Here is a 68,871-nt window from a genome sequence, read left to right as displayed (position 1 = left end):
CAGCAATTTAGAGAGACTTAAGTGGGCGCTCGGCCATAGATTAGGATTTGACAAGTGTATTGTAGCAAAGATTAAAAAAAAAAACATATATTTTTTTTCTATAGGTGTCAGGAAGATGTTTCTGCTGTGTTAAACGATCCTTCATAGCAATTGTGTTCATAACACATAAAAGGTTTTTGTACATGTTCGCAATTTGGACTTAAGTGTCTGAGCCATGTGTCTGTTTTCTCTAGTGGACGCATCTCAAACTCTGTACAGCTTTTTCATTCTCAAGTAATTCTTACCCTTGCGTTCCACTCAGACAGGCCCAGGGTGTAAGATTATCACCTGTATCAAACTAAGAATCAGTCAAAATAGCACTGTTTATGGACAGAGATTGTCCAAGTTAGGTTGGAAAATATAAATAGACATGTAGAGGAAACAAAAACTGAGGAATTAAATCAATATACAGATTGTTTGGACTTTGAATTCAGTAAAGATTAGCAGAACCTTTCTTTGTGCATAAAAGTAGAATTTTATCATAAATGTTGAAAACCTGTTGTTTAACAATGTTTGCAAGTGCTAGGCGTCTTGTCGTGATATTTCAAAGCCTAGGTGACCCTATTCTACTGAAGTGGATGGGATCAGTGTGCCTAAGCAATGCAGTCAACAAGGCAAATCCCTCTCATGGACTGTACAAAAGCAAATATGATGCATTTGCAGAACACATAAATGAATTTATCCAATTGGGATATATTATTCATTTAATTTATGAACACCTATAGTACATTATTACGTTGCTTGATTTGCATTTACATGTACTATACACATATTGTTATATTATGAATGAACAGGGGTATTTGTCTGTGTTATGAAGTGTAAAATACGCCCATTCTTTTTATTATGTTATTTAATCTGCACTATTAATCCCATATTACTGCTGAAAGGCATCAAAAGACTAAAACTCAATCCTATAAAGAGAACCAGGCATTGCCGGTGCTATTAAATGATAAATCACATTACTGTCTTCATGTGCTAATCCCCTGGGATTGGCAGATGTTGTGCTTGGTTAATTGTAATACCATTTATGCCAATCTGAAATTGTTTGATCGTCAGAAACCAACATGTCCGTTTCGAATTCAAATCTCCTTAGGTCATAACAGCATATATGTAATAAAATGTATATTTATTAAACATTAGTACATTACCCATTACACAAAATAAATGTAACTGGGGGGGCGGGGGGGGGGGAATATTTCAGTTGTGGGAAATATAATTGTAAAGTTCTTCTCATTATTAAGCTGAATGACCACCTTTTGCTTCCATAATTTAACTGTACAAAGCAAAGTAAAAGACCAGTTGATGCTGCCTAGGGTAATTGACTGCTTTAATGCTTACTATTAATACTTGAGGCTTAGGGGAGGGCGGCCAAGATGTGTAATGTAAGACAATTTCTTAAATGGGTTTCTTCTGACCCAAACAGAACAAAAAATATACTGAATGACAATACTTTGTCTGCAACCTACCTCTGAAACAATACAATAGGCTAAATATACCAGCTGTGCGCTTGCTTGCTCTCAGATTACAAGATCGCAAATGTAGGTATTTCTTTAAAAGTTCTACAACCTCCACCCCCCAATCTCCTTTGTGATTATAATCTAAATTATGGCCTTGCAACAAATGGATAATTACCACTCATTAGTACATTTTTGCCAACCTTCTTAATTATAGCAAAAGCCCTACATAGCATGTAAAAGAAAAGTGCACATAACATAGTGTATTTTTGAACTGTAAAAAGTAACCTATAGCATCTATATTGGTAGCATTATACACCATGATGTTTTGATAGACACAACTTGATGAACCAGGTCTATAAAATGGATTAGTCTCGTTCATACAGCAAAGTGAAGAATACACTGTCGTCATGGAATGTACCTTATTAGCAATAATGTTTATATATCCTGTGACATTCAGATCGTGATGACACCAGGTAATATTTTACACTGTGCAAGAGACTCACTTATTTGTCATAGCTCGGGCATAACAACAAGCAATAGAACATAAAAAGAGTAAAACAATACGGATTATGCTATTAGTAAGATAACAGAATCTGAGATTGTACAATATAAATTCAATGAAACAAACAGGCAGCATAGGGACAGGGAAGAATGGGCTGGTTGATATCAGGTAAAACATAGGGAGAAGGAAGTGTCACTGCTTAGGTTAGATGGCAAATAGCCCTTCTACTGAGTGTAGTGGGGATTGAAGAAACTAGATAGGTAGGGCAACCATGTGGCTAGATGGATTAACTCTGTAGAAAGAGCCAGAGGGCTGAGACCTGAAGACATTTTCTTTATCAAATATAAGGTAGGTAATTTTTTTCCATGCGTGCAGTGAACCTGATGTAGGATTTAAAGGAGGAAACGTGGGGTAGGTCTCGTTTGTTCCAAAGGTTTTTTTGTAGTCATGCATTTGGCTGTGGCCAGGATGTGGAAAGCTAATTTAGCTGAATGTTTAATTTTTGCAGCAGATAACACAGAAGAAAGATCCAAGAGTCTTTAGTCACAGGGCACCAAAGCAGCGAGGATAAGAGATCCCAAAACCCTGTCCCAGAAAGCTGAGATTTTTGGGCATGTTCTCCAAATATGGAGGTATGAGCCCTGATGGCCACAGTCCCTCCAGCAGGCTTCCGTGGCAGAAGAGTACATAACTGTTTATTTCGCTGTCTCACATCTGCTTTGAGTTCCCAGGACCTTCTTTAGCTATATTCCATAAAGTATAGCGATCATACCACTTCTCAAAGGGTAAGAAAAGAGGATTGTTATACTTACGATAAATCCGTTTCTTTGATTCTATCTGGGGGACACTACTACCATGGGGTTGTATGAGGGGAGTGTGGAGTTGGCACTTAACTACTTAATTTTGTTAATGCATCAAAGCTGACAGGCCCTTCCCCTCTGCAACCCTTATAGCTCTTCAGTTTAGTTATAAAGCCCCAAGGAAGGGGAGTCAAACAATCCAAGAACATACAGCAGAAGAGAGTGAACGCAGTGTCCCCCAGATGTAATCAGAGAAACATATTTCTCGTAAGTATAAAAATCCTCTTTTCTCATTCATCCAATCTGGGGGACACTGCTACCATGGGGACGTTCTAAAGCAGCCCCCCTAAGGGAGGGACCGCTCTGACAGCCCTGCTTGTAGAACACTACGGGCAAATTAGCGTCCGAAGAGACGCAAAGACATTGAAATTATAAAATTTTGTAAATGTATGGACCAAGGACCAGGTGGCTGCTCTGCAAAGCTGGTCTGCTGAGGCACCATTCCTCGCCGCCCAAGAAGCTCCCATCGAATGGGTGGTGGGCAGCAACCCTCTCTGGCACAGGTCTATATGCCTTGACATATGCTGCCTATTGGTTGAGGTAAGCAATCTGGCAATAGTTTGTTTTGAAGCTGACCATACCCTTTTATGGGAATCGAACAAAACTAATAATGAATTGGCCATTCGAATATTGGCTGTCCTGATAAATTCAGAAGGCTCTGACCACATCGAGGAACTCCATAGAGGTAGGTACAGAAGAAGACGTCCCCTGTTCGAACACTGGAACTACTATTTCTTGGTTTATATGAAATCCGGAAACCACCCTTGGGAGGAAGGAAGGGGACCGTACGGAGCACTGCCCGAAGATCATGAAATACCAGGAAGGGTTCTCTACATGAAAGAGCCCCTAACTCTGACACTCTGCGAGCCAATGGAATAGCTAAAAGGAACGCTACCTTCCAAGATAGAAACCGAAAATCTGCTGACTGCAAGGGTTCAAAGGATGGTCCCTTGTAACATTTTGAGTACCAAGTTTAGATCCCAAGGTGAAGTGGGTGGAACATATTGAGGTTGTATATTCAGAAGCTGCTACAGCTGATGCAGATATAGATGATGAAATGGAGGCTGCATTCAGGAACTCCTTATGTAAGTATCCTTGAGGTGCAGGGCAAGAGGGAGCAATTCTGAGTCCTGCCATCAACTGGTCCACCCATGCCTCCATGGCCTTAGTGACCCATGCCGATGAAAACATGGGTCTGAAGGAGGTGCCTGCCCCTACATAGATGGATTTCAAAAATCCCTCTACTTTGCGGTCAGTGGCATCCTGCACGGCAGCTGTGCCTGCCACTGGTAGAGTAGTGTGGCTAGCTAAGCGTGCCACTGGAGTATCCACCCTTGGAATCTGTTCCCAATGAGCCAGATCCTCTTCCTGTAAGGGATACAGGGAAAGGGATCTCCGCGGAATAAAAGTAAATCTATGGTCTGGCTGCTTCCAAGATCTCAATTAACTCCGCTGATGGAGGAAAACGGATCGCACGCCTTCTAATCTTTTTAAAAAGACCATGATCAGAAGCCTTTGGTTCTTCTAGATACAAAAGGTCTAGGGCTTGACGTACTGCCAATACCAGGTCGTCAATATCATCATCATCATTTATATAGCGCCAACATATTCCGTAGCGCTTTACAATTGGGGACAAACATAATAAACTAATAAACAAACTGGGTAAAACAGACAAAGAGGTGAGAAGGCCCTGCTCGCAAGCTTACAATCTACGTCAATACCCTAATATCTGTGCGACTCCTCCAGGTCTGTTACCTGTGCGGAATCAGAATCACGCATGAGTTCTCCCTTCTCCTCTGATGAGCCTTCGAAATCCGAGTGGGGCAGAAGAGGATGGGTGGACCGGTGTCGTTTGTTTCTCGACAGAATAGGTCTTGGGGAGTCCAAGAAAAGGTTTAACTGATCTAGGCCCCTGACCAGGGATGAGGACCAAACCGGTTCTCCAGGCGGAGGACCTGGAATAGTGAGGATAATGTGTCAACAGGCCTAAAATCCACTGCCTCGGCCGTCACTGGTCAGGTAACTGACACAGAGGGTTTATAGCTACTGATATAGATGGGAGAACCGCAGCAACTGCTGGTATCTCCGCTGGCTCAGCAAGCAGCTGAACCAAAGTCGCAACGAATTGTGCCAAAGTACACCAACCTGGACCTGCTTTGGCTGGAACCCGTGTCACAGTCAATGCAGAGTGCCCCCGTGTCCTGTTGTCTCATAGGTAACTTGGCTTTACACTTTGAACAAGTAAAGTATTTTGCACAATGTGCCTTTCCCTTGTCAGACATGTTTCTGAATGGGAATAGTGTTATCACCGAAAGAAACAGAATGCAATGCAGACAGTCACACAGGAAACAAGTTTTGGTATAGATACAACTAATTTCTGACCCTAGTCAAAACTAGTGTCTTGTAATAATAATATATACCCCATCATAATAATTGTGTATAGAAGTATATAGCAATATAGATAGATATATGGTGGTACTTAGCATTCCAGCTAAGTGAGCTCTACAGGAGAGGAGTCAGCTCTACAGGAGAGGAGTCAGCTCTACAGGAGAGGAGTCAGCTCTACAGGAGAAGAGATAGCTCTACAGGAGAAGAGATAGCTCTACAGGAGAAGAGTCAGCTCTACAGGAGAAGAGTCAGCTCTACAGGAGAGGAGTCTGTCAGCAGCGTCTGCAGTGCTCAGGCTGAGTCTGCTGGTTTCCCGGGCACAGTTTTGGTGCCTTTGGAAGGTTCCAAAGTTCTTTATGTGGTGGGGGAACTCTATTTTTCTTAGTTACACCCCAAGACCTTCCTGTTCCTGTACAAGCGATCGATAGACTGCAGCTTGTTAGTCTATTAATCCTGCAGCTATCGCTCCATTCTGCCTCCCGATTGTGTGGTAGTAAAAAAGAATAAGCAAGTTCCCCCCTCCTATTCCTGAGGGAGGACTTGGTATGTTCCAAGATGTCAGCCTCCATGGATCCAATTATCGGTGCTCCCTGCCTCTGATGACAGCGCCAGTATATCAGAAAACTCTCAGCGTGATAGCAGCTTCTCAGGCCGCATGTCAGCACTGAACAGCCGCAGATGTTGTTAGTGAGAGCTGTTCGTCTCTTACTGAAAAAATGCTATAGTGCTGCTGTATTCCCAAAAAGGGTGCCCTCTCTCATAGCGCACACTACCTGCATTCCTGAATGAAAAAACAGGAAGAAAAATGAACAAAAGTAATAAAAAATGTTATAAAATAAATGATACTTAGATCTAACCCAAAAAAGTTAGCCCAAGTCCTTAAACACTTGATGTAAAACTGAGGAGCTACAGGGGTTGCAGAGGGGAGGGGGTCTGTCAGCTTGATACATTTAACAAAAGTTAACTAATTAGGTGCCAACTCCACGCTCCCTTCATACAATCCCCATGGTAGCAGTGTCCCCCAGATAGGATGAATGAGAAAGACAGTTTTTCAAATTCGAGTATAATCCTAAAAACTTCATGTGGAGGAAGAGAGCCTAGAAAATGTTGGACATAACTAAAAAATCTGTACGAGAGGACAGGGAGTTTTGATCTCTTGGACAGGACTCCCTGTCCGAGAGATCATAGGCAAATCAGTAGCCCTTCGTTATTCAGGACTGAAAGCACTGGGCGTCTCGAGCCCTTGGGAGAAGTTGGGATTATCCCATAATGGCAGGATGGGTAGGTGGATCGAGTGTGAAGCAAGGCTGGATTTACACATTTTCCAGATTGTGACAGAAAAGTGTAAGGTAGGAAGAGTTTTTGCAAAATTGGAACTAGGTTGTTGAGAGTCCTGAGATGTCAGACAGAAACAAGCTTTAAAAATGTAGCTTCTATATAAAGCCAGGACAGGGGCGAGGAGAAGCAAAAGACGCCATAATCAGACTATGATGTGCTGCCCAGTAATAGAGCTTGACCTCTGGGGACCTCCTACCTCCACGAATGGTGGGCTTCTTAAGGATGGATTGGCAAACTCTGGGCACTTTGATATTCCAATATTTTTGAATTACCGAAAACTCTGAAATGGGTACTTTAATCAGGAGTGTCTGAAAGGGGTAAAGGAGTTTAGAGAGAAAATTTAGCACAATGATCCTGCCCAGCCACTATATGAAAAAAAGACTTTCTGGAATTGAGGTCAATTTTGGTCCTGGAAAAAAGGTTAGAGACGATTTTGCTGTATAACAAATGGTAAGAGTATCTAATATATATAAGCCTAGCGGCGTGTGTTAGTTTGTGTGTAAAAAACTATTTTCTCAGAAAGGGCTCATCTAATTGACCTGAAATTTGGTATACTGACATTTGACAAAAAAATGATAATAGTTAAGTCAGTTAACTTCCATCATCCCCTCTTCTCCCCCGTGGGAGGGGTAGTAAAGGCTAAATTTACCAGTTGAGGGCTCAAACTCTTGACCGTGTGGGTATTTATTTACCAGAGCCTGTGTTTGGTCATGGACAATTGTATGTCGCATTTTCACGAGTACGGAGAAGCAGTGATGTGAAAGTGCAGGTAATGAATACTGCCCTTCAAGGAATACTGATTGAGCACAGCGATAAGGTGTTTAGCAGAAACGTTTTGTAGCGAGAGGTTCTAAAACAGTAAGACGATGGAGATTAAGGATGTCGCGATGAAGATGAAGGATGAGGTGATGGAGAAGAATGATGAGGTGGTGACATGTGGACAAAACCACGTTAAAAAAGGGCGCTTACGTCGGGAAGTAACGCTCTTCCCCTGAGGAGGCCTGGCCTAGCCCGAAATGCATGACAAGAACCCTTTTAACACCTTAAGTAGCTTGATTTGACTAGAATGCATGAGTATCAAGCACGGGTTAACTTGTGTTATATAAACACCTAGATATTTAATCTTCCTCTTTTGTCATTTGAAGTCAAGGTTGGAGGTCAGAGTCTGGCATACACGCAAGAGAATATTTAGGAGCAACGCCTCTGAATTTGAGTAGTTTATTTTATAACCGGATATTATTATTATTAATTTTTATTTATAGGGCGCCACAAGGTGTCCGTGGCGCTGTACAGGGACAAAAACGAATTACAATACAAAGTGAGACAGCACAGTACAGTAAACTTAAAGCACAGTAACTCAGTAAGCTCAATGCACAGCTAGTGAGGGCGGGGGGAGTATCCGCAAATGACGGGGCCCAAAAGGAGGGCGCGGAAGACAGGGAGACCCCCAGAGGGGGGAGGAGGACCCTCGAGGAGGGCAAAGTAGCTGGAGAGCAGAGTTAGAAGTGGTGGAAACAGGAGGAGAGATGGCCCTGCTCAGAGGAGCGTACAATCTAAGGGGAGGGGTGGACAGACGGACAAACGCAGGGGAGAGAGGGAGAGTAGAGGGACGGAGGCAGTGAAGGGGAAAGAAGGGGGAGAGGCAGAGGATAAGGTAGGTAGTTAAGTGGGAGACTGGAAGGCTTTAAAAAAAAAGGTGGGTTTTTAAAGCCCGTTTGAAACTAGACAGGTTAGGGGAAGTCCTGATGGAGGGAGGGAGCTTGTTCCAGTGGGGGGGGGGGCAGCGCGGGCAAAGTCTTGGATACGTGCGTGGGAGGAGGTGATGAGGGGGGAAGATAGGCGACGGTCATTGGCAGATCGGAGAGGACGGGATGGAGCGTGAATAGATAGGAGTGTGGAGATGTAGGGTGCAGTGGCGTTGGCGAGGGCCTTGTATGTAAGAGTGAGGAGCTTGAACAGAGTTCTGTAGGGGAAGGGGAGCCAGTGGAGGGATTGGTAGAGGGGGGGAGACAGAAGAGGAGCGGCGAGAAAGGAAGATAAGCCTAGCGGCTGCGTTAAGTACAGATCGAAGGGAAGCGAGATGAAAGAGGGGGAGGCCAGTAAGGAGGAGGTTGCAGTAGTCCAAGCGGGAGATGATCAGAGAGTGAATAAGGCATTTGGTGGCATCTTGGGAGACGAAGGGCCGGATGCGAGCGATGTTACGCAGCTGGAAGCGGCAGGATTTAGCAAGAGAGAGGATATGGGGTCCAAAGGAGAGAGAGGAGTCGAGGGTGACACCAAAGCAGCGAAGTTGGGGGACAGAGGAGATAGAGGAGTTGTCGACAGTGATGGAGAGGTCAACAGGGGATGAGGTATGGGGGGGGAGGAAAAACGATCAGCTCGGTTTTGGCGAGGTTGAGTTTGAGGAATCGAGAGGACATCCAGGAGGAGATGGCAGAGAGGCACGCGGACACCCTAGAGAGGAGGGAGGGGGAGAGATCAGGAGAGGAGAGGTATAGTTGAGTGTCGTCAGCGTAAAGGTGGTAGTGGATAATTTACTTTATGCATCAATGAAGAGATTGGGTAGGGAAACATGAGGCTGCTGGAGTGTAAGAAGCACGTCATCTGCAAATACTGATGTTTTGCTTTCAAGGTGCCCAACCTCCACCCCTGGGATATCCATGGAGACTCTGACAGTGGCAGCCAAGGGTTCAATAATAAAGGGGAAAGAACGGGCATCCCTCTCTAGTACCATTGTTTATGAGGACAGGACCAAAGGGGCTGCTGTTAATCATAACCTTAGCACAGGATAGGTATATGGGTGCCTGATGCCTGTGAGAAGGCATCCCCACAGTCCAAACTGTGGCAAGGTTTGGATCATAAAAGTTCCCCGATATCGAAAGCCTTTCTCTGCATCATTCTGCAAGAATAATGGCTGGGGTCTCTCTGATGTTTAAAATATGGATTAGATCAAAAGCCTTACATTTGTTATCCCTTGCTTGTCTGCCTGGGATGAAGCCCAGCTGGTCATAATGAGGTAAGGCAGGGAGGATTGCATGCAATCTATTTGCAAGAATCTTGTCATAAAGCTTGATACCATTATTTAACAGGGAAAGAGTGTGGTAACTCACACAATTACACAGATCTTTGCTTTCTTTGTTGATAATAGAAATTATAGCTTCCAGAGATTTGACAGACCAAGGGGCTCCCTCCAGGAAAGGGCTGAAGAGGGTATGGAGGTGGGGGGAGAAAGATGTTAGCAAACCATTTGTCGTAGGTGGCCAAGAAGCCATCATGCCCGATTTCTGTATTTTTTTAAAACAGTATTTATAACAGCAGAAAATACAGAAGATATATCTGTAATTTTATGGTCTGGGCAATTAATTCAAGGAAAAATGTCTTCATTAAAATGTTGTGTAGCTTGAGAGGAGAGTTTAGGGAAGTTTGCCTCTTACGAATTTATTGAATAATTGTGCCTGGTAAGCTCACTTATGGAGGTCTGCGGTTGTATAGATTATAATATTTTTGGAATTCCAAACGTAGAATAGGTAGCTTCTCAAATCTGTAACCAAGAGATTGCAGGAAGATATCTTGGCACAAAGTTTACATGCTAGAAGCTTGCCCACCATATCTCCTAAGTTTGCCAAAGTCATCGGAGCTTAATTGTTTTAGAGCATCTGCTGTCTGGGCTGGTGCCATAATGGCCTACCTTGGGCTCAGTCACCTACATTTTTTCCCCCTTTAAAATGTTCCTTATTGTCTGCTGAGCAGATTCTCACACCCTGGGCTAAAATTTGCCAGCCAATTCCTGAGAGCATTCAGAATTATCAGCATAAAATATTTATGAAACAAGCTAGTTTCTGAGGCACAGTATAAAAGGAAACACAGGACAGAATAACATTTGAAAAGTTGTTCTGAGAGTCTACTCTCCTCTCATTTTCTGGATTAATCTTTCTGACTACAATGAAATGTCTTTACATAACAGGATTTAGATAATACTAGAGCAGTAAAACAAGTGCTCTATGAGAACACCACAAGAAAGCACACATCACAGGATTGAAAGACAAAATTAGTGCAAAAATAATTTTATATGTTCCATGACCCCACCCACAAACTGATCCCAGAGCGGCCTTTGGTATCTCAGGCCTGGACCTTCTCCTAGTTCCCAAGGAACAAAATGTCCTCCACTTGGTTCTCTGTTTTTTCTTTGTTTATACTGATGTATACATGTCTCACACTAATCATTTATCATAGTAATGTAGCTGTCATTTTTATTCTCTTCGTACCTTTCCACCTCCCGCCCCTACGCAGGCCCGGCGCTCCCATTAGGCAAGGTTAGGCACTTGCCTAGGGCGCCGGGCTCTGGAGGGCGCCACAGAATGGTAAATGACTTTAAAACTGTGCGGCGACCGCTGACCATACCTGTCACGGCCGCCGCACAGCATTCAGATGCCAGAGGAGGGGGGAAGAGGCTATTGCTCACCACTGCCGCCTCTCTGCTCCATCTCCTCCCCTCCACTCACTAGTGTCAGTGAGTGGAGGGGAGGAGACGGAGCAGAGAGGCGGCGGTGGTGAGACAAGGTAAGGAAAGACGGGGTGAGGGGGGAGGAGGTAGGAGGGCGCCGTTTTTGTAAAAATGCCTAGGGCGCCATGGACCCTAGCACCGGCCCTGCCCCTACGTATACATAAAATTTGGAAGGGAAAGATTTTAATGATTGCATATTGCTACTCAATGTTTTGTTCTCATTTGTCCCCATTATAAATAAAGAGTTTAAAAACAAAAAATAATTTAATTTATTTACAATTTTTTTTTAGGAGTGAAAGGAATGCTGACTTACATGTTCTTATACATAATTGGTAGACAATAACTTCAGTACATTTTTTGCTACACTGACTGCACCAGGGAGTTTGTGGGTAGATCTGAGACGGGTGTCAGTGTAGCAAAAACCACCATGAGAATGCCTTCAATTATTGTTCGCAATTTAAAAACGTCTGGAGATAATCCAGTTCCTGAAATATCCATGGCACGTAAACACTACCAATAACAAACATTGCATTTATTCTGTCCTCCTATGCAATGGTAAAAATAGCCTGTATTTGACATTGTTAAACTGTTATAGACGGGTTAACAATGAGACCCCATGAGAAGGAAGTTCTTGATGTATCTGTCGGAAAAGCATGGAGCATTTGTTTCTCTCCTGGACTTTTCCTAAACTGTTGTACAGTCTGGCCTGCAAGTACAGGATGTCTCGAATCTGTTCCTTACAGTCCACCATAGCAAAGTAATTTTTTGCTTCATTCAGATTCAGAATGGCCGATTCCAGTGCTATAAACAAGGGAGAGACAGAAGAAGGGGGAAAGTTCAGTCTACAATTTAGCAGAAACAATACAGGTAAATGTAGCTCCACGATCCTAGAACATAGCAGTTATCATAGCCAATTACAACATTTCCCATATATGTTTCAGTGAACATTTTGCCATTCCAAAAAAAAATAAAAACTATATTTAAAAGCATTACCTTCAGTCTTCTTCTGTGGACTATATAACGCTGCTGAGGACACTTGACACTTTGCCACTAGAAGCATGGCCCGGCCCTTGTCCAGCACTGCCCCGTGAGCTAGAATAGGCTCTATCGCCATGTGTAGAATGTTCAATGCTTGCTCTGGGATGCCAAGCGTCAGCTGGAAAACAAAATATTTTCAGCTTCTGAAACCACTTAGGGCACCCTATGGGCCAAAAAATTAGATAAAAAAATAATGCACAGATGCAAAGAAATGAAGCATTCATAATCTACAAACTCGTTGTATTTAATGAGTTTGAGTTTGCCATGAAAGCATGTTCTTGGTAGAGGCTGCCACATGTGGTATTTTTACAGAGTTTAGTCTCGAATAGGACAGGACTGCAGAAATTCCACTGAATATCATTTGCTAGCAGAACTGTAGACCCTCAGCTGAACAGTGCCCCAAGATGCCTGCCCCTGCTTAGTATAATCTACAGGTTTCCAAGGATGGCACATTTTCGAGACAGAATGAAACACACAGTTGGGTCACAGTTTTACCAACAAGCTGCAATCAATCACCCTTTCCCAGCCACCCTCACTATGAAACCACAACAGTCTGCCATTCTCCTTTAATAGCAATGTGTACTTACATATTTCTTTGTGTTACTAAACTGCTTGAAAAACCTAGTTGTACCCGTTTCCTTATTAGCCATAGGAAATAGGGAATGTTCTTACCTGTGAGAAAGCCAAGTTAAGCACAGTCTCCGAGGCCAGATACTGGAGACAGTACTCTCTGGAGAGAGCTAATGCTTGTAATAGTACCGGCAGTGCAACAGGGTGACATGAAGATCTCCAGTACAGCTCTGCTAAGGAGAGAAGGACTCTGCAAACACATAACACACACAGCGTCATCCTTCTGGCCTTAATACAAAACCTCAGGGCAGGCAAGTTTGTAAATAAAAAAATAAACCAAAATAAAAAAAAATAGACACAGAAGGCATCAAGTGCAGAGTATATTTCTATTTTATTTCTGCATCATGACCAACACAACGAGAGAGAGAAAAAGAAATCAATGTTACTTCCATTCTTCCACTCTAAGTAAAACCCATTTCCCCATGATGCAGCCGGCAGTGCTAAATAGAGACTGCAAAGCAGTGTGAGCAAATTTGTAAACCCTATTTTCAATGGCAGGACATAGGTCTACTTTAGGTGCTACACAATGTCGTTGTCAGGTCTCGAATCTCAGGGCAAAATAACAAAAGGCTACAGCTCTTAAATGGAACGGTAACCGAAGAAAAACACACACAAAGCATTATATAAAACACATGGTGGCAAATCCCCTGTAGATGACACAGTAGCAGTAACAAACACATACACAAAAACAAAACAGCGCATGTAAATATGCTGCGAAAAATGAAACTGGACAGACAAAAGCAGGGTGAATGAAAGCATGTCAAGATCAGAAGCGACTCACAGAAACCAGCTGTAACTTACCGTATAACCATCTCTATGTTCTTTACTTTCTGGCAGTGAGTCAGTAACACCTGCAGAATTTTATGAGCTTCTGCGGTTTGATTTTGTGCTTTTAGAACAATGGCCTTCCTGCAAATAAAAGCATAAACATTCTTCAGAAATGTTTTTTTATACACACATAAGCATTATTTACTTGTGACACACCTCCCTGGTAAATCATCGTCAAGCATGATCCCTGAAGATCTAAATACATATAGTATAATATATAAATGACAGTGTATGACACCAATAGGCAGGTTAGTATGGCTAGTGGAGGGGAGCCACTTTATTTGGACATGCACAATATAAATTATATATAACAGTAGAAAAGACAGAGAAGCAAACATAGTAAATATATCTGAGAATTCAGAATACAATGGAAAATATACCACAGGTGCAGGTCTCGGTATCTGAATAAGTCATATGGATGTTGTACAGAGGTGATCTGCTATCAGTTTGTTGACGTTTAATAATTGGATGAAAGTGGTAATCAATATTTTCTGTACACTAATATTGGTAGCGAAGCGATTAGTACACAATCTAATTTATTTGATTAAAATATATTTTAGCAAGTAACATGCAAATAAGTTTAATCTATTTATTTAATATAAAATATAATGTGGTAAAAAAAGCAAATTAATGTTTCTAACATGTTAATTATATCAAGTTCTCATTCTGTTCGCAATTGCATGAGGACGTTTCCGGTATTATTTATGTAGCGTTCGCAACATTGTGAACGCTAGTTATAACTAATATCACTTTTCATAAACTATTAGCTAGTTTAGAAATGTCATAAATGAACCAGTTTATACAGGTCTAGAGGCGGGAATCTGAAGGACGACACCTGGCAATCTCAAGGAATAATGTCAAAAGGACTCATCCAATGACACGTCTAGTTCTTGGGAGGTCATGACCCATCGACCTATGAATGTGGACCTTAATACTGTAACTGTATCTTTGTGAGGTCACTGCTTTTTACAAGTGTACAGTGTATAAATTGTTCACCTCTGGCTTTGGAAACCAGTTCTCAAAGAAGCTTGTATTAGTGCTAACATGCGCATGCATACCAAACTTTGTATACAATTGCAAATGAAACCTTTGTGCTTTGGAACCACATCGATCGCATCGGAGAATCTTTATTGCAACCGATGCATATGGACATAACAAGGTGATCATATGATCAACGGCCCATCCAGTTAAGGAGAACAGTGCCAAAGTGTTTAGTACATGTGTCAGAGATTGTTAGCTAATAAATTAAAAGTAGTAAAACTGACACAGCAGCCATTCAATATACCTGTACAATCCTTCCACACTGTTCAGCGCAGTAATGCCAGTCACTAGTGATTCTGTCATGTGATACTTTCCATCATTCATGGCTCGGTCAAACTGGATTTTCTGATCGAACAGCATCCACAGCTGAGAAAGAAATATAGTGAAAGCGTAAACTGAATGATCCCAACTGCATTAATGTTTAATGACAGTGATGGAAGAAAAGTATTGTAGACAAGGGGAGGACGTTACTAAAAATGTAATTCAAGAAATGCTCTTTGTGTTCTCCATGGAGCTGGCAAACACAGAAAAACCAGTATAACATCAAACATATGAATCCGGTTTTGAAAGAAAAGCAAAATTATACATTGCTATAGCAACACAAAGAAAATGTGTACATAACCTAAATACAAATCAAAGATATGAATACATGTATAGATTAGAAAATGTCCTCACCTTTGCATGTTGGCAGTTAGGGGGGAATCTTTCCTTTAAATGTTTCAAGATCTCCGAAGCAGCAGAAAAGCAGCCCTGCAAAAAAACAAAGTGTTCTTTTACAGCTTTATATAGGTCATCAGCACTACTATGTCTGCTGTTTTTAAAATTAAAGAATAATAAGTATAATAGTTCACTTAGGTTTTAAACCTATTCTTTGGATTCAAATTTTAGACTTACCTGCTCTGCATGCAACTCTGCAAGATGGCACAAAACCACAGCGAATGACTCCGTGTTATTCTGCTGGACACTCACGTTGACGGCATCCAAGCTGTTCATACTAAGCAGCATCTGTGCCTGCTGTAATGCCATGGTGCTGTAACACAAAGACACAATGTTACTAACTCCAGTATCAATGTCATTGTGCTGCAACACAAACACAATGTTACTTCCCTCAAGGTGAATTCCAATGTGCCGCAACACAAACAGGGTTACTCAGTGTTAGCATTAGTGTTGGAAGACACAGACACAAATGTCTCAACTCTTAGGGCTAGATTTACTAAGCTGCGGGTTTGAAAAAGTGGGGATGTTGCCTATAGCAACCAATCAGATTCTATCTTTCATTTATTTAGTACCTTCTACAAAATGACAGCTAGAATCTGATTGGTTGCTATAGGCAACATCCCCACTTTTTCAAACCCGCAGCTTAGTAAATCTATCCCTTAGTGTCAATGCTATAATGCTGCAACATGTTACCTCCCTCAGCGTTATTGCTTAGTGCTGCAGTAGAAAACACAATGATACTCAGTGTCAATGCCATGGAGTCACATACAATGTCATCTCCCTCAGTGTCAATGTGATCTTGCTGCAACACAAACACAATGTTCGTACAAGCACACAATCAGTACAAGTATACTTACCACTGGTGAACTAGTGAGGATTGGGGTGAATCTGGAGGTATTATGCCACTGCTTTGGTCACCGTTCGTGGGAACCAGAGCACAGGAATGTTAGAGTGTCCCTGTACAGGACCGCTACTACAGGAACGGATGACCATCCTGCTCCAGCCCCAAGTCCAGGAACCAGAAAAGCAGTGGCATTGGGAGGGCTTCAAGTAGCTCAGTACAGGATTTATATGAACATTGCAGAAGAAAGAGTAAAAAGACTGAGAGGGGGTTGCAGCATTAGGACTAGTGCTATTCAATTACCGAACTGAAGACCAGAGTGTAAAAGCGTCACAGCCATTTTGGTAGTTACAGAAGGATTATATTGAATGCTAACATTGTTCTACCCCCTGGGGGTCCAATAGAACCAGCCACCAAAGCTGAGCTCAGAGTTGTGGCAGCAGAATCTGCAGGACTGCATCCCTGGGATAAAGCTGCCAACCCCAGGAGCCAAATACAGCTCAGAGGTGGCAATACAACCCCTGGGGACAAAGGAAAACAGTTTGGGCAAGAGATTTAAAGTAAATCTCCCAGTCCAATGTCATGGTGCTGCAACACACATCCCAGTACAATGTTACCTCAGTGTGAATGTCATGGTGCTGCAACACACATCCCAGTACAATGTCACCTCAGTGTGAATGTCATGGTGCTGCAACACACATCCCAGTACAATGTTACCTCAGTGTGAATGTCATGGTGCTGCAACACACATCCCAGTACAATGTTACCTCAGTGTGAATGTCATGGTGCTGCAACACACATCCCAGTACAATGTTACCTCAGTGTGAATGTCATGGTGCTGCAACACACATCCCAGTACAATGTTACCTCAGTGTGAGTGTCATGGTGCTGCAACACACATCCCAGTACAATGTTACCTCAGTGTGAGTGTCATGGTGCTGCAACACACATCCCAGTACAATGTTACCTCAGTGTGAATGTCATGGTGCTGCAACACACATCCCAGTACAATGTCACCTCAGTGTGAATGTCATGGTGCTGCAACACACATCCCAGTACAATGTTACCTCAGTGTGAATGTCATGGTGCTGCAACACACATCCCAGTACAATGTTACCTCAGTGTGAGTGTCATGGTGCTGCAACACACATCCCAGTACAATGATACCTCAGTGTGAATGTCATGGTGCTGCAACACACATCCCAGTACAATGTTACCCTCAGTGTGAGTGTCATGGTGCTGCAACACACATCCCAGTACAATGTTACCCTCAGTGTGAGTGTCATGGTGCTGCAACACACATCCCAGTACAATGTTACCTCAGTGTAAATATCATGGTGCTGCAACACACATCCCAGTACAATGTTACCTCAGTGTGAATGTCATGGTGCTGCAACACACATCCCAGTACAATGTTACCCTCAGTGTGAGTGTCATGGTGCTGCAACACACATCCCAGTACAATGTTACCTCAGTGTGAATGTCATGGTGCTGCAACACACATCCCAGTACAATGTTACCTCAGTGTGATTATCATGGTGCTGCAACACACATCCCAGTACAATGTTACCTCAGTGTGAATGTCATGGTGCTGCAACACACATCCCAGTACAATGTCACCTCAGTGTGAATGTCATGGTGCTGCAACACACATCCCAGTACAATGTTACCTCAGTGTGAATGTCCTGGTGCTGCAACACACATCCCAGTACAATGTTACCCTCAGTGTGAGTGTCATGGTGCTGCAACACACATCTCAGTACAATGTTACCTCAGTGTGAATGTCATGGTGCTGCAACACACATCCCAGTACAATGTCACCTCAGTGTGAGTGTCATGGTGCTGCAACACACATCCCAGTACAATGTTACCTCAGTGTGAATGTCATGGTGCTGCAACACACATCCCAGTACAATGTTACCCCAGTGTGAGTGTCCTGGTGCTGCAACACACATCCCAGTACAATGTTACCTCAGTGTGAATGTCATGGTGCTGCAACACACATCCCAGTACAATGTTACCCCAGTGTGAGTGTCATGGTGCTGCAACACACATCCCAGTACAATGTTACCTCAGTGTGAATGTCATGGTGCTGCAACACACATCCCAGTACAATGTTACCTCAGTGTGAGTGTCATGGTGCTGCAACACACATCCCAGTACAATGTTACCCTCAGTGTGAGTGTCATGGTGCTGCAACACACATCCCAGTACAATGTTACCTCAGTGTGAGTGTCATGGTGCAGCAACACACATCCCAGTACAATGTTACCCTCAGTGTGAATATCATGGTGCTGCAACACACATCCCAGTACAATGTTACCTCAGTGTGAGTGTCATGGTGCTGCAACACAGACACCAGTACAATGTTACCCTCAGTGTGAGTGTCATGGTGCTGCAACACACATCCCAGTACAATGTTACCTCAGTGTGAATGTCCTGGTGCTGCAACACACATCCCAGTAAACTGTCACCTAAGTGTTAATGTCATGGTAACGCAGACCATTCTACTAGGGGGGGGAAATAGGGCTTTATTGTAAAAATACATTTAACACTTTCAAGTGCAGACCACATTTTATTTTGTTTTTGTCTGTGTGCCAGTTAAACAGAGACTAGCACAAGTATCAGGTAATTTTATTTTCCATTATACTTTTTCGGTGACAATTAGAATTTTCTTCATAAGGGGGCATTTGCAAGATATACTGTGTAATTGACAAATTGAAAACTAAATATGTAAGTTTATGTAAAAGGTATGGGCTTTTTAAAGTTTGAATTATTTTTGCTAGCTCAAGATCACTTTTGTGACCAGAAAGTGAAAATGACAGTTTGTGGCAGAGCCTGCAGGAAGCAGGCTGCCCGGAGCACAGCAAGGTTCCAGTAATACGGCCAAGAACCATTACTTTCCGTTTCTGGTCATCAGACTACTGCACTCTGCATTTAAAATGAACACCGTTTATACCTCTGTGTAGAAATGTGTGGTTTAGTACATGCGAAAGAAAACACTGATGTCAAAAGCAAAACTATTTTACAGATACAACTCACAAAACCATAAAATTAAGTAAACTATTTGTAGATGTTCCCGTAAGTTGACAGAATTTGAAATGTTACATTGTAATCAGGGCCGCCGAGAGGGGGGGGGAGCGGGTACTAATTACCCGGGCCCGGCATGTCAGGGGGCCCGGCCCGGGCCCTTGCGCTGCTGATTTTTTTTAATTTTTTAATTTTTTTTTTCCAAACGTTTTTTTTCCTTTCCTTTTTTTTTTTTTTTTTGGCGGGGGGGGGGGGTGGGGGGGGGCTCGGTCGTTGGTGGGGGGAGCAGGCTAGTTTAAAAAAAAAAAAAAACATACTCACCTGATCGCGGAGCCGGCATCCCTCCTCTCTGCTGCTCTGTGCTCTATTCAGACTGTCTGAATGCTGGGTGTGATGTCATCATGTCATGCCCAGCATTCAGTCAGTCTGGAGCAATGGAGCACAGAGCAGCAGAGAAGACCAAGAGAGGAGAAAAGGTAAGTGAAGGGAGGAAAACGAGGGGGGCACAGAGGGGTTAAAAAACGGGGGGGGGGGGGGGCAGCATGACAGAGGGGTTAAAAAAATGAGGGGGAGCACAAGGGTTAAAAAACGGGGGGGCAGCATGACAGAGGGGTTAAAAAATGAGGGGGCACAAAGGGGTTAAAAAACGGGGGGGCAGCATGACAGAGGGGTTAAAAAATAAGGGGGGGCACAGAGGGGTTAAAAAACGGGAAAGCAGCATGTCAAAGGGGTTAAAAACGGGGAAGCAGCATGTCAGAGGGGTTAAAAAATGAGGGGGAGCACAGAGGGGTTAAAAAACGGGAAAGCAGCATGTCAAAGGGGTTAAAAACGGGGAAGCAGCATGTCAGAGGGGGTTAAAAAATGAGGGGGAGCACAGAGGGGTTAAAAAATGGGAAAGCAGCATGTCAGAGGGGTTAAAAAATGAGTGGGGGCACAGAGGGGTTAAAAAATGGGAAAGCAGCATGTCAGAGGGGTTAAAAATTGAGGGGGGAGCACAGAGGGGTTAAAAAACGGGAAAGCAGCATGTCAGAGGGGTTAAAAAATGAGGGGGAGCACAGAGGGGTTAAAAAATGGGAAAGCAGCATGTCAGAGGGGTTAAAAAATGAGTGGGGGCACAGAGGGGTTAAAAAATGGGAAAGCAGCATGTCAGAGGGGTTAAAAATTGAGGGGGGAGCACAGAGGGGTTAAAAAACGGGAAAGCAGCATGTCAGAGGGGTTAAAAAATGAGGGGGAGCACAGAGGGGTTAAAAAATGGGAAAGCAGCATGTCAGAGGGGTTAAAAAATGAGTGGGGGCACAGAGGGGTTAAAAAATGGGAAAGCAGCATGTCAGAGGGGTTAAAAATTGAGGGGGGAGCACAGAGGGGTTAAAAAACGGGAAAGCAGCATGTCAGAGGGGTTAAAAAATGAGGGGGAGCACAGAGGGGTTAAAAAATGGGAAAGCAGCATGTCAGAGGGGTTAAAAAATGAGTGGGGGCACAGAGGGGTTAAAAAATGGGAAAGCAGCATGTCAGAGGGGTTAAAAATTGAGGGGGGAGCACAGAGGGGTTAAAAAACGGGAAAGCAGCATGTCAGAGGGGTTAAAAAATGAGAGGGGCACAGATGGGTTAAAAAATGGGAAAGCAGCATGTCAGAGGGGTTAAAAATTGAGGGGGGAGCACAGAGGGGTTAAAAAATGGGAAAGCAGCATGACAGAGGGGGTGAAAAAATGAGAGGGGCACAGATGGGTTAAAAAACGGGGCAGTATGGCACAGTGGGGTTAATAAACAGGGGTCAGCATGGCACAGTGGGGTTAAAAAATGGTGGGCAGCATGACACAGTGGGGTTACAAAGGGGGGGGGGAGGCATGGCACAGTGGGATTGAAAAAGGGGGGGAGCAGCATAGTATAGTCTGATGAAGGGGAGCCAGATGAAGGGGGCAAAAACAGCATGGAGGGCACAGTGTGATCATAAGGCATGGCGATGATGAAGGGGCACATTATTGTAATATTGGAGCTGGAGGAAGGCCTAATTATTAATCGTGGGTGCTATTGATTTAACGCTGGGGCTGGCTGTAATTTTCTAAATGTAGCCATTTTTTTTTCAAAATAGGTCCTTCAACATTTCTGGATCCGGACAAGCCACAACTAAAGAAAGCAGCAGCCACAGGTGGAGAAAGTGAGAAGAACAGGTAGGAGAGAGCAGCACAGTGTGTGAAATGTTGTGATTCTAGTAGGGACAATACCAATTTTTGGTGAATGTTGTGTCCAATGTAAGGTGTAGGCCAAGACTGAACTGTTTGTGTACACACTGCATTGTTTGTATACTACCCTGTGGTGGTAGATGTCCTGAAAGTCAGGAGTGCTTAAACATATGTGACGCTCCGGCGAATTGAGAGCCTAGTGGTTTTTATGTTAGCCACGCCCCAATGGCACGTTTGCCACGCCCCCAAATGCATGACCGCACCTCCCAAAATTTTTGCACTGCCGTTTGGCTAGCCACGCCCCTGAATATATGACCATATACCTAATCTTTTTTGCGCCGCCGTAAGGCGGCGCAAAAAAATTTTGGGGCTTACTTCACTATGAGGGGGGCCCCATGAATTTGTTGTACCCGGGCCCTGAATTCTTCTTGGCAGCCCTGATTGTAATAACAATTGGTATGCAGCCAATTGAAGCTATTGTTATATTATAGGATAAAGGATATTTCAGATGCAGAGATGTTGAAAAACTTTAGTAGGTTTACATATGCCTCAAAATTAATAATAAAAACAAAAGGGGGGGGGACATTTTGGCCAGTGAACCTGGGCCAACCTGGCTATAACTGCACAAGGCCTCAGTTCGTGGCAGTGGTATCTATTTTTGCAGAGAATATCAGTACCATCCTGTGAGAAATAGGTCTCCTGGTTGTTATTTGTGTACTGACAGGGAGTCTGTTCTTCACAGGAGAAAAATAATAACTGCTTTGTATCAAATACTTTCAGTTTTAATACGCTCCGGAAACTTTTACATGCATTGGTGAATACTACAGCAGCATTGTTATTTTTTACAGAATATAAATTATATGTTCATTTTAGTGATCATATCACTGTAGGTATTCCTCAACTCTACTGCTTTACTTAGGTTTCACTGGCTCATTCAAAATATAGTCATTAAGCTATAAAATCGTTAAATTATAACAGAACTACAGTCACTGAGAAGTTTAAAAAAAAACAAATAAAAAAAACAACAAATACTTTGCACAATACTCCTTGATAAATGCAATAGGGCTACAATACCTCTGTCCATACAGTCTCCATATTGCGGTCTTTTGGGCAATGCAAATGTCAATTAGATCAGATAAGCTGTGCTTCCAGTGGAGTAGGTCAGAGGCTTTCAGTGCATTCAACAGTTTGTCTGCAGTCTTGCCTGCGAATGACCTTTGTTGGACCAAGGACTGTATCCCAAGAGAAGCCAGGTACTAGCAAGGAAAGAGTTTAGTTTCTATGAGTATGTATTGGGTCCACGGGGTGTGTATAAATCACACTAGTTTACAGTCAGGAGGTAAGATACACAAGGTCAGCTTTGTATAAAAACCTGGCATAAAGCAGAAAAACTCCGCTCTAGAGGTAGTTAAAGGGCTTCTACCCTTTATTCTTAAGCAATTATGAAGTAAATAATAATGAAATGTGTTTATATGCTCTGTAACACCCAGCACATGATACATGCTATCCTACCTACTTTTATTTTTATTTATTTTTCTCCATTCAAATCAGGGGATGTGGACACTGATCTTGAATTCATACAAAATGGGGTAATTGCCAATGTGCAAGAATTTCATGGAAATAAATGAAAACTGCATTTAATGATACAGCATCGTTAATGTCAACGGGGCATTGTGTGTTTGAAACATCCTAGTAACATTTTGGACTATTCTTTTATTTTTCATAGACTAAAATATAGTTCAACATTCAAGAGATACTTTATTAAGAAGTTTCGAGCGATCATAACACTCCTGAATTGTTGCATGTGAATGACATGTAAAACATATGCTCATTTACTGAAGTCAGTATCAGTTACTCAACATTTATAACAAAAACGTAAACAATTTATAACGTTATATATTGTCCTTTTAATAGCAGTACTCAGAATATTCAGATACTTACTGGTAGCCCAAAGTGTGCAGCTTTCTTTATGGAGTGCACCAGTAACACACTGCTATCCTCACCCTTTCTGTTCTTCAAGATGTACAGCCAACTCTGAGGAAATATAAATATATGTACAATGTACAGTAGCAGGAGGATGCATTTTAAAGTTTAAGAGATATAAAACATTTTGCAGACCATGGAAGCATGCCAAGAGTGGTTGGTTACATATGGTCACACCCTTCTTACACATACACTTTATTATGCAGATAGATATAACCTATACTAAATGCCATGACTATAAAAATATTAACAGCATTTTTCATATTTTACTACATTATACAATCAAAATGGATATATTTGAGAATTCTTAGTACAGATCAACAAAAAAAAATAGTTAAAAAAAAAAAAACAACAGCTTTTTTCCCCCTCAATTTTCAAATTGAAACAGACAATACTTGATTTGTCCCCTTTGCCAAGATACATCTAATTATACCCTGCAGCAATCCCTTGTCTTCAGATGCTACATGATGATTCGACAAATAAAGGGGTAAATTTAGTTTCAAAATAAATACACACGCTCGAGAGGTGCCAGAGTTGGTTAGTGCATTTACAACAAACAAGCTTCATCACGAAGATAAAAGAATACTGAAGCTAATCTGAGAAAAAGCCCCAGGGGAAGGATGAGATTTCCGACATGAATTATTATATATATATATATATATATATATATATATATATATATATATATATATATATATATATATATACACACACACACATACACACACACACACTGTGGATTGCTGTGAAATAGGATGTCCTCCACAACTTAGCATTGGTGTGAAGAGTACACTTGTTAGGCAGGCCACCAGGAGGACTATGATAATTTATATTTCACTATCACATTGGAATTGTTTACATACAAAATTATCTAGATCAGACAAAGCGCAGACATTATTCCCATCAAGACTGTGTGGAGTGATTTTAAAATTGTCCCTATCCAATCAGATGGAACACCAGCAATTTTGTGAAGAATAGGCGACAATTGCAGAGTTCATCTGAGGAGAGCCTGACACTGCAATCAGTGTAGTATGTAACCCAGAAAGACTCACAGCTGTAATTGCAGCTACAGGTGCTACCACTAAATATTAACCAAAGGGCAGCAGGATGAGTATTTGTGCATAGCTGCAATCAGATTATGCCTCCAACATTGCACTGAAACTGCTCTCACAAAAGTGATCAATGATCTACTTACAGCAAAGTCTAAGGGGTCTTTTTACTAAACTGTGGATTTTAAAAAGTGGAGATATTGCCAATAGCAACCAATCAGATTCTAGTTATTTATTTAGTACATTCTACAAAATGACAGAATCTGACTTGATTGTTATTGGCAACATCTCCAATTTTTCAAACCCGCAGTTTAGTAAATATACCTCTAAGGCTCATTTCTCCATAATCATCTTCTAGGACCTCTCTGCTGCTTTTCACACTGCTGATCACCCTCTTATCCTACACATCCTTTACTTCACTGGCCTTTGTGAAACAGTTCTTTCCCAGTTCCCTTCCTACCTATGAAACCACTCCTTTAGTGTACTTTTCTCACTGTACACCTCTTCACTTCATGAACTAATTACCTCTATGCTAATGACACCCAAATCTATGTCTTCTCTGACCTCTCCCCTTTTGTACTATCTTGTGTACTCAACTGTCTTTCCAATGTTACCTAAAGCTCAACATGTCCACAACCAAACTTACTATCTTCCCTCCTCCAAGGGTCACCATCTCCCCTCAAATCTTCCTCACTGTCAATAACACAATTACCTTGGACTCACAAGTCTGCTGCCTTGGAGTCACACTTGACTGCCCTCTGCTTTATTCCTCATATCCAATCACTCTCCTAGTCCTATTGACTCCACCTTAGAAATATTGCCAGAATACACCCTTTTCTTACCCAACATGCTACCAAAATCTTATTCATTCTCTCATCATCTCCTGTCTTGACTACTATAACCTCCTGCTATCTACCATTCCCGACACCCATGTAGCCCCACTTCAATCTATCCTAAATGGGCCCCACTTCAATCTATCCTAAATGCTGCTGCAAGACTGATCGCCCTCTCTCACAACACCCTCAACACCACCACACCCCTTCATATATCTCTAACTCATATGAAAATGCTCTCCCTCCCGTCTTAGTATATCTACCGCTGATCTGTGCCTTGTCTTGTCTCTGGTATCCTCCTCTCACTCCCACCTACAAGACTTGTCCCGTGCTGCTCCCCACTTATGGAATTAACTACCACACCCAATCAGGCTTTCCCACAACCCTTGGTTAGTGTTTTACAAGCATTATTAGTTAGACTCCCATGATTGTCATGAAGAGCTAGTAAACAGAACTTAGCGCCATGGCAAATATTTCTCTTGACATACCAGACAGTGCTGGAGACAGACATGGTCACTTGATTCTTGTGCTATCCTTATGGCTTCCTGCAGGGCCAGCTCTGCTTGATGACTAGGGGAAGCATTATAGACATAATTATAAACACTGTAGCAAAATAAATAAATGGATTATTAATAAAACATAGATCATAGAAAATGAGAAAAATAATTGCTTAGAGATCAGTCATCACATCAGTATATATGAAACACTGTATAACTACATGTAGCACGTCAATGAGCATCCCAAGTGCAAAATACAGAATTCATAGTACACAGTGCATTAAAGCAAGGTCTACAACAGAGATACACCCCCACCCACATCACTTAGCCACCTGCTATGGTTGGGAGTTCTGAATATATTCAGAGTTGTGAAACACCGCCAATGCCCAAACATGAAATGAAAAATCACATACTAGTGTCCAAAGCGGCAATGAAGTGCAGCCAGGTTGAGAGCAGCATACCGCAGGCTCCGCCCATAACCTTCATCCCCATTACTTTTACACTCCGCTCCGGTGAGAATCAAACGGTCAAAGTAATGCAGAAGGCTATGCGTTGAGCTGAACACATCCTGGACACGCAGGCTATTTAAATAGCTTAAGTAATGCTGAAAGAAGGAGAAATAAAGGTTTCTTCAACACTTGAATAAACATACTTTATCTAATTCCCCAATACAATTATTGCTACACAATTTAGATTAATTCCCACCTCTAAATATAGAAGGCCACCCTGTGTGCCCACATGCATGGACAAACCTTCATGTTACTGGAGTGGAACAAGGACTGCAATACCCGCAACGAACACAACAAATACTACAAATACTAACACTACAAATACTAACACAACAAATGATACAAAAAGACACAGCCCCTCGCAGATGTCCATAACAATAATTTTGATTTTCTTCATTATTTAAAAATAAATAAATAAGACGATTAAAAACATCTCATAGGAGAAAAAATAAATTTAACATTTCAAGAAAATCAATATCAAAACAGTAAGTGGCATTGATGAAAACGGTCACAAGTGAAAGGCGTAAAAGTCTGATAGACATGATGCAATATATGTTTCAATTGAAAGTTAGAAGACTTACAGCTTCCGCAAAGTCTGGATTAAACTTTAACAGATTGCTCAGCTCTTTTTGCAACAAGACGGGCGATAGAGCTTTACTTTCATCATTCTTCAGTAAGGAGGCCTAGAAAACACAATAACTGGAGTGTGAATGCACCAAAATGCACAGAGACAGCATTCTCTTATTTTAATAAGTAAATGGTAACTAATATATAATTAGTAACTTTCTCCCGTAACACACTGTTCTTTAAGAAGGGATCTGTGTAATACGAAGTACTAAGAGCAATTTCAGTATAGATTCACAAGACTATAAACTGTGTAGAAGAATTATACCATTCTTCCTACACTGTGCTGACCTCTAGTGTAATACGGAACTAACTACAGCTAACCCGGCCTGCTACAAACAGGTGTAAAGTCACAAGGACAGTTGCTTCAGAGGGATTTTGGCAAAAAAAAAAAAAAAATTATCTCGGTCAAATACCCCTATATTTTTTTTTTAAGCAAGTATTTTTATTGGTATTTCAATACCAAACCAAAGTATTAAGTTAACAAAACAGACATCACAGAACAGTCCAAGTTCACATGAGTCATACAAAAGACAAATGTAGAACAGTATAACAGAGAGTGGGATACTGTCAATGCATAAGCTATATAAATAAATGGTGATGATAATGTTAAGCAGAAACATAACAACATAATGGTCAAAATACAAGTTGAAAAAAAATATGCTGTGTGTTGATCATCAGGCATGGACGCTCGCAGGCTCAGTCATCCAAGCTCTGCCTCCTCATAGAGGCCAATGCATAATGAGAATCTAATCACCTACCCCAAATATCTTCACATTTCGGTAGGGCCTTCCTACTAATATAAACCTTTGTGTCCTATCACAGAATTAACCAGCAAAATCCAATTACAAATCGTAGGACTCGTAGGGGCAGATTACTACCATATTGGGGGGAATTCAATTCCCCCTGAAGTAACGCTGCATAAAAACTATTACCGTTATTACGGTAATATTAACCCGGCTTTCTGCTCGCGCTCACGGAGCTGCGAGCAAAAAGCTGGCTTTAAAACTACCGTAATAGCGGTAATAGTGCGCAGGCCGCGTTACTTTTTCAAGCAACGCTGCCAATTGAATTCGCCCTTAGTATTTTTTACATTAAATATACACATGCTTGTGATGGTACTCTAACAACTGACATTCATAGATATAAACATTGAATTTTATCTGGGCACAGAGAAAAATGGTTTACTTAAATATACTCAAACTAAAATATTTATTAAACAAACCCTCTATATTTAATATAAAAACAATGATACAATCACATATCTGATGAAACCGCCCCTTAAGAGGCGGAGAAACGCATCAGGTGATCCTAACTTGAGCAGGTTCCTGTCTACAACTTTCAGCTCAATATTCCTATCTTTCTAATCCACATTTGCTTGGGAACAGTGTCCTTTCTGAAGTTCCAGCTTCTATTACATTCTAGAAACTATCATCTGGATCTTAAGGTAAAGCTATTCTATAATCCAAACAATAACAAGGAATATACTTTCCCAATGGCTTCTATGGTTGTCTAAAGAGGGATTGAATCTGAGTTAAACTGGGAGCCCTTGAAGTGGGTTGTTGCCTATAAAGGATGGAATTGAGAACCATCTGCGTGTTTGTTGAGCATTTGTGAGACATAAATATCAAATTATTTTGACCTTTTTAGAGGCATAATTGGGAACTTTATAACGTCTAGATTTGGATTCTAGAAGTGGACCACTGTTCTTCATAAGGACCAATATATTTAAAGGATAGGACATTTCCTGTGTTTATATATTACATGAATATTGTTCAGCTGGATGGACAGAGAATGTAATTTGGTTACTTGATATTCATTTACATGCCTGCCAAGTTCATCATGTTGGAAGAATATTTTATATATGTGATCGTATCATTTCTTTTATATTAAATAGTTTTTTTTATAAATATTAATTATATTTGTGACCATAACTAGCACTCTTCTGCTTTTTAGTTTGCTTGTTTTTGTTACAGGGTATACAACAGATATACTTATTAGTGCCTGATCTGATTTGTGTGGATTTCTAAAAGATACTTAAACAAAAACTCATTAAACCGCTTGATACCAGGAGTCCTTTCCAAATTTGCACCGCAAGAGGCCACACCATTTTTCCCTTTTTTGCAGAAGCTGATCATTTACATACCTGCTGAGCAAGGAAATATTCAGCCTGTTTTTGGGACAAAGGTCCACTGCACGCCAAGTCTTCCTCTCTATAGTATAAAAATAAATTGGTTAGTACAGTTCATGGAGTAAAATAAAAAGAATGATCATCCACTGCCCAAGAATTACTCGAAATAACAAACAAGAGATTACTGAACAAGCTTTCACTCAATGGGGGTTATTTAGAAAAGCAAAATTGGCTAAGCACTGCAGAAAATTCAAGCATGCACCTTACAATTTTGTTCTAGAGAGCAGAGCTTTATGGAGCAAAGTTTGCTGAGGACATTCCCTGCAAAATACAAAGTAGGTGTACCACCCAGTATTACAAGACCAAATAAAGTGGTTGACTATAAGCCAAATTGAGCAATATTTTAGCAGAGACCTGGAAAGGTAAAGTGGGAGGAAGTTGGACTTTTACAGTGCGTACACCTCTAGTTTGCAGTCATTTTCCCACATAGGAAAATGCACCTTGATGTGCCCTTGGTAGGGGTGAAATAACAAGGTGTTTTGTGTGGTGCATCAAGTGTACTTCCCAAATGAACTCTATTGTGTTTAGTTTCTCTTTTAGAAACAAAAAATGTTTCTGTTAATGTTATGTGCACTCCAAGAAAGATTTGATTGATCACTTGAAGCTCATACTATGCAGAAAGCTTATAGCTCCAAGAACTATCTAATGATATCAAATGATGTTTGCAGACATTAAAGCAAACTTCATTTGACCACTTTCATTTTGGATTCAATATGACAAGATTGAAATGTGCTATGGGATTAACAGCATTCAAAAAGATTGTTCTGAAAAGCACCTTAATGGAGCTCATACAAAAAATTATGCAGCTTGATTAAGATTCATAAATCACATAATGCCCAATTAAAATTACACAATAGGGAAATCAAGATCTTCTTTCTCCATCTTTCTTTCTTCTTCTTCTTGCTCCTCCTCCTCCTCCGCAGTACTAGTGAGTTCCATCTCTGCCTCATCATTCTCAGTCTTTGATGTTGTCTTGCTCTTATTGCTCTGGAAGTAATTCTGCAGGGAGGTATACAATTTGTACACCTGACTAAATGACAGTTTGTTGTAGGCCAAGATCATGTGACGAAGAAACAGTCCTTTAAAAGAGTAAAAGAAAAAAAAAAAAGTTTCTTTATTCTATTGAGTGCACAATGAAAAATTACATCAGATATTGCGCCACTCTTTTTTTTTTTATTTTTTTTATAAGGTATGGTGAATGTAATGCTAATAGATTGCAATAGGGATCACTGTTTAAGTGTAATCAAAATAAATTTTGTTTTACTTATTTTAAAAAATGGGGGACATAACATGTAAGACAAAAAGAACTTTATGCATTCAAGGGCAGTCATCAGTCAAGTATTCATGCAAATTCAGTATCCATGATGTAAATTCAGTTAATGCTAAGATGCCCCATATCATGAAAAGACACAAAGCGCAAATACGTGACAAATTCCACCTCCCTGCCCAGGAATTCTACAAATATTTGCAGATCAGGCACTGGTTTTCTACCCTCGCTAGACAAGGCATGGAGGTGACTTGTGCGCCATCCCTAATATACACGAGACTGACAAAGGGATCCAATAGGTCAGGTATTACTTTTTGGTATAAATGTCTTTTCCCTACCCCATCGGAAACTAAGACTAGAACCCAATTACAATGGGAAGAAGATCTCGATATTACGCTTACCAACAAGCATTGGAAAAAAGTGTTTGTTAATTCTTTCTGAATGTCCAAATGCATGAATCATACGGAAATGATGGTGAAGCTAATTAATAGATTATACCTTACTCCGACTCGTTTGCATAAAATGTGGACTGCTCAATCGAAATGCACATATTCTGGAACTGCACCCTCATCCGGCCATTTTGGCAACAGGTGTTTGAGTTGGCCAATAAAGTCACTTCTCAAAGACTGGATCCCGCTCCGGAGGTAGCTTTGCTACAGCATTTTCCCCTACAATTCCCCCTCCATGCTAGGTATGTGTTTGGTCACATCTTAATTGCTGCAAGAGCCTCTTTGGCACAAAACTGGAAGTCCCCCACTCTGCCCTTGTTAAACAATGTGGTTGCTAAAGTACAGTATAATTTCAAGATGGAGACAATGGGGATGCCGTATTCTTCCTACCCTTCCTCACCCCTAATGAAGTGGTTCGCCTGGCATGAGTATATCACAGAAGGTGAGGGGGCAAATCTGGGCCAATCTGACTCGTTGTTCCCCCTTCCTGTTCTCATTGAATGAGCCCCTATTGGGGCCCACATAGTCTTCTTTAGATGGGTGAGCCATTGAGAGTATGTATGTATGTATATATATATATATATATATATATATATATATATATACACATACACACATTTGAGAGAGTATAAATGACTCATTTGCACCATCTGTAACCATGGAAACAATCAGTGCAGGCAATAGTTTGTTTCCATGGTTACAAATGTTGTAAAGGAAGGTCTGCTATTCACTAAATATAATTTGCCACAACAAAGTAGTTCTTATCAGTCCACGTCAGGCACAGTTCCTATTTTAGTAAATTGTAGTGCACTGCATAGTAATTTTTCATGAGGACAAAGCTTCAGTATCTATTCATTTAATTTTAACAAATCAACTTTATCCAAAACTACAGAATGATGTTTTATCTGTTATCTGTTAATGTTTTACATATTTATTGTTATTACTTTATTTTGGTGCAAGTGCCTTTTAATTTGTTTTAAAATACGAGAAAATTCACACCATCATCTTCTCCTTGCTGTACCTACCAACAACACTTGTTTTGTGCACATCAGGCTCTGTTCCCGAGAATGAATCTGAAAGCTCATCAAAGAACTGCTCCATGTCTTTCAATTCTCCTTCAGCCATCAGCTTTATTCTGAAAACAAAATATTATTCATAAACCCTATTATTTATACCAATCATTGCACATATTTTCACAATGAACTGAGTTTGAGTGTCACTTTGTGGTAATGTACCGGATTTGCAATGAGCTTGCTACATTTGGACAACATTCTTCAATAATCTTCATCAGTTTTGAAAGCGACATATCCGGACCCTAGAATAACCGAGAGAGATTGTTATTACAAATGATGTTCACATATTAGTGCTTACTGTGCACTTCCCCTATTGTGTTGGGCCATACACAACAAACCCGGAACAGTTAGCACACATCTAGAAGGCTAGACAATTATCAGCCTTATAGAAGACAATACGCATATGGGATCATAGAATACCATTGTGCAAACATGAACGTATTAATAAAACACAAATGCAATATTTGTATATTATTTGCATCTTCCCAAAAACAATTATGTAAAAATGTAGGCTAAGTGTGGACAGTGATCAGATATACTGAATGTCAAGGCAAGGCAAAAATCAGGCAACGTGTGTGACAACAATGGGACATTTGTGAACCGTTGCATAGGTACCTATATAGAAAAGGAGAAACCAGAGATCATATATTTTCCTACTGAAAAAAAAAGAAACAGAACAGTGTTGCTAATTGTAGATGTTGATATTGAAAAAAAAAAAAGTTGCTGTGACAAGAGGGGGATGCCAATCCACTAAAGATCAATATTAAAAAGATTAAAATAATTAGCATTAAATTGATAAAAACAAATGTAAGTGGACAATCTAAAATCCATGCACATATGCTGAACATGAATAAATTTGCTTAGATCTGACCAATAACTCTCAATGATCACTAAGGAAACTCAACTGTAAATGGATAGTTTAGCAGAATGTTACAATTTGTGGACAATTTCTCTTTACTTTCAACTGAGTTCCTTAGTGATCATTGGGAGTCATGTATCCCTGTTTTTATCATATGCTGTTCAATGGCATTTATAAACTCACACTTTTTGGTCAGAGTTCTCTTAAACAATTAATGCCACTCTAATGGATTTAAGCAACTTATTTATGTTCTTTTCTTAATTTGAATGTTTTATTATGATGGATTAAGTGTGTGTATAGCCCTTACAAACCTGGCATATGTAGTGCATAATTATTACAGTGTTCATATACATTTTATTGATTAGCCTTGGTCATATTATTTTGCATCTCCTATTTCTCTAGTAAAATCAAACATCTCATTGCATGCAATGTTTCTCTAACCATCTCATATTTTGTTTCTATTGACTGACAATATTTATACTGATGTGTATAGACATTGAATGTATTAACAATTCTTTTTCTACACAAATGTGGCTCAGAGTGATGCTGCCCCAGCGTAGGCAGGGTATGCAGGGCATGTAGGGTAGGCAGGGCATGTAGGGTAGGCAGGGCATGCAGGGTAGGCAGGGCATGCAGGGACAGGCAGGGCATGCAGGGACAGGCAGGGCATGCAGGGCTGTCAGTGGATCCCTCACCTGGAGAAGTGGCAGAATCTGCTTGTTCAGACGCCTCTTTTCCACCACCGTAATCTCTAAGTTCTTGGTCATTTCGCTAAGTAACACCAACACGGAGATCTTGTACGGGGTGACCCAGTCCTTGATGCCGAACACATTAGCGTGCACCACTCCATTGGTCATCATAGGGTTGAAGTATAAGCTTTCATGAACACTTGCCATTTCCGACAGGGGGACACTCACAACTGGCTACACACCTCCACCCGTCTCATAGTGGGTACAGCTTCAGAGTAACGCGCGTCATGAGACAAGCCAATGAGGATAGCTACTGGGAGTCACGGTCCCCGACGTACGCGGATGGTTTGTAAAACATTCCCCTGGAAACGCGTGCAGGGAATCTACGTTCCACATTCTAGGACTTTGTTTTCTGAAAATATATTTGCTACTGCATTTATCAATATAGAGACGTGCAAGTAAAATATAACATTAAATTTACAGGAAATGTATTTTCTTCGACCATAGCATTGTAGTAGTCACCTATAGGTAACCCCCACCATGTATAGACAGTAATTAACAAACTAATCCATTTAAAATCCCTCCCCTATTCCTTACTTCAGCCTTTGAACTGGCTCGGCATACAGGAAAATAATATAACAGGTATGTTTGAGGTTTTATTTTTCACACGTTAAAGGCCCTTTCCCTTCCCTGTTCCGCCCTTCAAGTCGTAGGCAGTAGTAAGTGTCATTTGTGTTCACACATGAATTGCATGCAGTTGCAGTCATTGGTGTAAAGTCCCTTTCTGAGCATGTGCACAGAGAAGTTTCACTCAAGATACGGCATGTAAAGGGACTTACGTCCGAAGATGAATCAGGCCCTGTATATGTAAACTTGGGTAAAAGAATTGCTGTTAAGAATAAGTAGGTAACTATGAGGGTAATCACTAACTGTCATGGAGATATGTGTGTACACTGTCCAGCTATGAATGTGCAACAACTAGGTTCAGTATTATTATTATTACTGTAGGTTTGTAATGCGCCACAGTGTTCTGCAGCGCCGTACAGTAGGGAAAACAGGACATACATAAAACAAAGACCTAAAATGTAGACAAAATAAATTTAGTCTAGAAAACAAATAGTAGGGAGCTCATGAAAGAGCTTACATTCTAATTGGAAGAGAGCACAGCTGAAAAGAGAAGTGAATGTGACTCAGAGTGGACAATGGGTGCTGGGACCTGGGGGGGGGGCGCAGCATTTAAGATTTTTTTACATTTTTTTTTTTATTATTGATTCTGCGTACCTGGAGCCGCCCCTTGCGCCGACTCCATGCTGCCTCTTTCTTCACCCCCTCTTCTCCTCTTCTTCCCCAGCCCCTCCTACATCCTCACTGGCTGTTGGGCGTGATGTCATCATCACGTCCCGACGGTGTCAGTGTGGAGCTGCAGTGAGAGGAACTGACTGCCAACAGAAGAAAAGGAGACAGAACAAAGGTAAGGAACAAACTGTTTATGCAGGGGGACATTGTGCAGAAGGGGGACAGAGAGTGTTCTGTTGGGGACAGAGTGTGCTGAAGGGGGGCAAAGTGTAATGAGGGGGGATAGAGCTCAAACTGTGTACCACCATTGGGATAGATGTGGATTCGGCAAAGTAGCATCTTTGAGAGGCCATAGAGTTTTAGGATTAGAAAGTCCTTTAACAGACACAATAACATTCCTGCATCCGCGAGAAAGCTGAAAACTGACATCACTTGTATAGAACAATTATTAGATCACTTGTCTCTATTTCCCCATTTGTAGGACTGCAAGAGCACCATCACAGCCTCTAACAGGGATTTACTAATTCTGAATCTCCTCACTTGTCCTTCTGTTTCAAGTCCTATGCTTGTCAGACTATTAATTGATGAATCATCTAAAGCAGAAATCTATGGTATGTTATAATAATACAGTATTTACAAGTGTTCAAGGATATTGATTTCTGCTTGACAACAGTGTAACTAAACCAATCACTGTAACAGCCACCTACCCTTATCTCCTTATTGACTTTGATATAGCTGAATCACTTACACAAAACGAGCTAAAAGTATTTTAATGTTGCAATATTTCAAATGGGGGAAATTTGGACTTGCTCTTGTATTTATGTAAGTGATCTTTTATGATATACTGTGCTTTCTTTTGTAATATTGTTACAGACCAGTGCACCTCATCTTAGTTACTTATCAAATTTATGAACTACGACTAAAACGTTTCCATAGACCTGTATTATACTACAGGGCAAACTGCACAACTCATTGGATGGTAAAATAGAGATGTTTACTCAGGAAAGGGCTCAACTGGTAATACTTAATAAGGGTCATTTACGAAAGTGTAATAATGGGGGCCTGTAGCGTAAATGCTATCTTCAAGCACTTATTTTTGCATAGCTGTACCCACTGGGCTTAATGCTGGATAAGAGACATTTATGAATACATCGTTTTCACTAATGTTATAATTTGGCAAGTGGAAGGTATGTGGGGGGAGCGAAGGTGGATGATGAATTGGCTGGGGGGTTAGTGATTAAATAACATGAGAAGTGGGTGATGAATTTGCCAGATGAGTCATAAACTGACTGCTGCAGTGTGATGAAATGGCTGGGGGGTCATGAATTGGCCTCTTGTCTGTGTGTGTGTGTGTGTGTGTGTGTGTGTGTGTGTGTGTGTTGGGGGGGGGGGGGGGGGCCTGATCAATACAGAGTATTGTGTGGTGTTCATGAGGATGCTCTCTAAAGAGCCTAATCATTGAGGGTTTGTAATGTTTGCACATTTTCAACACAGGACCGAACTTTCAAGATAGCTAAAGGACAACAAAGCTGCAAGAAAGAACAGCATGAAAACAGTCAACAGCCCTTCACATCAAATAAACCTCATCCACAAAGGTCTCAAATAAAATCACAAAAAAACACAAAAATATGACGGAAAATGGCGCTAAATGATATGTCCTTATATATCAATAAAAATATATATAGTTCTTTCAATTTCTCACTGTTCTGTAGTGCGATATTTTCCATAAAAATGTTATTTCTCTTATAAACATGGGAATCCTCCACATTGTGATGGTAACAACAGCATATATTCAAAACACTCTGATCCCCGTTATATGGTAATTTCAGGGTGCCAGCTTGTGTGTCTCGGGATATATCCATGGTAAGTATCTGCTGATCTCGATGTCTGCTCTCCCCCAGTGGACATCAAAGTAAGACAATCTGTCTAAATTTATTTACTTGAAGAATACTCCAGAATTTTGCTTTGAACTGGGAACAGGGGGAGGGGGGCGCTACAGGTGTATTAATCTACGGCGAGAGCCCTTATTCAGGCCTTGTTCATGGGACCACAGTTATGAGCACTAATATTTGTTTCATCAAAGTTACCGACATAAAGAATGGCGCGGCATCTTGTCCGCTGACTTTGTAGACATTGACGTGATATTACCTCTGTCCTGTTCACTCCTCGATTGTTTTCTCTGTGAAGGGCAGTTTGCTGAGGAGTCAGATTTGCATGGCGATGATGATCACGTTCACGTTCTCTTTGGCCATCAGTCATAGTTTGTTGTTGGTTTTCACCCGCTCCGCCCTTCGTCTTTTTGCTGCTTTTTGCTGTGCAGTTGCTCTCCCACAGTAGACCTTTACATTTTAGGTGCAGGGCCGGATTAACCCGAGGTCTTACTGGGCTATAGCCCAGGGGCCTCGGGCATCCAGGGGGTCCTTCAAAGTCCGCAGCAGCATTATTGATCGGTCCGGGGGCGGGGGCGCCCCCTGCCCGATCAATGCTGCTGAGCACTGTCAGTCCAGTCCTCCGTCCCCGGCGCTCAGTACTCTGCTTACTGAGGAGATCTCGCGAGATCTCCTCAGTAAGGAGTTTACAGCACGCCGGGGACGGAGGACTGGACTGACAGGTAAGCGCTTGGGGGGGGGGCCCTGACGGGGGCGGCGGGCGGCTCACAATGGGGGCCTCACGGGGGAATGGAGGCGCCCTTAGCCCAGGGGCCTTCATTCCCTTAATCCGGCCCTGTTTAGGTGGCATCGCAGTTACTCTTTGTTGCTTAAATTAAATAGTATATTCCACTTTTCTACTACCAGCCGGTATTGGCACTGGCCTTCCCAGGGCGCGGAGTCTAACGGACCCCCCGGTCTTCTCCAAGAACCGCCGCAAGGCGAGATGAATTTAGCTGCCGGAAGCCCGCAGGTCGCGGCCCCTAGGTTAGCCCACCGGCGTGGTAGAGGGGTAGCTGGAGGATGAATGGTTCCGAGAACACAGTAAAAGGCTACGTCAAGCTAGGTAATAGTGGATTATCTGTATAGGGTTGGAAGCCAGACTTACCTTGCTGTCCTAGTAGGGAAGCACGAGGAGGCAAACACAAGAGGAGTCGGGAACATCAGCTGGGTCGGTACACAGAAGATCAGCCAGTACGTGTTACCAGGGATTCAGCAGGTGCAGGGTTAATCAGACAAGCCAAGTCGGTACACAGAAGAACAGCAGGATTCCACAAGGAGAGGGGCACAGAGAAAACTCAGGGATCAGAAGCAGCCAGACGCTAAGCACACTAGTTGCTCTGACACAGGAGAGTGTCAGAGTGAAGCCTAAGTAGCCGGGAAGTTTGAATTCCCCGCCTCTCAGGTCACATGATGCGGCAGCGCTACCCGGAAGTATAGCGCCGGGCGATCACCGCGACAAGAGGAGACCCTGACAGTGCAAATAAAATGAATGAATAGAAATGGTATCTGCCACCCAAAAAAACTAAATAAACCAAACAAAAAAAGCCCAAGAAATTATGAAAATGTAGGAATAATCAATTACACAAGAGTTATTTGTTTGTTTTGTGTATTTATAAAGGTAAGGGGCAGTGTCAGCTATATATATATATATATATATATATATATATATATATATATTATGATGATTACTGAAATCTAGATAAGCTATATCTACAACCCCTCCTTTATCTATTACTTTAGTCAGCCAGTCAAAAAAGTAAATAAGATTTGTTTGACATGACCTCCCCTCAGTAAATCCATGCTGTTTGGGATTCTGTAAATTACTGGATTTGAGATATTCTACAACCCTTTCTTTTAAGAGTGTTTCCATCAATTTTCCTGCTACTGATGTAAGGCTCACTGGTCTGCAGTTACTTGCCTCTTCCTTGCTTCCACTTTTGTGTAATGGGACTACATTCACTCTTTCCAGTCCTCTGGAATTACTCCTGTAGCTAGTGACTGATTGAATAATTCTGTTAATGGTGTTACCAACACCCCTTTAAGCTCTTTTAGTATCCTTGGATGTATCCCATGTGGCCCCATTGATTTATCCACTTTCAGTTTTGAGAGCTCTGTTAGGACCTGCTCCTCTGTAAATGTACTTGTATCTACCTCATTTTTATGAGTATACTTGCAACTTAACTGTGGCCCTTTCCCCGCTTTTTCTATAGTCCACATTGATCAAAAATAATTAAGATGATCTTCTATTACCTTGTCTCCCTCAACAAGACTCTCACTCTCTGTCTTTAGGCTTATTATTCCTCTTTTTGTTTTTATTCTTTCACTTATATACTGAAAAATAGTTTTGCCCCTTTAACTACTGACTGGGCCATATTCTCTTCAGCTTGTGCCTTTGCACATCTGATTACCTTCTTAGCCTCCTTCTGTCTAGTAAGATACACCTCTTTGTCTTCATTATTCTGAGTCTGCTTATATTTCCTAAAGGCCATCTTTTTTCTTTCACAATACTTGCTAATTCTTTTGCAAACCACACTGGTTTCCTTTTCCTTGTACTTGTCTTAATCTTTTTGATACAAAGGCCTTGCACTTTTTAATTTTCCCCACCTCTCTTGTACCTCTCTTGCACTCCTTTCAAGTTCTTCCACTCTGCCAAAGAGTCACTTACACATTTTCCCATTATTATTATTATTATTATTAATTTTTATTTATAGGGCGCCACAAAGTATCCGTAGTGCCGTACAAGGACAAACAATGGCACAGTACAAGGTGAAACAGCACAGTACAAGTAACAGTAAGCACTATAACTCTACAAAGTCATCATTCATAAAATCTAACACCTTTGTTTTTGTGTGGTATGAGTCGGTCTCTGTCTTTATACTAAACCATACTGCTTGATGGTCGCTGGATCCTAGCTTCTCACCCACATTTACATCAGATATTCTGTCACCATTTGTAAGAATTAAGTCTAATATTGCGTCTTTGCGAGTGGCGTCCCTCACGATTTGCTTGAGGGATGCTCCTTGCAAGGAATTCAGAATGTCCCTACTTCTAGTGGAACTTGCAGAAGACTCCACCCAGTTCACATCAGGTAGATTAAAGTCTTCCATGATTAGTACCTCTCCTTTTAAAGCCATTTTATTAATGTTCTGCAGTAAGTTCCTGTTCAGTTCTTCTTCCTGACCTGGTGGTCTATAGATCACCCCAGTATGAAGAATAGCCTTGTCCCCCGTTTCTATGGTCACCCAAAGGGCCTCAGTTTTTTTCTTTAACATTTTTCACATGCTTCCCCTCCTCCAATTCTTACAACTCTGTCCTGTCTAAATAAAATATATCCTGGTATAGCTATGTCCCAGTCATGATTTTCATTGCAGCATTACTCTGTAATAGTCACAATATCCAGATAATCCCTTGCCATTAAAGCAATTAGTAATTTTATTTCCTAAGCTTCTAGCATTAGCACACATAGCTCTAAGAATTTTGTGTGTGCATCTTCTGTTCCTATCTTCTATGTTTATCTCTGTCTCTATGTTTATTTTGTTTTGATCTGCAGTCTTCTGTTGCTGTGGATATGTTTTCTGTACTATTAGCCTGCAGAAACGATACCTCTTGGTTGGGGGAGAAGATTGTTTTAATCCTGTTTAGTACACTGCCCCCTCTGCTAGTTTAAATAGTTTCTGATGAAGCTTTCAAACTGCTCACCTACTATTCTGGTTCCCCTTGAAGATGGGTGCAGGCCGTTACTTTTGTATAGTCCCCTATCTTGCCAGATGGCATGACTGTGGTCTATTAACTAAAATCTCTCCTCATAACACCACTTCTTTAGCCAGACACTGAAGTTTCAGATGCAGTGAGTTCTATCTTCACCTCTATGCACTAGCAATACTGCTTAAAAAGTGGTTGCACCCTAAAGACCTTCCCCCTCTTCACACTCTTCCCCCAAGAGTTCGCTTCTCTTTAGAAATATGGAAATATTGCACCTGCACTTTAAAATTTTTGGCTAATCCTAAACAGATGTTTCCACTGTGGCACAACCCCTCTTTCCCCCCGGGTATCAATCCAAAATCTTTTTCCCAATGGCCAAAACGGAATATTTTGTTTCTCTCTGACATAGTTCCAATGGGGTTTTTTCCGACCTTTGCTGATCTCCGCGAGCGCTTTCACCTCTCGACATCCGTGTTTTACCAATACCTACAAATCCGGCACCTTTTCTCTACCTTAATAGACCCTCGGGTTCCTCACAAACCCTCTCCCCTAGAAACCTTCTGTAAAAACAAAACGTCATCTAAAGGCTTAATATACACTTTCTACTCTCTACTAATGAATCACAATTTGCCTGACAAAGAGGCTCATGAGCTCCGCTCGGAAGTGGAAATGGCTGAGATTTTGGAACCGCAGTTGCCAAATCCTCTATCTGTACACAGATAAAAGAAAATTCTTACAAACTCTTATTCCGCTGGTATTTAGTCCCATCCAAACTGAAAACAATCTACCCGACAGCCTCTGACCTCTGCTGAAGTAACTGTGGCCATCGAGGCTCCCTGTCCCATATTTGGTGGAACTGCCAAAAAATCATCCCTTTCTGGAAGGAGGTAGCTGACCTTATTTATAAAATAACTAGCCTAAGACCTCCATTCCATCTATCTTACTTTCTCCTCCCTCGACTACCTCCTGACACCTACAAAATAATGTGGTTACTCCCGGGCCATATTCTGACCGCAGCCAGATGCTTAATACAAGGCCATCTTAACAACATTTTATGGGCCCCCGGGCAAAGCAGTGCACCGGGCCCCTATAGATATATATATAGATATATATATATATATATAGATATATATATATATATATATATATATATATATATATATATATATATATATATATATATATATATATATATATACAGGGTCGCCCAGAGGGGGGCGGAGCCCTGGCACCAACGTTTTTTTTTTTTTTTTTTATGTTTTTCTTTTTTCAAAACTATTTTTTTCTGTTGTTTTTTTTTTTTTCTCCGGTCGTTGGTGGGGGGCACATGCTAGTAAAAAAAATAATATTCATATTCATGTGATCGCGGCGCAGGCGTCCCTCCTCTCTGCTGCTCTGTGCTCCATTCAGACTGTCTGAATGCCGGGTGTGACGTCATCATGTCACGCCCAGCATTCAGTCAGTCTGGAGCAATGGAGCACAGAGCAGCAGAGAGGACCAAGAGAGAAGAAAAGGAAAAGGTAAGTAAAGGGAGGAAAACGGGGGGGTCAGTCAGATCTTTCTTTGTTTTCAGTCGACTGGTGAACAGAAAATACTCAACACCTGTATGATTAATGCTGAGCAGCTTTTATTCTGTTACAATTTGAGACCGCTTCAGCGTCTATTTTTATACATGTAAGTCTAGGGGTATAGATGCTGAACAACCAATTATAAGACAGTAAATTATGAAAGAAAGTTAATCAGCAATTATATATATTGCAATTTTCCAACAAAGTTCAAACAATTCTTTCTACTTTATGCGTTATCTCTTTCCAGGCTTTCTGCCAATACTCTTGTGCTGCTCTGTGCAGAACGTTTCGCTTTACTGCGTGTCCTTGGTTGGTTTCTGTTAATGGGAACAACCTGCTATGTAGTTTCACAACCTTGAATAATTTGTCTTTTAAACTGAACATACTATCTGCTAATTTCTCTTAAAGTTATAGCATAACATATTGGCTTCTAAAGCTTAGCACATGATAGATATTAAATCAATAATTATACAATTCCACTCTAACACTATTGACACACGTCTACCCACATGTGACTACACTTGAGGACCATTCCTTCTGTAGTGGTTCCGAGTTCTATACCCTACCTGTATCATAAACTCTTGTTGTTAACACTGTTATGAGTTATATTATCATACCATATGCTGTACCGTTTCTCTCTTTAATAAAAATATATTTAAAAAAAAAAAAAGTGGTTGCCACCTGTTTTAGAGCAGCCCCAAACTTCCTAAATTCATCTTTTATTGCCATGACTTCAGCATTAGCCAGGTCGTTTGTCCCTAGATGGACAATGACATCCACCTCCCCATCTTTTCTTTTTTTCTTTTTCATCTTTCACAAATCTTAATATGCGTTCTTTAGCCCTTGGCGCTGTGGCTCCAGGTAAGCACCTTACTTGTTTCTCTACATCACTAGCTTTTCTGAGATGTATGCATCTTAAAATGTTTACTAACACCTGTCTGTGACTTTATATATCAAATAATATTTGTATTCTTTCTAATATATTTTTTTATTATTTGTTTATGGTTATTGTGATTTAGTTTAATATCATCATCATTTATTTATATAGCGCCAGCAGATTCCGAGGCACTTTACAGTTGGGAGGAAACAGTAATAGAACAATACATGGTAATACATACAGAGAGGTAAGAGGGCCCGAATCGCAAGCTTACAATCTATGGGACAATTGTTTAATACACAAGGGTAAGTGCATATATAAACTGAAGTATCCCATGAATCTGATAGTCCAGAAACCCTGATCTACACAGTTATATCTGTGAACCCGAAAACTAGGGGCAGATTTATTTGTCTCAGCCAGTTTCTAAGACCATGAAGTTGACTAGAAATACACTATGCAGATAAGTATACGCACATGAAAAAAAAATTGTGCTCTGCAAAATGCAAATGATGCTTTAATATTTATGTAGTACTTTAGGGTGTTGTATATCACAACTCAAAGGTGTGTCTGGCAAACGTCAGTTATTGTCAGGCTTTTGTGCTTACTGACAGATGAAAATGTAAATACTATTTTACTATGAACTGTAACTTATGGCTGACAACCGTGTTTGCAGCACATCGATGGTTTCCATGACAGTAATTTAAAAATAGTGTTACCAAATAATCTGGTTCATCCAATAACCATGGTAGTATGGTCCCAGAGCATTGCTTTCCCAGAGCTCACAGTACAATAGGGACTGCTAAGCCACGCTCCTAATACAAGACAACCTTAGAGTTATCACGGTCTGTAAGAAGCCACACTGCAATTAGACAAGTGAATTAATAATATGCATATTAAATTAATATACCAGTGTGACAAACTGGAAAGCATATTTTCCGACTAGGAATGTGTATTATACAAATATACAGTACAAGGCTCCAGCACTGAGCAGCACACAGACTGCTCCCAGCTGTATAGTAGGATCACGTGACTGGCTGGCTGACGTCAGCACAGGTCCGGTCACATGAGCGGTGATGTCATGTGACGCTGGGATTTACATGTAGCGGCGGCGACTGATGGTTGTCTGTCAGGGACCGGGTCGGTGGGGAGCGCAGAGCGGACGGTGTCATGAAGGTAACCGGCCAGCAGCCGCCAGAGGTGTACGGGTAGTGTGCTCCTCCTATAGTGGCTGTGGGTGTGCTCTCCTGTGCAGACCATGACCCTAGTACACCCAGCCTCCCCCTATACCGGCGGGGAGGTCAACGCTCACTCCGGGTTATAGGGAATGAAAATAAACTCAGTTCAGTTGCTCTGAATCTTAAACATAAATAATATTTTAACATTTGAGTACAAAAATGATCATGCATAATATGTAGTAAATTCTGTAGTTTATTGTGTAATTTACAATATAATAACATATAATATATTGGTTTAATATGTGTATTTGCAGCCCCAGTAAAATCCCCATCATGGTCTAAAATGTTATAAAGCGATATGGGCAAATTAAATTTGCTATTAAGAATGTTCTGCTCATTATGTGGCCTTAATGTGTTCTCTCTCACACACTACTCCTCCCCAATCGGTATGGTATTTCCTTGGTGGTTGTAACCCAGCACTGTCTGCACTGCAGTTTGTTTATTTTTTGCCCATCAGAAACTGTTATTTTTAAACCTTTTCTTTAGTAATAAGGTAGTGGTTTTAGTGGGATTCAATTTTAAGCAGTGTGCCACCGAACATCACTGATGTTTGTCCATAGCCTTTCCAGATGCTACAGCTGATTTTCTTGCTCACCTCTGTGGAGTGCAAGGAAAAATATGCAATGTTACACAATACCTCTGGAACGGTTGCCTACTTTCTCTCACAATCCATAATGTTCGTTGATACCGCGTGCAGAATTGTATATTGAGATTCAGTTGCTGCCGATGCACCTCATGGACATCACCATGATGGCCGGTCGCACATATTGCTGGCTATTATGGTAGGAGTCACCGCTCATTGTTTCTGCACACTTCTATGAGATGCGAGGAAAAATAATGGGAGATTCCTGCCATAACTTCAATGTTTTTTGTCCGTGGATGTGCCAGAGAATATGCCCCTAGGGGCAGATTCAATTCAGCACGAATTGACGCGATGTGTCTCCGGAACAGTCCACAGAGACACATTGGGAGATTCAGTTAGCCATGAATTGTCTCACAGGCATTCCGGAGACATTTCACAACAAATATATTTACAGAAATATCCGCTCGTTTTTCCTCACGCACCGTAGGGGTGCGAGGAAATATGAGCGGAGAGTTTTACCGTAGCAATGGTAAAAATGCGCGGCCGTGATGTTCTCATTGCGGCTAATTAAATCTGCCCCATAGCGTCAGTTTTTATAGAAATTTATGCAAGTTTTTCCTCACGTCTCAGAAAGTTACGAAGATTAATTACCATAATAGCCATCAATATGCACATCTAAAAAATGAGGCAAAATTCAGCAGCGCCTCACACTGAATTGAATCTGCCCCTTTGAGGCCTAAAAGATCTCAGCACCATGGACAGCATGGAAGACTGGTTTGTATTATTTTTGGTGTCAATGGTGTTGGAATAGTTTTTTACATTCTACTTGATGATTTCTCATTTTTTTTTGTATTATTGAATGCATGGTCGTCTTTTGTACTTTTGTTTTATGCGCATCGTGATTTTATGTGCTTCATCCGTTTCACAGAGGTGATTTGTTCACAATCATTATTTATGAATCGTTATTGTCATATCATGTTCAATGATTTCTTATACTTTATATATCCAACAGTTAGGAGCCAGGGTCAAAACCTAGGCACTAGCAATTTGAGGAAAAATTCTCCAATAATACTGCCTGTGAGGTGACTCTAGGGCTGTGCGAGAGGGGTGACCGCCCAGTGCGCAATGCTGAAGTTTTGAATATCTTAGGTTCATATGGTTAAAATTGAGGGCTGGGAGGGGTAATTTTCCTCCTCGCCCCAGGCACTAAAATTTAAAGTTACAGCTCTGGGTGGCTCCCAGGGGTGCCCAGGCAGCAGCAATATCCGTCCGCTGTGTTAAATTTCTCAGGAGATGATACCTTGATCATGTTTCTCTTGCGAGCTCCGCAGTCAGTATGTGAGTCTGGCAGTGGAGCAGAGTGCAACTGATTCACTGCCAGACTCTCTCACCAGTGACTTCACCCCAGCAGTGTGCGACCAGGACAGCTGAGTGCCAGGGTGTATTTTCTAATCGTCATGGGACCTCCTTCCTAGATTTTTTTGGGCCCTGATTTAAAAAACATATCTTGTATTATTGTAATTGCCAAGTCGGACAGTACTGTGGTGTTGCCTTAATTTGAATAAATACTGTTATTTGGTATTACATTTAACAGACTGAAGTACATCTTATACCATAATCTTAAAAGAGAGGTGGTGTCCTATAGGCAGTGTTACCACACAAAAAAAAACATTGTTAATGTTTTCCCCTGTTTTATTTTACTTGGAATTGCTGTATAGTAGATCCTCTGTGTGTCTTTGATGGCCTTGTACAGCAGACTGGTCTTCCATGGTGTGCTTTTCTCTTTGTCATAGTCTTTTCAGGAGCTGACAATAATCCAGAAAATAGGGGTTTTAGAACTGACTCTTGTAACACTGTACAAAATCTATATGGTGCTAAGTAACAAATGGAATTACATAATATTTTTCAGTATAAACATTGTGTTCAAAATGTGTTTGAGGCATCACCTGTTGATAGAAGACAATACCTGATAGCAAAATTTAAGCTGTTAAGGGAGAATAGCTACTGCGGTAACGATAACTATACAGTGTACAGACAATACCCCAACAATAAAACTGTAAATAATTCTGTTTTATATAGAACATTGCTCTAAAAACAGTTGTCTGACAGCTTTCACAGCTGGAGACTAAACTTGGTGGATAATTCAGATGTGAATGTGGCAACTGATAGGCAAGGTGTCTCCTTCAGTTCACTGCTCCTGTCCTTGCAGTGATTCCTAGGGATGGTCTCAGTCCTGGACAATCTCTATGCTCCTTTCTCTGGAATAGTGAAATATGACAGCTCTTATCAGTTAATAGTAGGCATCCCAAAGGAGAGACCCACATTGCTATAATGGGGCAGGAGATATTGCAGAGGGGGGTTGTCCCAAAGGCCTTTAATATATGTGATTCTATAAAAGCAAGATGATGCACGAGAGAGAGTAGCAGTATGGTGGTAAAGGGAATGGTACACAGCATACAATATGTTCATTGTGGTAAGATGGAGCAGAAAGATCTGACGTACATGACCTTTGAAACAAAATAGATCACACTAATATATAAATATATATATATATATATATATATATATATATATATATATATATATATATATTGCTGTATAATAAAAACAAATTGTGATTGGTTAAAGACACACACGCAGTTTAACAGCTTTTGTGATATTAGGTACATTATGTTCTCCATTGGTTAGATTGATTGACTTCACCCAGCACAGGCTAGTGTGTTTTCTGTGCTCTAGTATTTGACAATATGTTTTACTAAATGTTTATATGAAGATGAAATCTAATTCTAAATATGGTATTTCTCTTCAAGTGTCATGTTCTGAATCTGATACTTAATGTGAGGCAGCTTTATTCTCAACTGACGGCTCCATGGAAATGACCAAATATATCTAAACTGATGTCAAGGAGGCCTTCCTATTTTTATCACTGTCATCTCGACAACAAAAATGCTGAACCAGAAAGCTGGATATATGGCTGCACTATGCTATCCCTATTCAGTTCAGGAAATGCAGTTATTGAATGGTTTTCAGACCTTATGATTGTAATAGATGCTTTTAAATAAGATTTACCAGGCAGATTGTTTTAATGTGAGAAAACAGAGCTTTGCAGTTTTAGGTAATCAACTTAGATTTGCAACTTTTTCATACAAGTTAATAAACAAAACTTGTGGAGTTTTTAGTGACAGGGATCATTGTAAACACATGGCCCTTAACTTTTCTATCAATTAAGACATTAATGTGGTGATGGGCAACAGATGACCCTCCAAACCTTCACCTGTGCCCTCCAGCTCCTTCCTTGTAACCCTTGTTTAATTGCCTGCTGATACTAACTAAAACCATTTACTTGCTGATCTCATATCAACGGACAAATCATATTAATGGGGTCCCCACAGTTGTCTTCCCTGTTTAATATTTTGGTTGTTCACCGCTTATCTTTAAAAGTTAACGTTTATATTATTTTTCTTCTGTATATGTTGCAAAGTTTAACAAAAAATAGAAATCCCACAGATATTTTATTACAGATAAATCTTTCTTTGATTAAATGTATTGTTTTAACCAAGGCAGGGTACACACTGCAGAAAACTTCTCCCGATGCGACATCTAACGATTTTTCCAACTACAGAAAAAAAAATTAAGTGCTGATTCACGTGTACACACTATACATGTTTACAAGGATCTGTGCTCTTCATCTGTCATAGCCATCGACTGAAAAGATTGTGACTCTGTACACTCCATAAAGATCTATAGATACTGCCGGTCATGACTGCATACACAGTGCAGAATTGGAACAACATCGTTGAACGAGATTTTTAGTTTTGTTTAAAAATCAATTGAAACGTTACAATGTGCTTTGGAACCATAACCGTTCATCGTTGGAGCATACACACTAATGCAATATCAGGACGAACGGTCCGTTATCTTGTGATTGGCTGAAAACTCTATAGTGTGTACCTAACCTTAGTCTTGCCAACAAGAAGTATGTCCAATGTACACAAAATTGTAAATATCATACTAATAAAGCAAATTGGTCCAGGACGTGCCACGTTGTGGATGTGCACCTCACCCATCAGACATGCACCAATCACAACACAGACTTACCTATACAAACACATGTGAAGATACACAGGCGAAACAGAAGCTGACCTCTCTAGAGTTTTGCGCCAGTTCATACTGTTGATCCCTTACTAGCAAGTTCTTCCGCTGGCCCAAACCTCTGTTACTTAGGCAGCAAGCGTGTGCTCCCCTCAACATCTCTGCCCTTGCTGCCCATGCCTCTCTCCCACTCCTCACTATGTTACTCCCTACATCCGGCAGTAGGCCGAAGCCACGGGCTATATTAGCAGTGTCGCCCTGTTGTGGTCACACTACTAAGCTTGCAAATGTAGCGGCAGAGGTGATGTGGGGAGAAAACGGGCATGCTACTAGTAGCATGGGCAGCCCAGTGTCACACGGTTAATATGGTCCGTAGGCTCGGGCTGTGGATGTAGTGGTAGAAGTGTTGATTGGAAGAACAGTTTGACAGTGCAGTTCAGGGAAACGGCTTTCTTGGCTACAGCAATCCATTATGACATCCCACAATCACTTGCTTGTTACAAAACTGAGTTGGACGGTCTGTGGTTCTGTAGAACTACTAGTTCCAGCACACATGCTGGGACCTCGTTTTTATATAATAGAGGTAAACCATCTGTGGGTCTTGTTAAAGTACAAATGATATCAAGTGACAAAATAAGAGGTAGATATCTAGGTGCTACCCATCATGCCCACCTAGTTCCACAACAACTGTCTCTTTTGTGTGTGTTATATCATAGGTAATAATGCTCTAATTGTACGACAGAACAAGTTACACAAATATTAAATGATAAGAAAATAAAATCATATCTCCACTTGTTTTGCCTCAAAGTAATAAAATATAAACATTTCAGTTAACAGCCGAGTCACTCTATCCATCCATATCCGTTCCTAACCTATTCCTGTTCTGTAAAACTTCCCACATTTCCAGAATCTTGTGCATCCCTGCTCCCCCCACGTCTTTATCAACTACCTTGTATCTCACCTTAGTTGCTTAGTCCTTCCCCTCTCTTAATCTTGATGTCTTCTCTACATGCTCCTACTTAGATGTTGAAGCCATGGATTCAACCTCTCCAGGGAGGGAGAGGTATACAATTGCATTTCTTGATGCAGCACGGTGGCTTAGTGGTTAGCACTTCTGCCTCACAGCGCTGGGGTCATGAGTTCAATTCCCGACCATGGTCTTATCTGTGTGGAGTTTGTATGTTCTCCCCAAACTCCTTTTGGGGAGAACATACAAAACCCTTGCCCCCCCCCCCCCTCTTTGGGACACATGGTGGCAGCTGGGCTGTTGTGCACAGTCCTCTCATAATGTTTTACAGCATTTTTAAGCACAACGTAAACAAGGTCTATTATAGAAGAGATAATAAATTATTTCAAATGTGAGGGTGTAATGGCATTAACAACAAATATATGATGGTGGGGAAAAAAAGCCAAACCTGCCACCTGTAACCAGTTTGGTTTCATTTTACCATAAAATGTAACAGGTCCTTAGGGTACAGATGGCTAAAGCTTAATCATGAATCCAGTGATATGCAATCACCATGTATGTAGTGTAGTGCGTAGTCTCTTAATATGATCTTTCCTGCTGCCAGGTGACTCCATCTCTATCATATTTTTCATTCTTTGTCAGTTTTCAGTAGATGTATAGTTATATCTGCTATATTTTGTATAGCATGTAAAACACTCACTTATATTCCACCTTCTGACAGACCTAAGCCTGCTGGTGTGTAGATACAAAATCTCATCATTTGCTACCAAGAGTTGGGTCTTTGGGAAGACCCAAGTATGTAAGAAAAGGTTTGGTGCTGACTACCGGTTAGCTGGTAGCAAGAACATACTTGGTACAATGGTACGTCCATTTTTATCCATCTCCTATAATGCAATAAAAATTCTACTCTTCGTTAGGCATCATAATTTCCTGCATTTGTATTTACTTTGCCTACTTGTGCTTGTTTGTCTTCACTGACCTTCCTCTTTGCATATTACAGGCGGGGGCCAGCTCCATGTGGGCTTCTTGCTGTGGGCTGCTGAATGAAGTCATGGGTACTGGAGCTGTGCGAGGGCAGCAGTCAGGCTTTGGTGGTGGAGCTGGACCCTTTAGATTTGCACAGAACACTGACTTTTCATCATATCCTTCATCCTCCTCCACCATCGTGTGTAAAGCTTGTGGCCTGGCCTTCTCTGTTTTCAGGAAAAAGGTGAGGTCATATTCAGAGATAATCTCCCTACTGTCTACACACCACTATTATATAGACTGAACCAATATGTATAGAGACTAGTGACAACAGTGAGCATGTCATATGTACCTTCTATATGAAACAAATGTCTTACCTCCAACTTGTATGTATTCCAGGTCAATTTGTATTGAAGAATACAATTTAACACGTCATGCCAAAACATGATCAGTAGGTTGCAGTGTATAATATAGACGGAGGCTAGATAATGTGATGATAATATGCCTCTGGGACAAATGCATTGAGGCAGAGTTTTTTATAAGTTGATGTAAACAAAAGTTATAGCAGTTTATGACCATACAATTTCTCTATCGTTCTGTCCCAGATCCAGAATTGTATTATGTCTAAACCTGATCAAATAAAATTAACCTGTAATTGAAATAATGTTTCCGCACAAGACTATTATGCATCCATTTCTTTTGGAGATTTTACAGTAGCTTCCTGTAAAGTAGTGAGAAGGAGAGATCAGTTCTGCAAAAACATCCGTACGTTCCACTGCGTTGTAAATTGTGTTTAACGTTTGTATGTGAATTCCCTCCCCGGTATTCCTAAAACGGTCCATGAAGTCATGGTCAGAAGAACATCTTGCTAACCATTTCCAGGGTTTCAGCACGTGCTTACAATACCATGTGCAATGAAAGGATGTGCTAAAGTACAGCTACAGTAACTGTCTGTATCAGGCTTCTTCTTATTAAAAAGCAGCGAAATGTATCTGTGAAAAGTGTATTACAATATTATAAAACGACTGAGCAAGATTCTTTATATTATTTAACATACAATGTCACAGAGGTAGGAGAAATAAGATATAAGGTACATCTTCTCCAATTCCTCTTTTATACTTGATCACTTTTTCACAGATATATTTTGCTGCTTTTTAATAATGTTAGTTATTAGTCAATAAAAGTTACATTTTAAATGTTCAAACATTTGGTTTATTTGTCAAACATGAACTTGTAAATGTATTACATTGTGCACCAATTCTAGATCCAGTTCTTTGCTCTTTTTCTATATAAGTGTGAAATTGCCAGCTAAGGAGAGAGAGGGTAAAATAAAGCTAGAATGATGTGTTTCTGGAAAAAGTACATTTACCATATATACCTAGACTGTGATGTGCAACTGCATACGTTCACAGTGGAAAGCAATGTAAAAAGCTTTAAAGGTTGTTCTAGCCCCACACACAAGGTGATAACTATATGTTCTAGCCCTATGTTGGGAGTTGCAGTGGCATAGGATGAAACCCTGTAAGAGTCATTCACAAAGGGCACCCTAGTACATAATGCATGCCTTATTTTGTGCTGTGCCCATATAAATGTGTACACCTACTAACCATTTTCCTGTGATTTGCACTACATTGTGTGCTACTCATGCCGCCTTTGTCAGTGTTCTCCGCTATATTTACACACTAGCATCCGTAATCCCCATGACCGTATCTACAAGTTTGTCCAGCCAGGTGCAATATGATGCTAATTGAAATATTAGGCTTGCAAAGGCACCACTTTGACTTTGCACTGTACTTAACCCAAAAGCTCAGAAACTTAGTTGATCTTACAGATTGCCCCAGTTTGTCATCAAAGTTGCCATTTATTTGATACATGGATGATCTCTTGATGGACAATGACATCAGATTGTGTGCTTCTGAATGCGTTACATCTTTATATCACAGCCGGTGTGTTTTAGTGTTAAAATATATGTAAAAAGCGGTAGACCGCGCTATTATCAGTTGCTGCTATTCCTCTATAAGGAACCACACAAATGTTCCCGTAAAAGAAAAGATAGATATATATAGATCTTGGTAAGAGTAATCGGCGCTACTGAGTGTGCTCACATAGCTCTATATAGAATGGTAAATGTTTAAACCACAGGTAGATGGATTACCACCTTCCACTGAACAGCTTGAAACAATAATCAAACATAAATAATAAATAGAATACTTATATTCAAAGGATGAATAGATCCATGTGTCACAATTTAGTGACGCATGAATCTTTCCTCTTGTAAATGTTTTCACTTAAGAATTTGTGTGGTGATGGACCAGTCAACATAACACATTGAAATTTTTTGAGCACTGAAGGCGATTATATATTGATTGTCTAGTAAATAGAACCACAAAGGGGAGAGATTGTGGAGGAACAAACCATATGGATTGAATCGCGTTTAGAAATTTTCTTCAAAAACTTTAGATTTTTTTTATTTTTATTTTTTTATTTACATAACAATATGTCACACTGTTATATTTTTTTCACATGCAATACATCACTTTGAATTAACATGCAGGGAAGGATCACTAAATTGTGACACATGGATCTATTCGTCGTTTGAATATAAGTATTCTATTATTTATGTTTGATTATTGTTTCAAGTTGTTCAGTGTATTCTATATAGAGCTATGTGAACACACTCAGTAGCGCCGGTTTCTCTTAAACCAAGGTCTATATATATATATGTATGTGTTTTGGTTTTGTTGACCTGAAGAGCCATGTGTACACTTCTGACGCTTGAAGGGTTATTACCCTGCACAATTCTAGGGGTCTACCAGTTTTCCCTAAAAGCCATAAGGACAGCTGGATGGCTAGGGTGCCTGGCATGTTTAAACAGATATATTTTGACTTTTGCTAGTGTGGGTCTCCTAAATGAAATGCAGTACCTAGATTATAACGCTATATTCTGGTACTTATGCCTGCTCTTCTTTGTCCTCCAGCACATCTGTGGCGACTGCAAAAAAGATTTTTGCTCCGTGTGCTCTACACTGCAGGAAAACTTCAGGCGCTGCAGTACCTGCCATTTACTACAAGAAACAGCGTTTCAGCGGCCTGAGTTAATGAAGCTGAAAGTGAAAGATCTTCGTCAGTACCTGACGCTAAGAAACATCCCTACTGAGAGCTGTAGGGAGAAGGAAGACTTGGTGCAGCTAGTGCTCTCCCACCATGGCTCATGTCCTGAAGAGGAGATGGATGTCAGTATGGACAACACTACAAGGTCGCAGACCTCGCCCTTCTCCTATTTTTCTGCAATTCCTGCACCTGCACCTTCACCTTCCATATCCTCATCTCAGGGAGAACTGTCTGACAGAAGCGGGAGCGTGGGAAGTGCATCTACGTCCCAGGTACTGGGTGCTTTCATTGTTAGCGCCATCACTGCTTCTGCCTTAATTAATGGTTTACGGCCACTGGCATACTGATAGTTTGACAAAGGTAATATTGAAATACAAGAATAGTGCTGCATTGTTTTTATTATCATTGTACTTATTTTACACTTGTGCTTCTGGGGTGATCTTTCATTAGATCAAGTTGCCCCACTAGCGGCCAGATTGAGTGTACAGCTGTTATTCCTTCTTTACCGTGAAGAGCTTAAACAGATACCACCCTAAGTTTCTTGGCATGTATACAATAATGGAGAAACTTTAAGAGGTTAGGACTTGAGCAGAAGGAGATTTGGGAGGCGGACATGTTACTGATCCTGGGAAGTGATGTGCATGTCAAAAGTAAGTTACCCACTAGACTCGAATTGTGGGATATTATTGGTACCTAGGGTCTACTCAGCAGACTTTATAGATTCTCAAATTGTATTGTCCACCTTGGATGGTGTGCAGGGGGATGTCTGCACCTGATAACATGATGGGTTTACTGCAGCTTACAGCTGATGACTTGCTCTAAACCCCCTACAATTTACAGATGTAGGACAAGCCTAGACCTCAGAAGTACTCTCCACGCCTCTACTAGACTTGTGTGATGCTTATATTCTAATTTTGTTTTTCCAGGGAACAAGTGAAACCATATCAGTAACGTCAGATACAGAAACTCCAGAACTGCAGGTAAGTTTAATTATCAATACCTGACTAACGTGGGTGTTTTATTATCAGGGACAGTATATGTGAAAGTGTCAGCCTCTATTATCTCAGGTCCCTAAATGGTTAATACAGATATCTCAACTGAACTCTTATGTTTACTGCACAGATTACCTGATAATATATATCTGATTTATATAATTGCATTGCTGAAATTGTCATACACTTCTCCTAGGCTAACATGAGGGGGAAGTTTTGAGAGTGAACTCCATTGTCAGGTTTTCGATGCAGCTGATTGGACAAGCCTCTGTCACTGTCCAGCTGGATCCATCGAAAAACTTCACGGTCATTGGATCCTTTTATAATAATCCTCTTTTTTTTTTTTTTTTTTTCCCCTCATAAGACAACTGACCTATCAAGAAAGCGAACAAGGGCATCATTGTCTGACTTATCAACACTGGAGGAAATAGAAGGGCTAACAATCAGGCAACTGAAGGAAATCCTGGCCCGGAACTTTGTCAACTACTCAGGCTGCTGTGAGAAATGGGAACTAGTGGAGAAAGTCAACCGGCTGTACAGGGAGAATGAGGAGAACAGGAAGTCTTGTACGTAGGGAATTAGATACTTTACTGTGGCATTTATATTAAATTTTTCACAGGCGGTGCAGTATGTATGACCATACTCATGTTGTGATGTGTATATTCTGCTCTGCCTTTTTTCACAAAGGGAGTAAAGCAAAACAGGAATAGCATTTTAGTGGGAAAACATGTAATTCTCATGAGTATGCATCTATCCTTGTATAAAGCAGTGGCCGAACTGAGGGTGTATACAGTGGTATAACATACCACCAGTTCCCTATTGCTTCTTTGTAAAACTAGCCAATTTCATTTGCTTTCCCATTACATTCTCCATACTGCCACTTCTAAATTTCCACTTCTATCATTGCTATAAAATGTGTTTTATGTAGCTGTATAGTTTGTATTCACTTTATAATACTTTTTTTTTTTTTTTTCTTCCCCTTCCAGTGGAAAATCTGGAATTCAAACCGGATCCAGGTTAGTACATTTTTACACTACTGAAACATCCAGGTGGGACCCAATACCTTCAAGGACTTTCTTGTCACTTTATTTAGCTATGCATTTTGTAATTGACATTTAACTGATTTATGGTTATAGCAATGTTACAGTTTGCAATAATAATTCCTCTTTCTCTTTCATCCAGTCTGGGGGACACTGCTTACCATGGGTTGTGGAGAGGGAGCTTGGGGAGTTGGCACCTAACTAGTTAACTTTTAGTACTGCCGACAGACCCCTCCCCTCTACAATCCCCCTGCCCTCTCTTGTTCAGTTTTTTTTTAGGTGCCAGCGGAGTTGGGCAGTGTTTTTTAGTACTTAGTGTAATTTTTATACTTTTATTTCATTCATTTATTTTTTTTTAATCCTTTTTTTGCAGGTGGCAGCGCTGGAGTGTGTTATACTATAGAGAACACACTCACAGCAGAGCAGCGCAGGCACTCCCCTGTCAGATGAGAGCCAGCGGCTCTCAGGGACAGGAGGAACGGGTGTCTGAATTGGGAGTGACAAGCGGTCTCACGGACCGCTGTCACTCCTGGAGCCTCCCCGATAACCGGTGCTGCCACTGCAGGTATAGAGCGCCGGTTATCGGATGTTTCTTATGACGGCGGCCATCTTGGATTTCGGAAGAAGGAGACATTCGGTGGCTAAGGAGAAGGGGGCTATACCTGGATCCCCTCTCATGCAAAGGAGGGGGCATCAGGTATTTTCCGCTGCGGAGACCTCCCCTGGAGGTCTCCACTACTCTGCCACATAATACCTTTTATTTTTTATTCGGCCACAGAGTCACTGCTAAAGCAGCATTACTGAAGGGGGCGAGCTAACACATAGAGCTCCCCCTCCTTCCAGAGAGAGAGATGGTTTATCCCAGTCTTCTGGCGCCAAGGAGAAGCCCGGGAAGAGAGAACAGATCTGAGGGAGCAGGCACCAGGATACTGCTGTTGGACTTCTCCCCTATTTGGCCTATGGGCTAAGTATCTGATTTATTTAATCACATATTCTGCATTGCTGTGTACAAGTGGGCTAGTAGGGGTTATATTATAGTTCTCCTACCTGCTTAAGTATTATTTTGTGTTTAAAATATTACAAGTACAACTTTTATATCTAGATTAGTTGATTCTTGTAGCTTACACTTTTCTCTCCACACATTTATATCTTTCTCTACTCAGCAAAAAAATTTTCAATTTAAGTCTGTGTGTTTGGTGTGCCTTCCTTTATTAAGAAATGTCAGATAAGGGAAAGGGCCCTATGGCAAAATATTTCACATGTTCAAAATGTCATGTAAAATTACCTTGTGGGCAGAAGGACCCGTCGGCGCTCTGCTCTGTTTGTGAAGTGGGGGTCCCCCCTGCGCAAACCCAACAGGTTTCAGCCCCTCCATCGGAGGAACCGGCCTGGATGGCCTCCCTGACACAGTCGGTTTCCTCTTTAGCCCAGATGGTTTTTCAATCCAATCAATTGTGGTCTAGTGTGGCAACTTCGGTGGCTAATAATCCTAGTACACCGTTGGGCCTCCCTGCTTCCTCTGGTTCTAGTGGGACGTCTATACCAGGACCTTCCTCATTACAGACGGACCAAGCCCCTGTCCCCACAGAGCCGCCATGGTCCGCAGCATTTATAAACGGTTTGGATAAACTGAACCAGTTACTTGAATCCCCAAACATTCCGCCTGCTAGAAGAAAGCGGCCTAAATCTGATAATACCCTTATGGTCCTTTCAGATTCTGAGGAGTTTTCAGAGGAAGAGGGGGAAATTAATTCTGATCATGACCAGGTTCTACCTTTGGGACAGAAAGAAAGCTCTAAAAGCCAATTTATTAATGATTTGATTTTAGCAGTAAGACAAGCGTTGGACCTCCCAGAACCGGAGGATCCTACTCCTAGAGACAGAAATCTTTTTAAGAAGGCCAAAAGAAAGGCTATCCGTTTTCCCCCTTCCGTAGAACTTAAGGAGATTGCAGAAGGAGCCTGGAAACAGCCTGATAAAAGGTTCACTGTTCCCAAAAGGTTCTCTTCCCTGTATCCATTGCAGGAAGAGGATGTGGTTCGCTGGGAGAGTATTCCCAAAGTGGATATTCCAATAGCCCGATTGGCCAAGCACACTTTACTCCCAGCCCCAGGTTCTGCATCTCTGCAGGATGTCAATGACCGCAGAGTGGAATCCCAGCTGAAATCTATATTTGCGGCTGCGGGTTCTTCCTTTAGGCCCACATTTGTTTTAGCTTGGGTTGCTAGAGCCATGGAAGCATGGGCAGACCAGCTGGCAGAGGCATTACAGGACTCTGATTTACTTTCCCTGGCTTTGCATTTGAAAGAGGCATCGGGGTACCTTTTATGAGGCGGTCCAGAACACAGCGGCTGTATCCTCTTCTATTCAGGCGGCATCTATCTCAGCAAGAAGAACGTTATGGCTGAAATCCTGGGAAGGAGATGCGGAATCAAAAAAGTCAGTGGAAACCATTCCTTTTTCAGCTGCAGGTTTGTTCGGCCCGGAATTGGATACCCTGATCTCACAGGCAACCGGGGGCAAAAGCACTTCCTTGCCAGTATTCCCTAGCAGGAGCCGGAGCCCTCGGGTCAGCTCCTTTCGTCAGCCCTTTCGGGGGACCTGCTTACCTAAAGGACAGTCCTTTAGAGGCTGACGGCCCAATTCTCGAGGCTCCTCTGCCAGGGGGAGAGCCTCGTTTGCAGCTAGGTGCCAGGCCTCCAAGACCCAGGACAAACCTGCGTCCTGACGACCACTCTGTTCCGGAGGGGGCGCCAGTGGGGGGACGTCTGTCTTTGTTTCAGGAACAGTGGGCAGCGTCCTCCCAAGATCCTTGGATTCGGGGTATTATATCAGAGGGGTACAGGATAGACCTGCTGGGCCCGGCCCCACATCGTTTCTTCCTAACTCCGCTACCCCGAGATCCATCAAGAAGGCAGGCAATACAGGATTGTGTCGTCTCTCTTCTTTCTCAGTTATCTGCAGGGTCCCAGATTACCAGAAAGGACAGGGGTTTTATTCAAACCTGTTTCTGGTCATGAAGCCGGGACGGCTCCTTTCGTCTTATCCTAAACTTAAAGGGCCTCAATGTGCACTTACGGGTGGACAAATTTCGGATGGAATCCCTAAGGTCGGTGATAAACGGCTTAGAGAAGGATCAGTTTATGGCGTCCATAGGCATAAAAGACGCATACCTCCACATTCCCATTTGGATCCACCATCAGTCTCTCCTAAGATTGTCGGTGGGATCCTTCCACTATCAGTTTCGGGCCCTCCCCTTCGGCCTCTCAACAGCGCCGAGGGTTTTCATGAAGATCATGTCAGTTATGGCAGCATGTCTTCACCTTCAGGGAGTTCAGGTCGTGCCCTATTTGGACGACCTGCTCATTAAATCCTCCACAGAGAATTGCTTACGTCATCACTTATCCCTCACCTTGGCGGTTCTCGAGGGCCATGGATGGCTAATAAATTTAAAGAAATCCCAGATGGTTCCGTGTCAACGCATGGTTTTCCTAGGGCTTATTATGGACACCAGCCAGCAAAGGGTGTTCCTACCTGTCGAGAAGATCAGTTCAATTCAGAGTATAACTACTCAGGTCTTGTCTTCTCCCAACCCCTCAATGCACCTGTGCATGCGGCTGCTGGGAAAGATCGTGGCCTCCTTCGAGACCATCCCATTCGGTCGAGCCCATTCTCGTTGTTTTCAGTGGGATGTATTGACGAAATGGTAAGGATCCCACCTACGTTTGGATCTCCAAAGGATCTCTATCTCCAAGGGCGAGAGAATCGCTTCAGTTGTGGCTGATTCAGGATCACATGACAGTGGGCAGGTCCTTCGCTCCATGGCCATGGATCATAGCCACGACGGACGCCAGTCTGAAAGGGTGGGGGGCGGTAATTCTGCACCTCCGGCTCCAGGGACTTTGGTCGGTTCAGGAATCAGCACTATCAATAAACATGCTGGAGTTGAAGGCTATTCTTTTGGCCCTCCAGGGGGCCCAGTCCCTCCTTCAGGGCCACCCTGTCAGAGTTCAGTCCGACAATGCCATGGCCGTGGCATATGTCAACAGGCAAGGAGGAACCAAGAGTGCAGCTGCAATGAATATTGCAGCTCAAATTTTGGTTTGGGCAGAACAATTTGTTCCAGCGATATCGGCAGTATTCATTCCAGGAATAAAGAATTGGGAGGCCGACTACCTAAGTCGAAACCTGATGATGCCGGGGGAGTGGTTACTCCATCCGGAAGTTTTCCAGTCTCTGGTTCAGAGGTGGGGTCTTCCGGACATAGATCTCATGGCCTCCAGACACAACAGAAAGGTTCACAGGTTTTGCGCAAGGGCAAGAGACCCCTTAGCGGTGGCAGTGGACGTTATGACGATGTCATGGGTGTTCAGTTTGGGATACCTGTTTTCTCCGATTCCCATGCTTCCTCGCGTACTCAGACGAGTAAAACAGGGCGGTCTGCCAGTAATTCTAATAGCTCCCTCATGGCCGCGCCGAGTGTGGTACGTGGACATAATCTCTATGGCGGAAGGACAGGGTTTCCGTCTTCCGTCTCGAGAAGACCTTCTTCTGCAAGGTCCCTTCCGTCACCAGAATTTACCTCGGCTCAGTTTAACGGCATGGCTGTTGAAGCCAGCCTCTGGAGGGCTAGAGGTTTTTCCTCCAGCGTAGTGAATACTATGATGCGAGCCAGAAAGCCAGTTTCAGCTCTCGTCTATCACCGGATTTGGAGAGCCTACATCAGATGGTGCGAAAATAAGACATGTCACTCGTCCTCTTTTCGCCTCCCTCGCTTGTTGGCTTTCCTTCAGGATGGCCTGGAAGCAGGGCTTCGGTTAGGGTCCTTAAAAGTTCAGGTTTCGGCTCTTTCAATATTTTTTCACCTGAAATTAGCGGATTTACCAGATATTAGAACGTTCCTCCAGGGAGTCTTGCATATTCAGCCTCCCTATGTTCCGTCCATAGCTCCATGGGATCTCAACCTGGTACTGGATATGCTTAAGGGGCCTCCTTTTGAGCCATTACTTGTGGCAGATTTGAAGTGGTTGACCTGGAAGGTCCTCTTCCTTTTGGCTATTGCATCTGCACGTAGGGTTTCGGAATTAGGAGCTCTGTCTTGTCGGGAACCATATTTGGTTTTCCACGAGGACAGAGCGGTGTTAAGAACCCTCTCTTCCTTCATTCCAAAAGTAGTTTCGGCTTTCCATCTGAACCAGGAAATTGTAGTTCTGGTCTTCTCATCTACTTCCCATTCGGATCAACAGTCTATGGAAAAGTTAGATGTGGTTAGGGCTCTCCGCATTTATGTCAAGAGAACTTCTCAAATCAGACGTACTGATACTCTGTTTGTTCTTTATGATGCTAATAAGAGAGGCTGGCCAGCCTCAAAACAGTCCATTGCAAGATGGATTACGGCAACCATTAAGCAAGCTTACATAAAGGCTAACCGTCCTGTGCCGGAGAGACTTACGGCCCATTCCACCAGATCGGTAGGGGCGTCGTGGGCAGCGAGGAATGGGGCTTCTGCAGACCAGCTTTGCAGGGCAGCCACCTGGTCCTCTGTCCACACCTTTACAAAATGTTACCAGTTTAATGTATTTGCATCCGCGGATGCAAATTTCGCTCGTAATGCTTTACGAGCGGGGTTTTCAGAGCGGTCCCACCCTTAGGGGGCTGCTTTAGAACGTCCCCGTGGTAAGCAGTGTCCCCCAGACTGGATGAAAGAGAAAAGAGGATTTATGTACTTACGTTAAATCCGTTTCTCTGATTCCGTCTGGGGGACACTGCGATCCCTCCCTTCTGCTTTTCTTCTGTGTGCTCTTGTTTGACTGGCCTTTTCTCCTTGGGCTTTTTAATTAACTGAACAAGAGGGGGCAGGGGGATTGTAGAGCGGAGGGATCTGTCGGCAGTACTAAAGTTTAACTAGTTAGGTGCCAACTCCCAAGCTCCCCTCCACAACCCATGGTAAGCAGTGTCCCCCAGACGGAATCAGAGAAACGGATTTAACGTAAGTACATAAATCCTCTTTTTTCAGGTTACCATTATTCTTATCATAGTCTAAAAACCAGTATTCTTATATGCATTTTAGCATCTTTCATTTCTGACCTCTGCTCTGTATCATTGCCACTCTTTTCTATTTGAAATTACATCAAGTTCTGCTTTTCCCATGTTATCTCCTCCAGAGAGAGAGAGGCTACAGCTGACCGGTACTGATGACAACCTTTGCCGCATCTGCATGGACGCTGTCATCGACTGTGTTCTCCTGGAGTGTGGCCATATGGTAACATGCACCAAATGTGGCAAGAGAATGAGCGAATGTCCTATCTGCCGGCAGTATGTGGTGCGGGCTGTTCACGTCTTCAAATCTTGAGTATCCAGACCAAAAACCACAAGTGTGTGACTTACGCTTTGGGGCTCAATGTGTGTAAAAAGAAATCTGGTAGTCTGTATAGATTTTGGCTGAATTGTTGTTAGAGATGTGTTTTGTAATAAATGTAAAAAGTAGGATGTGTTCATGAGCTAAATGAGAAGTGGTCAGACAAATTGCATGCAGATGTGTGCTTGTGAATCTGGAATGGATGATGTGATTTTGGTTACTTGTAGAAAGAGGTGTGTACATTAAAGAAGTGACTTTCAACTTTACATAAATTCATAATTAGCATGACCAAATATTAGTGCCTGAATTATTGGTTCCTGTGTAAGAAATGATCCAGCTCTGGCTTTCAGTTGCCACTTATAAAGCCATGGAACGGTGTACTGCTCCCTTGTGTAATGGGAATATAGTGCATGCAAGACACCGACCAGTAAAAGGCCTGATTATCTGGATGGTGAAGTTGCAGCTCCCATGATTCTAATGTGGTCACTCTTATCCGGCACACACAGTGGCGTGTGCTGCTGATGGAAATAAAGCAGCATGATAGACTGGCATGTTAGTCTTGTGTAGTGCCATGAAATAATTACTTACATAATTTAAATATATAGCTTAACACGATTGAAGATTGATCTCCAAGTAAATGAAATTATAGCTCATCCCTCCCTTAGTCCCTTATTATCCTCTCGTATTAATACGTTCAGCAAGGACATGCAGGTCTTCAACCTGATAAATTACTGCCATTACCAATATAATTATTGGGATGAGACATGGTCAAGATGGCTAGTCCACAAGCTTTTTTTTTTTGGGGGGTGGGGGTAAACAAACTAAACCCCAATTCCTTTTTCAGTTTCATCAAGTTATGGAAACTATTTTTGGAAATACTTTCATAGCAAAGTAACTCAACATTTTACCATTGATTTTCCCAAATGACTGTTTCCACTACACATCCATTTTTATGTTTAAAAAATGACAATTAAAGGACAGTTGCTCCTATCCTGAATTATAAAGGAAGGTTAGGGAATGACTGGTGCTGAGTAACGTTTCAGACTCTCTTGAACAATACCTTTTTAACGTTTTATAACTTAACAACACATATGCTAATATTTTCTTTTGTAAAGTAAAAGAGAAAGAAAGGAAATAGGGAGGAAGAATGGACTTGGACTCCATTATAGGTATGAAGGCCAAGATCCTTAACGGGCACTTTCAGGGAAGGCACATATGAACCAATGATGCCTACGGATTCGGAATGGTGAAAATGTATTTCATTTGTAGTTTTTGCAGGACAGGCATTTAATTTTAAAAATAGGGCCATTAAACCTGCTGTTTTAACTATTATGCTAATGTGTTGCCATTTTAAAGGTGCTCTTAACATCAGTTTTATTCATTTATATTTTTCTGTAGACGTATTTTGGACCTGTCAGTGTGCATATCTACTTCTTTTTCTGGGTCTAGCCAGTCAGGCTGTGTCGGTACGATAGCTTTTGTCTCCACAGTAAAGTGATGGCTATTTTGCCCCAGTAATACGCCCACCATGCCTACTCCCTCATTTTCAGCACTGTTTCCTTTTGTACAGCATATCCCTGATACTGAAACCAATTATGACAGGAAGCTTGTTATCTCCTAATTATCAGGTATCGGGTTTGTTTTGGGCCACACACACTAAGATGTGGACGCTGCTGAAGTTGTCTTAGGCTGATTATCAGGCACATTAGAAGAAAAATCATTAGATGTTGCATATCCTGTAATTTGTACCCAGCCTCACAAGGCCGTGGAGGTACTCGCCTGTGAAGTGCAGGTAAATCCTAATAATATGACATTGAAATGCTGCAGCTAGATAATATACAATACAACACATGCCCAGTCGTGCCCCAGATGAGATGTGTTATAATACACAACACCTGACTGGTTACAGTCTTGTCTGTTCATAAGATAAAGTAATACAAGTTGACTTATTGGGAGTGCTGCTTATATCTGCTTATAATGTGCTCCTTGCCTCTCCATCATGAACAGCAAAAGAATCATCCACCCCTTGCAGTCAATGAGTAAAATCATGTTTGGTAACACTATACTTACATTTAGAGATCATCCACTTTTTTTTTTTTTTTTTTTATAATGTGTTGATGTAGTCCAGTGATGGCAAATTACGGCCCGCAGGCCAGATCCGGCCCACTTAGAGGTTCTATCCGGCCTGCCAATATTTTACTTTTTTTTTTTTTTATTAAAATATGCATAAAATTATTAGGGCCGACTCTGTGTGTCAGAACCTTCATTTTTATGCCTTCCCAGCTATTTCCTCCATTACACTTCATCCTCCTTCCTAAAAGGACACTTCGTATGTCAATCACTCAAACACCTGCCCGCCCCCTAATGGCTGAAAGTCATGTGAGAAGAGATGGGCTGGGCCATATACTAAGGTGGATTTCGATTGGCTGCTGTGTTGTCAGTTAGTGGCTCACCAGAAAGATGGATCTGCAACAACCTGCTGAAATAAGTGGTGTGTCTGTACGATCGCTGCACTTATAGAGGTAACACTGCTATATAACACCCTCCCGTCCCATTCAAAAGATTTGTATTGTATATTTCGATATTTGAGTTTTTTAATAAATTATATTGACCCGCCTAAAGTTTTTCTTTTTTATTTGGCCCACTCCTGAAAAAGTTTGCCCATCACTGATCTAGTCCCTATTCAATGTAAAAAGGTGCATTAACAGATGAAAGACAACACGCATTGTTGAAGAATGGGCATTGCAGCACACTGTACTGTCAATGTAAGGAAGTCATTTGTGCCAAACAAGTTAACTTATTTTATTTCTCATGCATGGAAACTAAGAAAAGTGGGTAGGTGAGAGGTGGTCATGCAGTGTTGTGTGAATGAATTATGAGCATAGAAGTCTGAGAGCCATGGCCACTTACCCATAAGGATTTAAGCCTTTCTGTGCCTACTGATCACTGCTCCTCAGAAAGAAAGAGTATGCTGGACACACAAACTGTTCAGGTTATTTCAGAAATATAATTTGTTCTCTACTTTGGCCTTGGTGTGTAATAATATTTGAAGGTGGATTTGCTTGGTCTTCCAATGTGGTAGATCAAATAAAATGTACCCACTAAGAGTATCTTTTTACAGGCTAGAAACAACTGGTTATGTAGTTATTTACAAAGTAATCTTTAGTTTGGTTTCTAGTAGAAAGAAGCAGCTAATGTATGGTATTGGTAAGTGGCTTCTCATATACAAAACATACACATATTAAGCTCTAGTTTACAGTTTGCTCATTTGGAAGTTGTCCTTATTTTGTGGAGTTATGGCTTGGCCAGTTCAATGATTCTGTATAACATTTACCATATCTGCTGTAAGACTGTTCCCATCGATATTGTCATGATCAAGTGTTCTGAATATGTACTTCAGTATCATGTATGTTTTTGTTCCTTTACAATAGAGGTGCAACACATGAAGAGTGCTTGGACATATTAGAATTCAAAAATGTGTTACGTTTTATTCCACAGTAACATTGGAGATGTGTAATGTGTTCCTGGTATATCAGTAAAGGGGATTCAACTCGGATTTATCCCTCTTCGGTTAGTGACCACTTCATAACGTATATTTATATCCACTGGCCTGGCGTGGGATTCAGCGCTGATTGTGTAGTATACAGTAAATGCACACCATTGGAAACAGTGTGACAGCTAACATATATCTTATACACTGTAATGTATTATAGTTAGTTAGTGTACATTATAATGGAACTTGGTTCTATAAAATGTTACTATATAGCACATTACAGTGAATGAGGGAGGTGGGTGTACCTGCCCTTTACCTATGCAGGAAGCTGGTGTACAGCGTCCATACATCAGTGATCAGCAGTGGGTTGGGAGTGGCAAGGGTTATTAATTTGAATGGGGAACCCCTTTAATAACCTTTAAGTGGCTTATTCATGTAAAACAGCCACCATCAAAAGATCAGCACTTGGTGCTGGTGTATGTAGTCTGGATGTGTCCTCCTGCACCCTCAAGACACATTGTTGCTGGGCGTAGATGCCTTACACGGCAGGAAGAAGAGAAAGCAATTTAGGCTATATTGTGGGCTTGTTTTATTTATTTGATTGACCATATTGTAGAGTTAATATTCAGCATTTATTATTCAATTTCTAATATCTTTGCCACTACATCCATTTTCCAAATCCTACTACACTTTAGTTAGCAGAAATCGATGCTTCTAGTTTCCCCAGAGCATTTTATAAAAATTATTTTCTTGCACATAACCCCCCTGGAATAGGCCTGTGCCCTGAGTGTGGTTGACCAGTCGCACGACAGGCCTATGCCCTGAGTGTGGTTGACCAGTCGCACGACAGGCCTATGCCCTGAGTGTGGTTGACCAGTCGCACGACAGGCCTATGCCCTGAGTGTGGTTGACCAGTCGCACGACAGGCCTATGCCCTGAGTGTGGTTGACCAGTCACTTGCTGATCCCTCTGTCTGATCCTTGCAGCATGATGCAGTAATGTACAATGATTAACAGTCTAGTTATCCTCTAGTGCTTTGTTCCCACTAGTGGAAATACTGGAGTGGATAACATCTGTAGTAGCATACTTCTCCACTTCGTTCATAACCAACCTAAATATTTTGTTCTCTGGTCCATCCAATCATACATTGATATTTGTGTTACAAGTCAATCTTTCTATGTCCTTAGCATTTAGTGCATAGGCAGGCCTTGTCCTCTCTATTTGCAGGTTCCTATTACTTCCCTTACATGACTGTGCTTCAGCTTGTCTTATTTACAGTGACCTTTATACCCCAATTCCTTTGTGGATGATAATTTTACAAAATATTAGTAACATTCACAGATGTACATGTAAACATTTCTCTTACGATGACAGATGTCAGTGGACCTCATTTAGAAACCGAACTTGGATTTGCATTGGTGTGCCTAACGCATGCCTAGTCTTCTGCAAAATAGAAGTGTCCATAGGTACATTACCTTTGTTTTCTGCTACTACTTGGCTGAACCAGGCCCACTTTACTCAGATAATGCTACAATAGAATATCGCTGTTTATAGAATACACATTGTAAAGTCACTGGATGACTTTATAATGTGTATTATTTTTTTTGTTGCTTTTTAACTGAATCAGCACTTGTAGGAAATTAGTCCATCTGAAGAAAATGGCAAACTATAAAAAAAAATATTTTTGCATTCTAATAAAATGTAAAATTGTACGGTTGTTCATTAAACACATCTTTAAGAACACATTTACTTTAAAAACCTACATTCATTTGACAGAAAATAGGAGTTGACATTCTAAAGTGCCAATGTTGTCCACAAAGATGGTGTCACAAGTGGAATGACAACCCTGCTCATGCGCTCCAGACTCTCTGGTGTGTACTTGGAACGTTACATGGAAGTTTGTGCCTTTTTAGCTAAAATAGTCCTTAAACTACAATACAGTGGAGTTTCTTACTTTGAAGCATTCCACGCAATTTAAATTGATATCTGGAAATTTACATATTTTTAGTGACAAATAATAAAAATCTCAAAATATAATGCTATATGGGTGATAGAAGATACATAACATTGTACAATGTTATCCCCACATATTCCCATTAGTGCAGTAGTGACTTGATCCATCCAGCAGTCTTGCAGTGAGGATATATGCACGGTCGGTGTAGCTTGAGAACGCCGCCTCTATTGATCTGCAGTGCATGCTAGTTCCTTGCTCTTCAGGAAGCCCTCAGGCCTGTTTTGTTCATTGTATTATGAATGTTTGTTGGTAAATCATCTACAATTTTCTTATTGCCATTTCAGAACTGCACATTTGTATCGCTGCAGATGTATCACTGAAACTTGCTATGTACTGAACATATTTTCTTACTCCACTTTAATTTACCCTTGAATATTTAATGTATAGATATTCAATGAAGCTCAAATTGTTATTTCAGACATAGTAAGGACCTTTTTATGTGTTAAACAAAATGTTAGCGTAAAGGCGATTGCTTGTTTTTTTTTTATTACAATTATTAAACATATTAAAGGTTTTTGAAAGCAAATAAAGCTGTTGTATTAATTACCAGTGTTATTTTGATTAACTATTGTATATAAATTAAGGGCAAATTGACTGGAAATATGGGTATACTTTCTTTTGTTCTGTTATATTTTATTTGTGAGTATGTGGTAAATTAAACTTTCATACAATACCTTGTTACTGGCTGGGTGGTGCAAAGCTCTTTTATAATTGCTGAGAGCTAAGAAAATTGTATGGGCATTTAAAAAAACAAACAAAACCTAGTTACAAAGGCAAATAAAATACAACCAAATCTTAACTTTAAATCTGTGTTGAATATATGAAGGATTTTCACAGGAATATTGTGGACGATAAGTCACTTAGAAATGCTAGGGAGGTACCATTCACACATCTCTACAATGTCATTTTATAATAAGATGAGTCACATGTTCTCCTGATACTACTTCCTTTTAAGCTTGTCTAGTGAAGTGCTATGTCATGTTAGGTAGGGCTATTTCCACTTTAATCTTTAGACCTGATTGGGTTGAGTGATTACCCCTTGTTCTTAATTTTTCTTATTTATTTATTTATTTTTTTGCATTTATCTTAAGGAATGACACCTTTCTAACTAATCTGCAAATAGAGCGAACTTAGGGTCTTTATTACCAGTTTTCATACCTGAAATCTCAGCGCCTGATGGCTAAAGCTAATCCTCAGCATCAACATTTATTTATATAGTGGTTTATAGTT

The 68,871-nt window shown here is 41.3% G+C and overlaps 2 protein-coding genes and 1 long non-coding RNA gene across 6 annotated transcripts; 2 read left to right on the top strand and 1 right to left on the bottom strand.

Annotated features, from left to right (window-relative positions):
* Positions 1-11,341: 11,341 nt before the first annotated feature.
* On the bottom strand, positions 11,342-33,804 carry ANAPC5 (anaphase promoting complex subunit 5). Its single transcript, XM_075178274.1, has 17 exons — positions 33,423-33,804; positions 32,031-32,110; positions 31,821-31,930; positions 29,930-30,158; positions 29,035-29,101; positions 26,846-26,947; positions 26,169-26,359; positions 25,747-25,828; positions 23,335-23,427; positions 22,468-22,649; positions 15,520-15,655; positions 15,301-15,375; positions 14,870-14,991; positions 13,558-13,665; positions 12,799-12,946; positions 12,082-12,244; positions 11,342-11,889 (listed from the first exon to the last, which is right to left on the bottom strand). The coding sequence occupies exons 1-17, from the start codon at positions 33,621-33,623 to the stop codon at positions 11,678-11,680; spliced, it is 2,301 nt and encodes a 766-aa protein (XP_075034375.1). The 5' UTR covers positions 33,624-33,804; the 3' UTR covers positions 11,342-11,677.
* On the top strand, positions 33,781-36,411 carry LOC142095326 (uncharacterized). Of its 3 annotated transcripts, none has more exons than XR_012677772.1 (4): positions 33,781-34,058; positions 34,768-34,887; positions 35,194-35,323; positions 36,207-36,411. It is a non-coding gene; the product is annotated as an uncharacterized LOC142095326 (long non-coding RNA). The 3 variants fall into 3 exon arrangements; XR_012677774.1 differs by lacking the exon at positions 33,781-34,058 and adding an exon at positions 34,115-34,135; XR_012677773.1 differs by lacking the exon at positions 33,781-34,058 and adding an exon at positions 34,147-34,318.
* Positions 36,412-42,961: 6,550 nt separating this feature from the next.
* Positions 42,962-62,263, top strand: RNF34 (ring finger protein 34). Of its 2 annotated transcripts, none has more exons than XM_075178265.1 (7): positions 42,962-43,037; positions 50,668-50,877; positions 53,612-54,016; positions 54,671-54,724; positions 55,101-55,302; positions 55,723-55,752; positions 61,941-62,263. In XM_075178265.1, the coding sequence occupies exons 2-7, from the start codon at positions 50,683-50,685 to the stop codon at positions 62,126-62,128; spliced, it is 1,074 nt and encodes a 357-aa protein (XP_075034366.1). In that variant the 5' UTR covers positions 42,962-43,037; positions 50,668-50,682; the 3' UTR covers positions 62,129-62,263. The 2 variants fall into 2 exon arrangements, with proteins under 2 accessions (XP_075034366.1, XP_075034360.1); XM_075178259.1 differs by lacking the exon at positions 42,962-43,037 and adding an exon at positions 43,868-43,963.
* The last annotated feature ends 6,608 nt before the right edge of the window (positions 62,264-68,871 follow it).

Source organism: Mixophyes fleayi, chromosome 1 (genome assembly GCF_038048845.1).
Source record: "Mixophyes fleayi isolate aMixFle1 chromosome 1, aMixFle1.hap1, whole genome shotgun sequence".
In the NCBI taxonomy this organism is placed as follows: Eukaryota; Metazoa; Chordata; class Amphibia; order Anura; family Limnodynastidae; genus Mixophyes; species Mixophyes fleayi.
This window is presented reverse-complemented; position numbering and strand designations above follow the sequence as displayed.

What these genes read in the sequence shown, in the direction of transcription:
- ANAPC5 (XM_075178274.1), bottom strand. Translation starts at nt 33,623, where the DNA reads ATGGCAAGTGTTCATGAAAGCTTATACTTCAACCCTATGATGACCAAT. An exon ending in CAGAGTTGCATGCAGAGCAG is followed by an intron (nt 15,376 to 15,519) that starts GTAAGTCTAAAA and finishes GTTTTTTTGCAG; the next exon opens with GGCTGCTTTTCTGCTGCTTC. An exon ending in AGTGTGGAAGGATTGTACAG is followed by an intron (nt 13,666 to 14,869) that starts GTATATTGAATG and finishes TTTTATTTGCAG; the next exon opens with GAAGGCCATTGTTCTAAAAG.
- RNF34 (XM_075178259.1), top strand. An exon ending in TCTCTGTTTTCAGGAAAAAG is followed by an intron (nt 50,878 to 53,611) that starts GTGAGGTCATAT and finishes TTTGTCCTCCAG; the next exon opens with CACATCTGTGGCGACTGCAA. An exon ending in CAGAAACTCCAGAACTGCAG is followed by an intron (nt 54,725 to 55,100) that starts GTAAGTTTAATT and finishes TCCCCTCATAAG; the next exon opens with ACAACTGACCTATCAAGAAA.